Source organism: Rhopilema esculentum, chromosome 2 (genome assembly GCF_057945365.1).
Source record: "Rhopilema esculentum isolate cy_ngs chromosome 2, ASM5794536v1, whole genome shotgun sequence".
NCBI classification, from domain to species: Eukaryota; Metazoa; Cnidaria; class Scyphozoa; order Rhizostomeae; family Rhizostomatidae; genus Rhopilema; species Rhopilema esculentum.
This window is the reverse complement of record NC_142816.1, coordinates 2,581,631-2,653,719: the sequence shown is the minus strand read 5'-3', so window position 1 is coordinate 2,653,719 and position 72,089 is coordinate 2,581,631. Positions and strand designations below refer to the sequence as shown.

Here is a 72,089-nt window from a genome sequence, read left to right as displayed (position 1 = left end):
CAATTGAAAGCTTAAAAGCATATCAAAAGCGCAAAAGATTACAATGTTTTAATTCATTCTAATCAAAGTTAAAGCAATGTATTTATTAAAAGACAGTTTAAATAAATTTGTCTTAAAGCAAGATTTAAAATTTTCTAAAGTAATATTATGCTCTAACTTTTAAACGGAATCTGTATCAAAGGAAAGGGGCAACATTTATAAAAGCAGGATCATCAGCCGTTACTAATCTGGTCTATTATTCGTCTTCTCTTCTTGAATCCTTTTGTAAGAACAGAAGGACATCAACATCTCCAAGAACTTTGCTCGTGTCTGACTCTTCATGTCATGCATGAAAAGTCTTCTTTCTACATTTCTTATGCATTACACCCTTTTTCAATTCGTTTGCAGCCCCTTTCTAATAGGTCCATTTCTATTAGAGTTGATGGCTTCCTTACCAGTCCTCTCACTCGGTTAACTCTGGTGTTCCACAAGGGTGTGTTAAATCTCCGCCTTAAGTCCCCTTTTTTGAATGATCTACTCTCGCCTACCCTAACGAGAATTTATTCTTTCCTTAAAAACAACTATCTGAGCTCTTTTCTCTCTTCTTATTTAAACAACCATTCTGCTATAAACACTCCCATTCAAAAAATGTATCATCCACCCCTTAGTGGTAATCTCAAATTTATTCTCTTGCACAACATCTCTACCCTTGCTGCCTGTTTCTCGTCGACGTTGTGTTGTTAAATTATCAATATTTTACTGATTTTCATCTCTTCTCGTCCCTTAGCCCTGTTATGGTTTTGCCACTTCCTTACATAGCCAGCTAAAAATTGATATATCAGAAAAACTTACAAAGGAATGAATAATGCTAAAGAAATTTTTTCAAAAAGCGAGACATGTGGCAAGCCCAGCATGCCTTGTTGGTAAGACCACTCGAACAAACTACCTCTTTAGCGATGCCAGTTTTTTCTAACAATAACTATTCCTAGCTTAGATAACAGTAAGAGGCATTTGTAGAGGACTGTCTATACTCGACATGCTTTTGGTTTGTATAGCATTCCCTAATGATATTCATTCCCCTGCAGAGTTTGTTAATCGATACCAGGCACTCAGCATCGTTATACAAATGATTAGAGCGCACCGTTGTGGTGCTGCTCTCATTCAACCAATGCTGAATAAAAACAAACATGCAAGACAAGATTCACTCTATAGGCTCCACCTGCAATGCTTCTATTGACCTCCGCTGCTTCTCTTTCTGGTTTACCATTCGAGATTCAGCCAATGAAAACAACCATTTCAATGGTGTTTTGACTTCTTAATGCCCAAGTATTCGATTTGGTCGAGCGGTATACATGTTAAGTGTTTGTTGATAAACGTGTGAATTTTCTCAGAACCTAAGACCTGTGAGAGGCAATTAGTCTTCAATTGTCTCATTTCATTCGATGTTTTCAAGCCAAAGCATTTCAAAACATTTTCCCCCTAATTTGGCGTACAGTTTTAATATTATCTCGAACGTACCTTCTGAAAAATTTGAATATTCTCAAAAGCTATATATTTGCTACAGTTTATTTTTATCAACCTTTAGAAAGGCGAGGCTCTCGTCTGTTTGCGAACGAGCTTTATTTAACAGCATAAATGGATACCTATCATTTTGTCATCTATAACATATTTCAAGCCAAGCCTTACTTTTCATAATATCAATGCTCGAATAATGAAAGGTACTGTTGCCCTTTTTTGTACCTAAAGCGAATAATCCAAAACTGCTCTTTGGTGCTTTTCTACTTAATGGAGAACTTATGTCGCTTTCGTATTCTTGGTCACGTTCCTTAATAATGAGCCAAGGAACCCGGGCACCACAAATTTTTCACAAATTTTCTTCAAGATATGCATATATGGGTCTGCGTTAGGGCTAGGTGTATTAGGTTAAGGTCAGGACAAGAACTAGCTTCGGGGCTATGATCAGCTTAAACCCATTGCCACGATAACGTGATTTTGTCAAAATGACGCATACTTTGACACCGAGACAAAAAGACTTGTTTTTCAAAGAACTTTGCGAGTATTTGATAAAACAAAGCCCTATTCGTTTTGTTGTTAAAAATTCGAATAGATTTGATAAAATATGGCCTTCATCATTTACAAAAGCATATTATTGGATTATTAAGGTGGAAATTAATATCAAAAGTATTATATAGCGAAATGCACGACTCCTGGATTCTTAATGTCCGCCACATTATTGTGGCTCACGCGTCGTTGATAGGTTTAAGGCCTTTAGTTCACAGTCACTTATATATCCATTTTTCATATCGAGAAGCCATGATAATTCTATAGCTAGTAGCCTTATTTCCCCTTCTCTACAAATTGAGCTTTTCTTTGGGTATAGTCCGAAGTATTTGCCCCATTAGTTTTCCATGTTGGGTCAGATAATTCCTTAGGCAATATCCCTTTCGCAACTTGTGTTTCCTTTCTTTCAATGCCCGCGCGATTATCGACTGTGTCAATGATTACTCAGAACCGTTCCCGGCATGCTTTCTTACAATTGTTTGAAATTCCGTCATGCTTACACACTATCACTCTTTTGTCGAGCATTGGTTATTAATAACCCTAAGAAATTTCTAAATTTTAGAAATCTTAGAATTTAGTAAACGTAAAAAAAGAGACTAAGTAAAAGAAACTATTTGCAGGGGTTGATAAATTTCAAATAAGTTTACGTTGATAAGTTTCAAATAATTCATTTGCGAACAGTTTAATATTTTTCTTAACACAAATGCTCTTTCAAGTAGAAATAAAATCAAAAATGTCAAACAAATATGAAATTATCATCCAATAAATTTCAAATACTTAATGATGTATAAATTATCAGTCGATGTGCAAGTAATAGTTTACACTGATTTACAAAGGGTCGATCTCGGTTTATTTACATAAACAACAGTTTACTTGCGTTTGCTACTTGTATTCTTATTTACAGAAAATGTATGTTGCAGTTACATTACTAAATGCCATGGATGTCTTGTACTTTTGTATACCATACAAGCTGATAAGTTAATGGATTGGGATGGTATACAAAAGGGGCTTGAAACCCATAACATTTAGCTATAGTGAATGAACTTTGTTTGTATTATAATAACTACATGACTTCGTATGTCCATGATTGATTCGAATGCATAATTTACCCTCAAGATGAAACACTAATTCATCGCAGAAGCGTGTGTTAATTTAACGACAGTTAGCTCTCTGGAATGTAGCTACAGGTATACGAAGTGGCCGTGGTCAAGCCCCGAGTTGTAGAAAAAATTCGTGTCAACGGGTGAAACACGATGTAATGGAAATCACGTCTAGGCACATAACACTATCTTGCAGAATATATGTATATAGTTTCATAGGCCATAGGGACGAAACAAGTATTTTTTGTCTGGAGAGTAAGGTTTTTTGCTAAGAACTAACTTTGTTTCTTCAAGGCTCGTTCCAATTTCATGTAATATATCAATTGGTTAAGATTTGCTTACCCAGACTGAGGTAACTTTCAAAAGCTAATTTCCATTGCATATTAATTGGCGATCGAGCTAGACAAAAACGTCTGCTAAACCATCTAGATGAAGCCGGGCTCGGCCTCGCAAACGAAGAACAAATCTCCGTTCGTGACAACTAATTCTCTAAGATTTCGGTGTCCTTAAATACGACAATGATAAGCGAGAAGTTTCAAGCATTTGACATCAACACCTTTTTGAGAATCGAACGAATTTCGAATGATTTATTGGGTGCTTTTCGTTTCGTCTTGTGCACTTACCGCTCACTTGTAAAAGATGAGGTGTGACTTTCCTTGGCTTTAAAAAGCTAGTTGAAAACTTTTCTTAAGGATTATCTACTTGAAATTCATCAGGACTGAAGGAAACAAACTATTGTAAACTTTCTGTCTCTTTGTGGTTATCAAACGTGAAGGGAGAAGGGAACGCCTGTATCAATGGCAGAGAATATAGAATGCATTTGGAGCTAATAATAATTAAACGAAAGTGCATAGATTCTTCACGAATAGCCAAAAAATTGTAGAGGAGTGGGCTCATAACTCATTGGTGCCATTTTACTTGATGTGTGTACCCATTTCACGTTAGCTTTTCACGACGTTAATTCAGATTAAAGCTTTTCTTCTCGCAAAATCAGACGAAAATCAACACTTCCCTTTTGCATAGCTTTACTTCGAGTATGAATCATTAGGTCTTAGAATTATGAAAGTGTTTTTAAGTGTTTTTGCCCAAATGACAAAATTTCTAATGCTAAAATCTACTATGTATGGTAGAACATTCAACATGGCTTGTGTTGTATAAAATTGTATTGTTTAAAAATGTCGTGAAAATGTCTTTAACCTGCCTACCAACTTACTGAGTGAGGTGTTTCTGGACTCATTGTTACACTGCTACTGTCGGTTTTAATGTCCTTAACAGATACGCTGACTGTATCGATCTTCCCATGTAGCTTCATGTGCTTCCGCAATGAACTTGGATGTGTGTATGTTTTGTTGCAACCGTCGACTTTGCAGACATACGGTTTATCAGACGTGTGGACATGACTGTGCTTCTTGCGATCGCTACTGTTGGCAAAGCGCCTTCCACACCCCTCGAACTCGCATATAAATGGTTTCTCACCTGATTGTAAAGAAAAGGGTTCCGGTTGAGATAATGAAACAGTAATATCAGACACAAAAAGTTGTATGAATTAGCAGAATTCATAACCAGGCTATAAAATGTAATAGTACGAGCAAAAATGAAAGGTACCAAAAAGATATATATGGTCGATATTCTGATATTTGATGGACATATTAGATTAGCTACCAAATATATACACTTTTCCTGCAATAGGCATAAAAAACATCTGATCTCAATAATAAAAAAGAAGTCAATCATAGATAATATATATAGTGCTTATTAGGACTATGCTCTGATAAGCTCTCTCGATAGGTTCCCCTGCGTAAAGTTTTTGCCGCGCCTAATTGATAGATAATCGAAAGAAGTATTTATGATGAGTAAGTATTTATAAGTATCAGAAGTATTTACTTTAGATTACAAAGGCAAGCAAATCAGGAAAATCTCTCATGAAAAATGTTTTGGAAACAAAACAGCATGGTTCTAGGACAGAATATTCGAAATACTGTACTATCAAGGAACAAGCCTTGCAGTGAGCCATTATTGAAATCTTTATGTGGTAAAATCTTCAATTTTGCTCATACAAATTAATTAGCTATACTCTCTATTCAGGTTTTTAACCAAAACATATAATGCAAATTGAGATGTAGGCCTCAAAACGTTTTCTCTAGACATGAAAAGGCCATCTGGCTTCTTGTGCAATGTGAATAGCTTTCTAAATTTACTTATCAGTTGTTGACAGTGAATTTAGAAAAGTTCCCGAATGGTCTGTTTCGTGACGTGAAATGCTACTTTTCAAAATAGCTTATTTTTTCATACCTCGCAGTGCTAACATTATTCTAACACCTAACAATACTTGTATGTAACCATAAACATAAATGCTCTTTTCGGTGGAGAACATTTTTGTTTCTTGATAAGCTTTCACCCAATGATAAAATTAACCAACACCCTACCCTATTTAGAATTTCCTGCAACCAACAAATATAATTTCATGTGTCTTACAGACATAGAAATGATCCGATTCATACTTTTATAGTTCAAAGTTGTACATTTTCAATTTTCTTGTGATTTACAAAACATTTTTAAAGAACACCAATTGGAAAGCATTCATTGAAGGAGAAAAGCTGTTGTTTTAAGTTCATACAATTCTAAGATGCTCATCACTATAGCAAGACACCATAGACGCAGATATTTATTCTAACATGCTTTTGTTTATTCTTATTCACAAAATCAGTGCTAAAAACCTAGACAATCGTTATGGAGTGTTAAGAGACCGACAGCTCAGTCATAAAACAAATCCAACATGCTTCTCTAAATTCAATCAACGAAGCACAATGGCTTTTAATTCGGTTATGGACCATCGTACTAAGCGCAAGTTGTATTAACAATTGGCAGCACGGCGTCCATTAATTCGTGTTTCTTCAACTGTACGAACTATTAAAAATTGTTCCTCTACCTTCATAACTTGCTGCCAGTTTTAAAGTGAATCGAACTCCAAATGGTAAATACAGGACTTCATGCAATTCAAGACCGTATAATTTGAATAGGTTTATGTTTACTTATTTTCTCTACATAAATTGCAAATTATACTGAATGCAACTGCATCTTATCATCATCTTATGACCATTGCAATTATGCTTTACTAGGTGGGATGCTTCCAGATCAATACAAGAGGAAAAATGCTCTTATTGATTTTGCTATTGTTTTGGTGTGAAGTACTCAAAAATGTGGAGATAAGATTTCTTTCTAGAGAAATTTTCTAGAGGCTGCACTGTTTTCGGGGTAATCTCGTCAGAAAAAGATAATAGATGTTATTATCAACAGAAAAATCAGATAGGAAGATTTTTCTAAAAGATATTTGTAAGTAAATTAAAATCTGTGTGCATTGTTGATGTTCTCACTCACCCGTATGTGTTCTCTTGTGAATCTTTAGGTTTTCACTCCTCGCAAAAAGTTTGCCACATCCAGGAAAAGGGCATGGGAATGGCTTCTCCCCTGTATGCACTCTAAGATGGTTGATCAACTTGTATTTAGCTTTAAATGGGAGCCCATTTCGAGGGCACTCTTTCCACATGCAAATATGTTCGTTTGAGTCATTGATACCAACATGATCTTCTGCAAGATGCTGCACAATGTCCATCATTACGAAGAATTGCTTGCCGCATGCCTTGTTTTTGGTACTTGCATCTGTCCACTGGCAACTGATAACTTGGTTCAAGGGCTGCCTGAAGTTTCCGTGTGGTTGAAAGCCCATATGCATGTATGGACTGCTGTAGTAATCGAAAGGACTCGGATAAGGCCCAGGTGACTGTTTGTCTAAATAATCAGCTGGTTTCATAGAGTACCTCGAGAAGTGTGAATGTGGGGATAATGCTTCGTGGTGTGGTACAGAGTAGAAACCATGTGCAGGGTTCTGGTATTCAGCTTGGTGATCATGGAATCGACCAGAGTTATTCGAATGATGTCCAGAGACCGAGCCGCCTGCAAACATACAATGTTGTCTTGAACTGCTGTTTTCAGATGGTAGAATGCCAATGCTTTGTTGGGCTGGAACTTGTGCCACTAAACCAGCATTTTCTGCCATGGGCGGAGGCAATGACGACCGATACATAAAATCTCCTGTAGATGAGTAACCTTGTGACGATCTTCCACTTGATCCATAACAAGAATAGCCAAGGTTGCTCTGTGTTTGATAACCTGGTGGTTGTGTTAGCTGTTCTAGATACCTTGGTGTTGAATAATGTCCCAAGGTTGACCCTCTTTGCGCTGTATCCATCATTTAATACAGTGTTTTTTAACTTGAACAATAACAATGGTTAATTGATTTGTGCTCGGGAATTTCCTCTCACCCAGTTACGTTTTCTCTCTTAATGCAACAACTGAGCTCGCTGGTGGTTGCACACTATGCAGGTCGTTTGCTACCAAAAGGATCCGCTGGGCTGTGAATGACTGTAGCCGCGAGATCAGACTGAATCCCACTATGATAATCTCAAACAATCCAAAAGCAATCTTCAAACAATCTTGTAATAATCTTATGCTGATTATGTCAGCTTCTCTAACCTCCTAATTTGATTTATCAAAATATCTTAGATCTAAACAAACCACCTCATTCGCTGATATCCGCTCATCGCTCTTCTCTACTCTTCGCGATCGCCTGTGTTAATACACGGAATGGTGAAATCGCGCGAAACCAGCCTTTAACAGAGAAACCTTCACAAAGCATCTGTCCTGGTCAATGATTGACACGACGGGGAGTCAAAAGCCGCGTTTCATTGGCCTTCATTTCATGCTTGACAGTTGATTGACAGATTACATTGACATGATTAATTAAATTGCCCAATCACGGAAGGGCAATGTTGAAGCATTGGAAAAGGTACTGTACGTCGTAAGCCAACTCAAACCGGGGGTTTCAAAACGGACTGCTTACATGTAGTGAAATGTATTAAAGGGAACCCCACACAGAGGGATAAAAACAAATGTCAAACAATTCTGCTCTAAAAGTCAAAACTTTTTTCTATTTTGTAATTCGGCTTCATAGATATTAAGGGCTAAATAGGGGTGGGAGGAAGGTTTTGAAAAAGGCTTTTTTTTTAAAACTTTCGTTTACCCTCAAACCACAGAAGAATTGTACTTGAGGGGGCCATTATGCAGATAAGTAAAGACAAGACATGTAGAAACAGGTCAATATTTTCAACTTTTTGAAAATAGAGATAAAATTATGATATTCCTTTTAATATTAATTTTGAACAAAAACTCATCTTAGTGTAGATAAAAACTTCCCAGATCTTGATTTTTATTTACCATCAGATTTGTCAGTTTCATCACATATTAAGTGCTGAACTAAAAAATATTTTCAAGATAATGTTGTCTCTTACCATGTACTAGGTTAAAAAGAAGCTTTGATGGCGTTTAGAGAATTTCAAGAAGATTATGGCAAAATGTAAAGAAAATTTTCTGTATAGAAATGAGCATTGTAATTTGATTTCGCTTCACTCATCTCCAAGATTTCCGTATTAAAAACAAACGACAAAGGTCGTTTTTAAAGAGATAAAAACGAGTCGTTTTTCACAGAACTGTGCAAAAATTATTGGCACATGCACTTAACGAAGTCGTGGGATACAATTTTGGAATAATCTTCTCGGTTAATTTATTGTTTTGCGTGAAACGTTTTAGTTGAGACCACTTCATTGAAAGTTCGCACATATATTTTCGTTTTTGGAAATCTATCACGTCGTTTTGAAAGTGTAAAACACCCTTCGGAATTGCCTTAAATTTTGTAGTTTGTGCACAGCTATTGAAGCAAAGGTTCAGTAGGCAAAGTATTTGGATGATTTTTCAAGAGGGCCTATTTTCCGCTGAAAAGCCTTCATTCATATCACAGCTCGCTAATTAGTTTAAAATTCCATGCATAGACAAAGCTTATTGATAAGTCGACGAAAACTGACATGAACAGAATTAGTACTTTTTTCGGGAACAAATTTTTTCTAAATCCAACCTGGTTAAGATACGTCCCGCTCTCTGGTTTTTAGTTTTGTGCCTCGGGGACATATTTAGACCACTGACATTTGCGCAAATTTTCCAGATTTAAAATTTTCAAAATACCAAAACACAGACGCGACGAGATATTAATGATTTATTTGTATCAATTATCAGTAGCTTTTACATCTCTTTACCACTTTTCTAAAAACATCTTTGAATATTCTTGAATTTAGGCACGTTTTCAAGTTGCAAAGGTCCTCCCGCTCTACAACTTTAGCAAGCCTCCCCCTGAATTCACGTCCCATGTTGTCCTAATTTTGAATCCCTCGACCCTTTGCTACTACAAACCACCCAGAATAAAATACTAATTAACAAGTGAGTGCGAATTTTTTATATCAGCTTGAGTAGGCCTTGAAATTGTCTTTATGATCATTTTAGTGTGATGAATGTTAAACAGGAAACTTCGCTTCCTTTGCTGATCTCAAGGCGCGCTCCACGAGGAAACAATGGACACCATCAAGACTAAGTCACACCCTGACGCTAACATTTCGTGATTTGTTGCCGTTACCGGTGAACCATTGTGATAACGCAACACTCTTTCATTACATACAGTAAATTTTGTCACAATTGCAGGACCACCTTAGCTAAAGTTTTACAACACGTAACCTTCAATTTTTTAGAAAGGCCTAAGGATCTTTTATCGATACAAAGGATCGATACAAAAACATTAACTGAGACTGCCTGAAACTTCCACGCGCTGAAAAAGTACGCGCATTTTTATAAAGAACAATTTTATAAAAATAGGAGCCTCAAAATTTATCAACTGTAAAGAAAAATTTGAGAACGAGCTAAGGCTGAAGTACTGTAAAGTTTAATATTGAAGAAAGTTGCGAAACCTCCTCAAAAAACTAAACTTCATCTCGAAAGAGATGAGTTTCACCATCTAGGGGTGCATTGTCACTTCCCTTCAGCACAGTATTCAGTGATTCAGCAATTTAAGAACAAATTAAGGAAAATCAAGCCTCTAGGTTTTAGAAAAATTAATAGAACCAGCCTTTACTTCAATTCTTCAATTCACTGGTTCTTATAAAAAATAATTTGCAGACTGAAGACCACTTCAAGCAAAATTGCAACTAAAATAATTTTGCAATTAGCTTTGGCAATGTCAGTTTTGAATATAAGATCTCTACAAAAGAGGCATTTCAGGAAATTTTTCCAAATTTGTTTCTGGAAGGTTTTGCATCATTAGTCTTGTCTCTTGTCAAGGGCAAGAGAAACACAGAGACAAGGATCTTTGCCCAATAATCTTGACTTCCAATATTTTCTACTTCTTTGCTTCTTTTTCAACATTTCACCAGAGAAACTCTCACTTTCAGTTTGAAAAATTATACCCTTAAATATGCGCTAATGTTTTCTAATTCTAACTTTTAATTGCCTTCACTTTTTTGCTGCTTATTTGAAAAGCAATTGTGTTTTTAAAAGGTCGATATTAATTTTTCAGATCATAGATTCCCAAGGAACATGTTCTTTTATGCCAATTATTCCAAGAAAGAGTCTTCTAGTATTTTGCAGCCTGACCATCTTTTTTTGAGTTAAACCATTTTTATTTTCTATTTTGAGCACTATTGTGGAGAACACTCATTTTATGATAAAGTGGAAGGATCCCTGACGTCATGACCTTGAAAACCTTTATAAAAAGTTGATATCTTGCCAAGACACGTTAAACTGATCAGGTTCTTTAGAAACAAATTAGCATCTTGCTCTCTACTATAGAGAGGTAAATTTTTGCCAATAAAAAAGTTACGACACGGTCAATATGCTACAAGATATTCAATGAAGCTATAGGCTTTGCAAAATTTATATACATTGACTTTTATCGAATCAAAATTATTAGTCAGAAAAAGATATAATCCAACTTTTATTCTAAATGCATAAATAATATCAAACTAGTGAATTTTTGGTAGACATTTCTCTTTGTCTGAGTTTTAAAAACAGGAGAGCTGGATTTGCTTAGAGACATTTGTAAAGATAAATTTTTTATTATTGCAACAGCATTTTCACATTTCTATTGTTCTAGCCTCATTAAAATTGAACAGTGAGTAAAAAAAAATATTTATATTTTTAAAAAAACCTAGAGATTTTGAAATGTATTTGGAGATACAAACATTTCAACTGGATAGTAAAAGTCATTATAAATTACTTTTGTGTAAAACATTGTTCGTTAATTACTTTATGAAACTCGGTTGGTTAAAAAAAATTTTTATTCGTAGTTCGTCTGGATACCTTTTTATCTCATTATTGTACAAAGTATTAAAATCTTTTATGAAAAGGCTAGAATCTTAAATACTTCTGTGAGATTCTTGCAAATAGCGTACGAGATTTTGCCTAAAACAAAAGGATTTCTGGGGATTTTCAGATAAAATATGGGATTTTCACAAAAGGTGTACGAGATTTTCTCAGAGTGATTTGCTCCTTGGAATAGGCCACTCATCTATAGACCCTCTTTCTTCTCCGCTGAATGTTTTATCCAATTTCCTATCCTATTCGTGAAAAGTCTTCATGCCGGCTTGCCTGAACAGTCCTATATACCCTTCCGACGACACGTGTAATCATACGGATTCCTTCCAAGCCCCTTAAATATTTTCCTGTCATTGCCAGCCTGTGTTTCCTTAAATAAATTTCTTCTCCAATCTAAAATACCCATAGACTTTGTCGTTACTCGTAAGACCCACCCCTTGGCTTCGGTCCATTCATAGTTTCCTCCTTGACATCAAAACTGTTCCTATAGAAGTCTATACAGGTTTCTGGACGTGAAGGCAAGAACATTAATACTTTGCAAGACCGGAAAGACCATTTTTGCAACAATCTAAAGTGATTGGCCTGTGAAAGTGAAAGTGAAAGTGATTGACTTTTTACATTTTGTAGGATGAGTTGGACAATACTGTGCTCTCCTTTTGCAATTATACCTTGTTAGGTTAAGGAAAGTGCCCTTCTTTCTGCCTAAATCCGAATCTTTTTGCCACACTTACGCCATATAGTTGTCTAGCCTTCTTCTCAGTGGCCTTCCTACTTCGAAGTGCATCTAACTCTTCTAATCTTTGCTTTTCTAATGCCTGCACCGAATTTGGCAAAGATATTTACGATACACCGTCACTAAAATGTTGTGGGGTCACTATATGTGCAAAGTTGTCTAAGCACACCTAGGTGTACAAATCGCAAAATTTTCCTCACTCTCCCATTATCAACAGCAAAATGCAACATTCTCAAAACAAAAATCTATAGCCTTATAACTGACAAGAGGTCCCCTCTAATTTAACTCTAAATGTCATAAAATAGTGTTAGGATTCATTCCTTTAGAGTTCTTATCTTCAGGCCATTTTAGTTTTAGCAGCACAGAAACAAAAAAGACCTAAATCATTTCACATGCTACTTTTTTTCAAAAGAAAGTAAATTAATTAATACATTCTGTAAAAATTTTATTTGCTCCTGATTTTTTACAACCATAAGCCAAGTGAGGTAATATGGCGAGAACATTCTCTTGAAGATGTCCTTGAACAATGTTTTATTCGTTCGTTTGCCACCGTATTTGAGCAAAGGGATCATCACCTCCTGGCTTTGCATAGGAAAAAAGAGATGCTTTTTGATGCAGAATATGATGTATCAATAAAATCCAAATGAAGGAAGCATGGGAAATTGAACCGCAAACCGAACAGTTCCAGGAAAGAACGAGGGACATGCCACTTACGAGAATTTCGTAGGCCTTTAGAAAGAAAACCTTTTGTTTTTGAGAATAAACCCTAGATACCCTTCTGTTCTGAAAACATCTCGTACGCTGTTTAAAAAGAGAGATTAGTTGGAAAAAGTGTAGGTTATCGAGACAATGAATAAACTTGCTCTTAATTCGAATGTTTCCACCTACCCCCCCCCCCCCCCAATACTTTCTTATGAATTCCTGCAAAACAAGCACTCCTGACTGGGCTTCGTAAACAGGCTTTTGCCAGTGACATGACAATACGTGCCCCACTTATTGACATTCAACCTTTTCGGCAACTAAGTAGCACACGATTATTGCTTTAAGGCCAATTTACGAACTAAGTAAATATGGACATACAAGTGCATGGATTCAAGATTATTTAACTTTTGCGTCAGTCAATAAATCAGATATTTGTTTTAGAAGCCGACAGAATATGTGGTGAGGAAAGATTGATAGGCTCATAATCAAAGCTGGCATTTATGCCATGAGTGCAGCTTTTAGGAGCCGCATAAAACAGCTACATATGCCATCAGAATGTATTTCTTCTTGCCCAGGCCCAGTGATGCCTATCGCATGTTGGCATGAGAATTTGCAGACAGTGCCCATCATTGTTACATTGTGAATAGCCTCGTTATGACAACCAATTAATTGGACCAATGACGTCGCCTCTCGGTATTGAGGAATCCAGAATAGGCAATGGTCGCATAACCTGGGTACCAGAACAACGAGATTTCGAGCGCGTAAATAGAAATTCCTTCGTCTCAGATAGACGCTCCTCCGCTTTTTTACTGCTATCTTCTATTTTCACCAGGAATTGTCGGTAAGTTTGATAAAAATGCTCTGTCAAATCTTTTTAGGGAATTTTTGAGGCCCCCGAAGACTCGAACTGTTGGAAACTGCTCTTACATTAGTCTGCAGTCTGTTACATTCATTTACACGTTTTTTAAGAACCAGTCAATTCAAGTGCAGGCTGACTGTTTTTGATTTTTCAAAATTTGAGGCTCTTAAATGTTTCTAATTTTAATAGGGTGTAAGCAGTGCGAGTGCTAGCTTTTTCGCTCTTGAGAGGTAGTCAGGCCTCATTTGCTAACAAAGTAAGTGAGACAACCTTCATTTGCCTACAGATTTGAATATTCACCGAAAAAGCACCCACATATGGCTAAAAATCCTCAATTTTGATAAAAACGTTGTTCAAATCGCATTTTGCAGAAACTCAGCCTCAGCTTGTTCTTAATTTGTTCTTAAATTTTGACCAATTTTGAAGCTCGTGTTCTTATAAAATTGTTCTTATAAAAATAAAAAAGTGTAGTGACGCTCATAGACGTAGGAACCTAGGGCAAATGTTTTGAAATGCTTCCTTCATCTATTTTAGGGCATTGATAAAAGTTAGCACCACTCTCTGGAGTTTTCAAGAAGCCATGTTTATAATCGAGAGAGCTTTATACAACCTTTAAAATCTTAAGCGAAAACAAATGTACAGTCCTTTCTCAAAATGCGACCAGTTGTCGGATTCTCAAAAACACAAGGGCGACCTGAATATTCTTTAATTTGCTTAAAATCAAATCAGTACCAGTTTGGTGTTTCTTATCGATTGGAACAGTGCGATTGCTTTAACGTGTTTGGGTTGGTAACCGAGATAAGGTTTCTTATCACATAAGAGGCTGTGCACCGCCTTGAAAGACCGTATTTTGAAGGATGATAAAAAAGTGATATGAAAAACACATAGTATTTATCAATGATAAACGTCATCATTGTAAATGATTTATTTATGTAAACATCCTTATTAATCACTGCTGAAGTAGGACAGTAAGCCTTGGAACCTATCTATTTCTGTCAATAATAATAATGATGATAATAATAATAATCAGGAGCAATTGCACCCGCATCAGCATTATGAGAAGATACTCCTTGGCATTGTGTAGCGAAGTAGGACAGTAAGCCTTGGAACTATCTATGCGGATTCTTCTTGGAAGTCGACCTTCTTTGAGATTTATCTAAGTATATAGACACTACCCCCGGCAACCCTCGCAGTGAATGCCAATAGAGTGCAAGTAGCCTTGCAATCTCGTGAATTGTACAACATGCTTCAAAATGCTTCTCAAAAAGAAGACGCTTTATATGGTCGTGAATCGGTTTATCTGACCATAAACTCAACTTGTTTTATTGCTAATTTACATGATAGAAAACCGCAATTCATTTCCCAATTAGTCAGCTTTTGTGGTTATTCCCAAACACGATGGCGTTTGTTTTAGATGTTTAAGAAATGCCGTTGAATGAATGAACAATGTGAAAACAATACGGCTAAATGAATTATATCTAGTGTCAGTTTGTCCGCTTAAAGTTGCAAATTTACGCAGATCCGCTCAATGAGTTTTAATTTGTTTAAAAACAGCGAGGAACAGTTTTCAGACAGCGATAATAGATTCCGAAATCCTTCTGATTGCTCTTGAAAAACGCCGTTCAATTATCACTACTCTAACCCTTAGATTAAGTGTGAAGTTGTTCGTTTGTTTGCTATCATAAACCTTATTAGCACCTGCATGAATTCGTTTGCGTCGTTTAACACATCTATGCTCTCAAGTTATTTCCTCAAACAGATCTTTACATTTTACGATGAGCAATAACAAACACTGTTGAAGTTCCTAAAGTAGGCGTGGCGAGCACCCATTCCTTGAACCATAGTCAATGCTTAAACTAATAATGAAATTCATATTTTTCTTTCCACGTTTACGGCATTTTGATGAAGAAATATGCTTAATCCGAGCAACAGTGAAAAATTTCTGATTGCACATCATCAAACTTCACATAGAAACATGAACTTTTATTCCAAGTCTTACTGGAATTGTTACGAAATGGTTAGGTGTTATTTATATCAGGATCGTACTGCAACCACTGATTTCTATTACTCCCCTACTGACAGCTTAGCATGTTCGCGTGAAACTATATGATCCAAAATAATAACCTAAGGCTGTAAAGAATAGCAGAACAGCAGATGGGAGGGCAAGAATACCATATGGGCCTAAAATCAAACAGAACTATTTAATTAATAGTGTGTGCAAAGATAAGAAACAAAAAGCTTGAATTATTGGCAGGTTTTGCTTGAAATTTTCCATATAAAAACACTGCATGATTTGGTAAATGAATTGCTCAATAACATATCGCCCAGCGAGTGCGAGTAAAATTTTTGAATAAGCTAGCAGAGTTATCCATGGCAACGTAGCTTCCCACAGGGAAACCAGTTGTATATCTACTGTTCGCTTTGATTTTTAGAAAAGAGGAGGAAATCGATTTTTAAATTGGTCGGGCATTTTCAGGTATATTCATCGATGTTTGTTGTGAACTGGTTAGCCTGGTTGCACACTCATGTTTCAATGGCATGCAATTAGACCCATATTGGGCCTATTCTCTTCAAATCTATTCTCTTTTCTACCTACAGCGTGGTTTCTTCATGTTGATGTTATTTCTAGACAAAATAACCAAAATACCTCGACAATTAGTTATTCAGCACATCATTGTTTATTTTTTGCTCCTATATTATGAATCATTCGGTGTATAAAATATTACTGATACTTTCGTTGCAACCCATCGCTCAAATGTTATTATCTTCATAATTATCTTCTTATTAATTTCATAAGAACACGAGCCTAAAAATTGGTCAAAAGCTAAGAACAAGTTAAGAACAAGCTGAAGCTGAGCTACTGTAAAATGCAACATTCAACAACGTTTTATCTCAAAAGTGAGGATTTTTAGCAATGTGTGGGTGCTCTTTCGGTGAATATTTAAATCTGTCGACAAGTGAAGGTTGTCTCACTCATTTTGTTGGCAAATGAGGCCTGAGTACCTCCCTAGAGCGAAAAGCTAGCAATCGTCCTGCTTACATTAATTTAAGAACAAATTAAAAACAATCCGGCCACAGATTTTCGAACAAAATTAAGAACAGTCAGTCTGAATTTAAATTTACTGGTTCTTATAAAAAAGAGTGTATTAAATCCACAAGACAGTTCTTCTCCAATGCTTTTTCAACTAGAAGAGTTCTATTGGTTCATAATTCTATTGTTCCAGTTCTTTCTTTAGACCCCCTTCTTGAGTTTCCCTCCATGTGTCTCGATGTTTGGTCGTCACAAACTGTTTTCAAACAAATTTATTTCAGCAACAATTGTTGAACCATTTACGCTTAATCGTAGCTACAGCGGAGGATTGGATGACTTTTTAAATATAATAGGCAGAAAGTTTGCCGGTCATCAAATTAATCATTGATTTGTAAAGAAATTATATAAAAGAATTAACCAAATCGAAACTTGAATACTTAAGCTCGTATTTTTAACCAGACATAGTCAACCCATTCTCCAATAAGATATTCATTGCAACTAGCTTCTTGATTATTGTTACCCTTTATTAGTTTTACTTTATTAGCTTCTGTCAAATATCTATTTGAAAAAAGCAATACATCGATATATTTGAAGAAGGCTATAGATCGAAATAAAATTTTTATTTTTGGCTCGATTTTTGGCGTTTAAATTCATTCTATTGTTGGCGTTTGAAGTAGGTAGATAGTAAAGTTCTTTTACGAAATATAAGATATCTAAGATTGCTTGAGAGCGCGAATTTTAACATTTTAGATTGCATATTTGGTGATTCAACTAAGAAAAGAATAAATTCAGTTATAATACCAAGCACTTGATTATCTTCAACAAAGCAGGGTAAAATCGAATCTACCCATCTTTTAAAACTTTAAAACGAAATTCAAAGGAAAATTGAAAATCAATTTACTGATAATTTGTTCTGTTTGGGGAAAGACTTAGGCCTAGTACGTTCTAACATAAAATCGTATTGATTTGATTAAGAACAAAGCTTTCTTTTAAAGAATTACGCTACAGAAATTGCAAGCTTTCAATCGTTTTTAGGGTATGTTTCATACTTTTGGCAAGAATACTCATAAGATCAAGTCAATTCGTCCTGCAATGCCAGAATCCTCTTAGCAAGCAAATCCACAAATACTAGAATGCTGATACCATTTTTGCAGCATAATTCAATTATATTTTTGGTGTTCCTACTTTATCTGCCTTATCAGCGGGATCACTTAGAGATGCCATGTCATTTACTGCCGCCATATGCCACACAATGCTGATGCAAGAAGGCAAAAGTCAGGCCAACTTCCATAACTAGATTCATTGACTGAAGGAGCCGTTCAGCATTCTTCTGCCTAATGGCGCTGAACAAAGACAAGTTTACGCTTTTGTTTATCACAAGCTAATCCTTCTAAATTGACGTAACCAGATTGAGCCTGGATACACAAAATCCATCTTGACACCAGGTCATCCTGACATCATAGCAGTTTCAAATTTTTTCTTTTTCTGTCTCTTCTTACCGAACTCGTTGCGGTCCCATACAGAGATTTTGGGCTTTTCACACTCTCCATGAATGGCAAGAAACATTAGCACGAATCTTTAGCCGCACCACCATTCTGTAACCTCCTATTTAAAATAGATTAATTTTTTCTAAGGTATAAAATATCTTACAAATGTCGGCCTTTGCATTTACGACAGATAATTTTAAATGTAGTTTTTATTTTTGTAAATGCAAAGATAGTGTCCAAGGGTCATCCAGGGTGATTATTACTCTACAGGGAGATATTTGTTAAAGACAAGAACTCCCTCCCTTTTTCATGCTTAATTTGCAGACAAGCAAGGTCTTTGAGTCCTTGAAGCTAGATATTTATCAGGCAAATTAATGCGTGAAAACTGTAAGTGTGACGAAATTGCTGGTTGCGAAGCAAGATCTTGATAACAAAAAAGTCAAGTGCGTAATTTATCAATTTCACCCTATTTAATTCTAAATAAATGGACAAAAAGTCTCCATAGGTTCTTTAAAATGGAAAGTGCGTTATCTTCAAAGAATATCTAGTGAATGATGTAATCATTATTTCAACAATTGAAAGTAACAAAAACTATATAATGAAAAAGAAAACAAAACTCTTAGATGAGTCAATTTTGCATAATTTCGAAACTGCTTAGGTACTGGGCTGCAGTATGACTTGCAGAAGATCAATTTCAAAAGCAAGCAATAAGCAGAATCAAAGGCCTTAGAAACATAAATCGTTTTTCATAAGGTCCAACGCTTTTGCGCCAGTTTCCTCTAGCCCTCCCTCAACGAACCCGGGCTTAGAAGATGGAGATAGCTTCAAAAGCTAGCGGAGAAAATCGATGCAGGGAGATGCATCTGATTTTCAACGATTAGTTTATTCAATCATCAGTCTGTCCACCGATTTCCACCGACAGCATGCACAAGCATCATAGCCGTTCTCAATGGTCTTCAACCTAGGTATGGGGGCAAACATTTGCTCTTATGAGAAAATACAATGTTTTTTAAAATATAAGGTTGCAAATGGCCCCCAGTTAATATTTTGAGAATAGCTTCACTAGGTAGCACGTCCCCAAAAAGCCTACTGTCAAGATTTTGTCAATTGGTCTAGAGCACCCCTCCCCCTTCTCCCCCTCGAGTTGAAGGACAGTAGAGAAGTTCTTCGTGCTTTCAATCCAAATTCAAGTACTTCACAGAGTTGAGCTTGGTTGATTACTAAATTAGCTGCTTCTTTGAGCTTGGTTTATAAACGATAAATTGAATTCCTAATTAATAACATCGTCTTTCATAAATTGTCAATCATCTTTATTTTGATTCAAAACATCGCATTTCGTACAGGAGATAAGAATAGGTTGCTATTATTTTGTATGAAGACAAGTTATCTGCCAAATTGTGGGAAGATATTCATGAATAATTAATCAAAGGATACCAGTAATCAATAATGCGTGTACGTAATGCCTCAAATTATCAAAATCTAGGCATGTCACTAGGAGGGTCGATAAGAAAGCTTTTGATGCCTTATCGTTGTGACGTAGCTTTCCTTACCATTTGTGAATCAAAGAGGCAGATTTATTTCTGCTTTTAGAAAAATTCGGATTGCTTAAAACTTCCTGGATTTTTGTGAATATTTCCGTAAAGACTGCCAATTTTTAGTGAGCCCTCCTGTCGAGACTGGTACAAACTGTGATCGGCAAACTGGAGCAAGTGGATGTTCGTTTTGGGAACCTTTGAGTGTGTCTCTTCTTGGCACCTTTAAGTGTTCTTGGCATTACTTCACTCTATAGTTTTTCGTCACATCCGCTTTAATCCAAGTTTAGCTAGTTCATATCTAATCCTATTCTAGTTGAAAAATTTTGTCGTCTTAGACATATCATTTTTCCACCTACGTTTCCCCTTTGACCTTCGATGACCTTTCAAGTATTGTCCTTTGTCCTTTGGCCTGTTAGCCATAAACGCTCTGGTGATAGATGGGATTTCTCCTTAACCAAAGCCTGTTAGATTAATTGTAAATTAGTTTGTATTTGTACTCTTTTTATATCAAACTGTTACAATAGTTTATAGAAACCATCATTCTATTCATTTGATTAGGCTTAGCTGTTGCATTTACAGTGTAAACCACACCAGGATTGATTATAAATCCAAAATCCTTAAAAAGGAGTGCCTGTTAAATTTTCTACGATTTTCAGGAGTCCTGCTGTCAACATGGTTATGACCAGTGCTAAACAAATCTTTGTTGTATTACGAGTGGCAGGAAAGTAGTAAAATAGGATGAGTTAAATCAATGAAACAATCCGATTTACATACAAAAAGTTTGGATTTGAAGATGAAGTGAAGATTAGCAATCATTGTTAGATTTTCTTTGGCATTGAATCATACTTGATAATAGAAATACCTTTAGCGATTTATGCACAATTTAAGAGGCTTAATGTTTAATCTGAAAACTGATTGCATTCGATGACCTGAAGAGAGGTCATATTTCTAATACAAATCTCGCGCTGAATTTCAAATTGCTATTTCAACCGAGTTAAGTTGGGAGATTTGCTCTGTAGTCATGTGAAATGCCTACGCGTGTATGTGGTAACTGCATATACCTCACGTATAAAAGGGTTTAATAGTGGGGGCACGACGAAAAGGGGTATCATTTTGCAATAAAATGACATGCAAAAGAGGAACTATTCTGATAAGAAGAGGTTAATTCACCAGAAGTTAGGGAGAGAAATTGTTGCTAAAAAGAAATTGTAAGGGTACGTGCCCCTTTAGATTAGCGTTTATATACGGCAGTATATTAAAGGAGAGATTTATCAACTGTGTTAATAGGAAATAGAGGAAAATAGAGAAGAGAGGGAAATAGAGTTAATGGAAAAAGAGTCAGAAGAAGAATCAATGGGACAATACCTCTTGCAAAAACGTACGAACTTTCAACGAAAAAAATAGAATTCGTAAGGATTTCCATATAAGAAATAGAATGTCTACAAAGCTGTACGACATTTTCATAGAGTGATTCCTCGGAGGAATCAACCTTTCAATCACATTGAGAAATTTCCTCTTACGATTGTCGGCTCTTTATTTAGTTAAAGAACTTGTATTCGACAAGGTTCCATGCAAAGTTTTGGAAAAATTATTGATTTAGGCAACACAGACCTTAGATAATATAAATTGAAATCGTTTGATACTTCTTGTTAAAGCAGATAAATGATATCAAGCCTTTTGAAACTGTTTCTTAAAAATAAACATCAATTTAATTGACAGTTCAGTTATTTGTTTTATCTTGACTGATGATTTCATCATCCTGCTTACACCTTACGATTATGATCAAGAATAACGAAAGAATTTTCAAAGAAATTAAAACTGGTCAAATCTAGCGTTTACTTTTGAACACCAGCTTAATGGAACATAACAACTGGAATAATAACACCAAAGTTTCAAGCATTCAGAGTTTCATTCGCAAGTTTCAAGCATTCAGAAAGAAAGGCTTAATTATTTTGTCCTAAAGCAATGTATCATTTTCAGCGTGTGATTATGTATAGAAGCATAAAGCATGACATTGATACTTTTCTGAAATCACTCATCGCTGAATTCAAGTTTTTCTTTGAACAAATCTTGTTGCCATTATGCATTAGAATAATTTACATTCTGGTGCTCAGATTTTTCGAATTAAGTGAGCTTAAAAATCGCAAAAATGATATATGTACCTAGCTCCATGAGATTTTTGAAGAAGATTTCAGCTAGAGTAGAGATTAATAACAGATTATCTTGTAGGAAAAGACTTCACCAGACCGTTTGTCGGCATGATCAAAGCAGTTCTTGAAGTTAATGTTGGGAGAATCTCGCATTTGAGTTTAATCCTTGGAAAATTTGCGGGTGCAATAACTTCGCTTATTATGAGAAAACCTACGGAAAGTTGCCAGTGCCCAACGATGAATGTTTAAGAAACCTTGTTTATTGTACCCTCGTAGATGCAAGAGTTCCGAATTACGCTACTGTACAAAATGCTTACATTTTAAGAAGCCACAACAGTCGCTACATCAAAGAAGCCGTTGGCGTTTGAATCCAGAGATTACATTTAGGCCTAAATGCGTCGGTGAAAGTTTAGTATAATGCCCAGCTTTTTCGCATATTTGATCAGATATCTTAAATCCATGGAGTTCAGTATAGCATTACAGCTAAAACAGATGTTTGAATAATGTAGCAAAATATTGCAAATGGAGTTTGCTTTCTCAACTAGAAACGTGAACATCTATAACACTCCCAGCCTGGATTTTCTGAAAAATATCAAGAAAGAATTGCTTTTGATTCGTAAACGGTTTTTATGTTATGGTAGCAACATATAAAAGTTTATAGATTTGTTTTTTCATATAGTGCTCCTTACCAAACAAACTTGTACGCCCAAGGTACGGTCTTTGCAAATAGAAGATTGCGTGTTTTTGGAATTATATGACCTGTTGAAAGGGTTCAGACAGTTGCATGCCTGCTCAAGAGTTTAATCGCGTGGTCAAATTGGCTTTTGAAAACATCCAGCCCTTTCCTGCCGGTCTTGTCTACTTCAATAGGAATTCCTCTTTGAGACTGCGACTGGCTTGGTAATATCATGATTATTATGATGCTAATTTTTGCATACCCTTTAGTTCATCTTAAACCTTACCTTTAGAAAGATTTACCGCCAACTCGTAGGTGATTGAAATATAATGCCAAGAGAATGAAAAACACTGAATGTATTAACAATAGCAACGACAGCTATACAACTTTTTAATATTAAATAGATAGCCTTTAAAGCTCAACCTAACTGCCGGCTTTGGAATTCAAGAGGCATTAATGCTTCCTACATTCCGTTTGGATAAGTATTTTCCCTAGAATACAACAGACGCAGGGCCCACGCCATGACTTTCAAGTTGGAGGGGCCAAGTTCTATAAGTCGAGCTTCAATTTAGTGCTTCAAAACAGGGCCTCTTTGGAAATATTGTTGCTTACCAAGAAATGGGGGGCATGGCCTCTTCTGCAAACCCCTTTTGCCCCAACTTTGTTGTGTTAAATTTATATGGGTAACTAAAGCTAGGTCTACTTTTAAATGTTTGCCATGCGGTGTTTTATGAGTTAAGGCAGAACTGTATACACTTAACTGCGCTGAACAGGACAGTTATATACTGCAACTCCGATTTTCATGCATAGTAAATGCGATAGCTCTCGGTACCATTCCATGGTTTTGATAAAACAGTCCATTATGTAGTTAGCCGAGCTATGTTTGAATAGACCACTGACATGCAAGATAAAAAGGTATATAGACTAATAAATAGGCATGGTTTTAACAAATTTTATTTTCTTCAGAAAAAACTTTTGCCCTAATTTCTAACTCCAAAGAATCTCTCATTCCCATTCCTTCGCTAAGATATTTAGCTTGTATTTGATTTGTACCAATTTCTAAGCTAATAGATTTTACTGAGCTAATTTATTCATGACAAAAATAAAGTTGATACTATAAAGTAATGATCTATTCTGCGCTGATCTCAACACAAAACGAATAAGTAGCCATACTTAAATGCAGTGAAATCCTTTTTCTTGGAAGTTATTTTGTAAGTCTTCAAAAAATAATTGCTAGGAGATCGATATCATATTACAAATAATAATGAATTCTTTCTTCAAGGACAGTCGTACCCTGTGGCTCTATTATTTATTATAAATTTGTTGTTATAATGTTTCAATTTTACTCTTTATTTCTTCATTGTTGCCCTAGCTATATACTTACTTTAAGAATTCTATTTATTTATAGCAATTTATCTATAATGACGATATATTTCAGATAATTGGCAGAGCCCGGTCGTCTCTTTATCTAGCAGTTTTGGCATCGCTCTACATAAAAACGAAAATGGCCATTGTGAAGACAGAAGGAGTTTGTTTTGCCTCTTGGACACCAGTGGTAATTTTTTTTAGACACTCGGTACTGATCTTTCAACTATATCGGTCTTTTGTTTGCGTTTTTCGGATTGGCCTATTCCGATCCATGACTGGATATATATCTTTCATCGTGTTCTTTCGGACCCATATTCTGGAATTTTATGCTCTGAGGATTGTCAAACGAAAAAGCTTTTAGCTTATAACATTATAAGGTGTTTGCTTTTTTCAATGCCATTAACAATTGATCTCTATTTCCACACAATATTAAGTAGCATTTTTCAGCAATATTTCGAAAAGTTTTTTGTCCGGACCTTCAAGAACTGCAAATTCGATTTTCCCTTTTTTGAATAGCTGACATAAAAAGGAGACATTTATATATGAGATTTTTAGATATAGTCATTAAAAACTATAAAAGTCCTGTCAAAGAGGCCAGGAACTTCTATATGTTTATAATTCTTAGAGTGTTAATTTTCGAATAATTTTCAAGCACTCACAAACGCAAAAAGAATTATTGTCCCTCTGAAATCTTTATGCATTTGATATTTATAGTTTCTTGAGTTTCTGGTTATTATAAGTTTCTTGATTTGGTCAATCCCAGATTCTATTTTTAAAAGATTCTATTTCAATGCAAAAATGGTTGAAAATTTAATTTTTTTACATTCATGTTTTTTTGCAGTCGTAAAACTGAGGACATTTGTTCTAACATTCTCGGCTCATTTCAAGAAAACATCTCGAGAGCTTTGGAGCCATGAAAATCAGCCTTCGTGTAATTGGGTCACAATATACGCGATTAAAATCACGTATCCACTCAGTGTGCAGCAAGATCAACGTGTAGTTAATTATGCAGCTAATGTTGGTATAGCCCCATGTAATATATCAATGAAGTACATCTATTCATATGACAATGTTGCACAAGACAGGCATATTGTGGTTCGGGCATCAATGAACATACCTTCAATGGAATGTAGTTGTACCATAAAAGGTAAGCGCGTCAACTATTTAGCGTATACCAGTTACACTACTACCTATACAGCGCATGAGTAATGCAGCTACGATATTCCAAATATGGCAAACATTCTGTTATGAAATGCTCAGAAGCATGCTGTCGGTTGTAGAAAGTAATGAAAAAGCATTGACTTATTGTGCCAAACCAAAGACTACTTGCTGTCCAGTCAATAAGATATGTCTTTTGTTTACACTAGGGTGGTCTTTATCAAATGAATACCTAGTTTTCTCAATAGATGCACCACATGTAATCTGTTGGTGGGACCATCAGGAAATCAATTCAAGCGACATTATACATTGAGGTATTTGACTTCAGCATTCTCCATTCCAATAAACACATGACTTGAAGGTCACCTTATATTCAATTTCAACCCAGAACTCTCAACTAAATCGACATTTAAGAAGATGTGGATGGAAGGAAAAATTTTATTGCAAGGGTACTTGTTGGGATTTTTTGTAACTTGGACTTCAGTCTTTCTGTTGTGTAATAATGCTATTAAGTATGCATTGATTTCCATCAACTGATTGATAATGATAGAAAATAAGATTTTTCCTCAGATCACTACCATGTCTTCATTTAATGTGACAAATAGGCAAAATGATCACAACAATTTAATGTCTCGTATCATCAATATCCTTTCTAAAAAAATCAAACTGTCTTTTATCTAATAAAAATTAATTACAGAACTGGACTTGAGTCATAATAACTGTTTGTTGAGCTGGCACGAATTCATAATTTCACTAAATTTTAATCACAGACAGTCCTCTGTAAAGACACCAATTAGAAGAGAGCTACATTTAAAGAGATGCATGCCCGTGTTCTGGAAATTACCTCCGCAAGGTGGTTTTCAATATATACATTAAATCCACAGTTATCAGTAGACTTTATTCATGTAAAATGTGCTGAGCATGCTCCAACAAAAGAAGCTGCTGACCAGTTTTGACAGTTCCTGAAGATGCTATTATGCGTTGGCTTTGGAATAGAGTGAATCAGATTAAATTAAGCTAAAATAGAGCGTATTTAGTGACAGAGCTTTCTAAACGGGAACCAGTGCATTAAAATCACTGTCGATGACTCAAATTACTAGCATTAACGTCTTCTAGATTTGAGGATGTTGCTTTACATAACAGCACCCTCTCTGTTTTAATATTAATCTTTCTAGGGGAGCTTTTATAACTAAAGTTCAGCGGTGTATGGGTGCAGAAACAAAGAAGTACTGTTTTTGCTCTCTATTTAAAATTGTGGATTACTTTCTTCTCAGGTGCCTATGAAACTTTCAGTTCTTGTGCTGTAAATGTTTACAAGACGATAAATCCCTCTAACTAGGTAATTGTGAAGATGAGGCTACTCTTAGCTGCTCTAATTCTCCATCTGCTCTCCAACCATAGGCCTTTAAGCGTGCTTCGCAGTTTGACTGTGCTGATTTCGTTTATTTTTATTACTGTAAAACATCGAATGTGATGTTTCATATTCTGTATCATCATTGCTACAGTCAAAAAATTTAATCCTCTTTTGTTTTCTACTTAATTTTTATTTTCATAACTGTGCTACTTTCTCATCAATTAATCTGGATTAATTATTAGTGCTTTTGTGATTTGATAATGTCCCAGTTAGCTAAAAATGGGGACTGTCAATTCTGAATTGATTTTCAGTGCTCTCCTGCTATTCGTAAAAAATGTTCCTGTTAGATTCAAAAGAGTTGAAATGATGGGAATGATAAAGCAACTTGTTTCTTTCATATGAATTTAACCATACTTCATTCTATGCTATTTGCTTTAAATTGTTAAGATTAGTGACAATGATGAATTTTAGAATATATTTTAAATGATTCATTAACCTATCTGCTTATTTCTTCCTTTTTTAGCCTAGACTTACAGATATGTTCTGAAGTCAAAAGAAAGAGGAAAAAATGAATAAGGATGTTTTGAAAAATTGCTTCTTCTTAAAGTGTTCTTTTAAAATGGTTTTGTAGACGAATAATATACTGAATCTATCCGCCTAATACCCTGACTCTCCATTTGTTACATTTCCAATAGGTAAAGAGGCTCTGAGGCTCTAAGAGGCTTGAGCACACATTTTGTTGACGTGCTTGCGTTTCTGATTGTCTCATTTCGATCCACAGCTGGGTGTATTTATTTTCTAGATTCAAGTTTTAGGTCTATGTTCTGCAATTTCGTCTGAGTGATCAAACGTAAAGCTTCAGTAAATTTTGAAATTGTTGCTTTTTACGAAATCAATTTGACTTATTCTTCTGAAGAATAGTAAAATTTTTGCCAGAAGTAAAATTACAGAAACACTTGTACGGCAACGGCAACTGAAAGGAATGCGAAAAATACCCATTTTTCCAATTAAGAGAAAGGTAATTTTGAAATTCTTATGCATTGAATCCAAGTAAATAACTTTTGATGCGCAATAACTGTTTCTAGTTTGATTTTTGCAAAGAATAGTGCTGATTAAGTTTTGATGCTTTAAATGAAGTGATTTTTATAGAACTTTTTTCACAAGTCTACCAGTATACCGACGATAGTCTTTTGTTATAGAATAGCTTCTTGTGATTTTTCATAAAGCGAATTTTGGGATAGATAAATCTCTTACTGCTAAGTCTTTTCAAAGATTAGGGTCATTCACATTGCCTCATGTAACGGGTTTTAAATAGAAAATTAAATAATTGATTCAAATACTAATGAACTTTTCGAAAATGACTATACAGCGTGTTTCCAATGCCATTCATTTGCTATGAAAAATTCATTTTACCGTCAAAGTAATTGCATCCTTCTGTACAAATGTTTAGCTCATATACCAAAAAATGCTGAACTTTTTCTAAGTAACTTCAAATTAAAAAGCATAATTTCAACACAGACATATGTTATCGACTTTTCCTTGCATTGGCGCCTAAATCCAGCTTGCATTTACGGTTTTTTGGATTGCCACCTTCAAAGTTTGTCAAATTTATACAGTAAATAGACCATGCTGTAAATATAAAATTGTAAAGTTATCTTGAAAGTGGTTGATAGAGCCTTCAAAGCTGATTTTTTATTATCCTGCTATTGACTGACCCTGGGTGTCAGGGTACCAGAGCTTTAAGAAAAACCGGTGACACATTATTGTAGACAAATGTGATGGCAAAAGATCTGTGTCTTAATTTAGAATATTCTTTGAAAATAAATTTTTTAGACTTTGGCACCCAGAGTATTCTCGACATTACAAAGCAACCCTCTTCTTAATCGATTTTTAGTTCAAAACAGAAATAACTGTTCTAAAATTTCAAAAAGTTTTAATGATTAGTAAATGCAATTTACTAATTAAAAATGTATCGTTTTTTGAAAAATAACAAATATTGAGCGCTTCAAGCAAGATAATACGAAAGTGTAATATACTTTAAAGCCCAAAAAGCTCTTTTGCAAAATATTTTAGTTATCATACAAAAATATTTACCGTCTTCAACACAAATTTAGTTTTCTAAAATAGCAAATTAAGAAATGATGCAGCCTTTTATTTAGACTTAAATAACCGTTATAAAAATTTGTGACAAATGTGTGTCAAAGCAGATTTTTGTCTCTTCTGAAAATGTTTTTGCTGCAACGGCGTGATGAGAGCTGAATGTAAAGGTTAAACGCTTGTAGGGTAGCTGTTTAAAAGTCTAAAGTTGTCTTTCAGCTCCCTTTCTCATAAATTCATCTCTTTAATTATTATTTGCAAGCTCGTTAGCTTTGATACTTCTTAAAAGTAAAAAAATGTTTTTTTTTACTTTTTAAGACAATTTTACAATAACTAAAAATTGCTCTAGGAAACTTTTCCCCTTGAATGATTTTTTAAAAAACATTGAAGTTCTGCGATTTTTTGTCGTTGATTAACTTCCAAAAGAGATTTCCATAACTCCAAGCATTCTGGCTATAGACATATGAAAAAAGCTGGGATATCAAATTAAGTAAATCACGAATACTTTTTATTTATTTTTTTGAATTTAATTTTTCTATGTTTTGTTATTTCTTTAAGATTAACACAAAGATTGCTTAAAAAGAGAAACTCTTGCAAGATACTCTTACTAAGCCTGCTACTAACATTTGCAAGGTTATTCTAAAATATTTTCTAGATATCAAGAATGCCGTGTTAATAAATATTAATAAAGTCTTGTCATTTTGCTACAACTATAATATTTTGATACTAAATTTTTGTATTTTCCATTCACCCTAACCCTGCAAATTGATAAAAAGGAACTTTAAAAATTTTTAAAACAACTTTGATCAATTCATTTTTTGCTTAGTATTAATAATTAAAGGTTCTGGACTGATTTCAATCTAAAGTAAGGTAGCTTTTTTGTCAGATTAAAATATTTTATTAATTTGCAAAAAATTTAGATTTAGAATCATCAGCTAAAAATCAAAGCTAGACTATCAACTAATAGCAATTGCAAATATACATTACTTGGGCATGTGTTTGTTGAAAAATCATTTTAAACGCACCATTTTTACGACATCGTTGGAATTAATTGACTGAAAGGATTTTTTGAATTTTACAAAATTAATTAGCCTAAATCTGGCATAAGAAAACTGTTTAATATTTTGTTCAATAGGTTAAATTTTTTTTCTGAATATATATATATATCTTTTATTAGTTGAAATTTACAAAATCATTTATTGCTAGAAGCAAAGCTGCAGTCTTTTTGTAAAGTTGCACGACAGTGGTGAGATGTTACAAAATTTTGCCCTTCTGGAAATATTTTAGCCTCTCAAATTTCCCGAAATTGAAAAATGATGAAAACCATCTTAGAATTTTTTTATGTACGCTGAAAAATAATATTAACCAAAAACAACAAATTGCACATCCTCATTTCCTTACCATCGACCCCTTTTTTGACAGAAAACGTTAAAAAAACACGGCTTGACTGAAAGCATAAAGCTAGGAAGGTGGAGTTATTTAGATTTTAATCTTGCATATCAACATTAGAAAAATTCGCCCTTTGCTAAGCTACATAAAATCATTTTGACGTTTTTTTATACCACTGATTACAAGAGCTGCTTAAAATAGTTGGTAATATTTGCTTCAATATAAGAAGATATTTTTCCAAATCATAACAGCATATGCTTATTCCGCTTTTATAAAAGAATTTCACTACAACCTTAAAAATAGCTTACAAAACTCTGGTCTTTCCAAAAAAATTATTAGCCAAAGATCTATCATTTCGAAAGGAAATATCATTAATAGCAATATCAGACCACAAGCTAATTTAAAGCATAATACTAAATTTTGTCTGCAGAATTTCAGCACTTTGAAAAGCTGAATATTTCTTACAAATTACAAATAACGATAGTATGAAAGTCTGAAATTAGCATGAAAACCATGTCTATTGTCTGAATTATCAGTTTGATTAAAGTTAACGTTTGCTTTTAAATATGGTAATTCCTATGTTTTCTATTAAATTTTACAACGAATTTGCACCTCTAACTATCTAGGGGCCTTTGTCCCATAGAATGAGCCAGCGCGCATGACAAGATTAGCTTATGATAAATACAATTTGAAACATAACTTGAAAAATTCGAAAACAGCAGGAGAACATATATTCTGCCATGCAGCACCGATTTTGTGGAATAAATATGTTTAATTTATCCTGTATTTAATTTACTTTCTAAACTATTTAACTTGTATTACTCTCACGAAAGTGGAGTTTAGATGTAAAAAATGATGACTTTTAAATGTAGCTATATAATTTTAGTAAATACAAGAACAATTCGCTCTTTAGGAGGTTATGTTAAAAAATGTTTCAATTTTGAAAATTTGATTTGATTTTTTATTGAATGAGTCAGTAATTTTAACTGAATATCTTAGTAAATAAAACCCAACGTAATTCTGGACTCTAACTTTTGTTAACTAGTAAAATTTTCAAGTACCTATGACCCCTGGAAAAATCATAGTGCAATAGAAATGCCTTTAAATTTTTTTATATTGCAACTTTTCAGAAATATAAATAGTTGATATAGGCGCAAAAATGCATTTTGCTGTACTTTCGAGCGAAATTCATTCGTTCTGCTTTGGAATAATCATTAAAAAATTTTGATTATTGACGTTTATTGAATCGAGTTAAAAGTGATTAAAAAAATTAACTCGATAAAGAAACATTTTTGGCATCAAATAACATTTGAAATTTGATTAGTTTTTTTTACAAAAAGAAACCCAAAACTCTGTTTAAATTTTAAAAGATAATCATTTTACATTTTCTTCCAAAAGCTTGTAACTTTGTTAAAAACATATCCCTTTTAAAGGTATAGCTTTCTATATTTCATCTATTTGTTCATTTGTGTTGGAAAAATGACAAAAACTGTGTTAGCATGTTCAAGTTCTTCCAACAAGCTTTTGAAAGAATGAATTTCACATGTCTGCTATCTTAATTTTCTATTGAATTTTTAGTTAAATGATTCAATCTTCAAAATATTTTAAAACAATTTTCTCTTTCTATTAACATAACACTGATAATGATAAAAATACAACCTGATAATAATATGCTGCTATTGACATAAGATGCAAAAAAAACTTTTCTTGAACTTTGTTTACTGTACATTTTTCTTGGGTAATAAAATTTGCCAAAATTTTGCCAACATTATTTTTGCTGCAATAATCTACTTAAAACACCCTAATTCTACTTGCGTAATTTTTATCTTAGATATAAGCCAGGGATAGTTTGGAAAATAAAAACTTGTGCAAATATCTTTAATTTGAAATTATTTTACTAGATTATAAAATATATGTTTTTAATCTTGAATGTTTTCGAGAAGAAATGATCTACAAAAGAGCAAAGTTACACAATGCTCCTTTTGATTTGATAAATTTGATTAGATTATAAATGTTTTAACCAAAGTTTTGATCACTTATTAACCAAGACTAGAAATATTTTCTAATACTTATATATGATGGAAAAATATGATGCAATGAAGAACATGGAACATTATATTGTTTAAAGTAACACTATTCACAATCCTAAAACTTTTTATTCATTCTCTTAAGCATTTTATGTTCCACAAATATTTCCACTTGTCTTCAGTAAATTTTTAAAGTAACTATCTGTCGTTTTCACTATCAGCATTTTCCTGCGGAAAAAATTGCTATCACTACAGCATCCATTATTAACAGGGCCTATTTTAGTGTGGTTTTTCCCACATTTTTTGGTCTTGGAAATCCAAAATGCGATCTTGGAAATCCAAAATTTTGGAATGGGTTTTTTCATTTCAGCTTTATTTTTGTTGTAAATGTGTTGATAGAGTTTTGAAACTTTCTAACATAGCAGAACAGTACAAAACATCCATGAGTCGTAGCACAAGTTCCTTTGTCCAGATCAATCTGGTCCAACAAGAGCGAAAAATGTTACAGCCAATCAGCTTTTTGCTCTCAAATGGTGTAAAAGCCAATCAGAGCTTAAGACCCCTGAATCTAGCAACAATAGCAATAATTGAAACTGATCAGCTTACTCTAAGGTCCCCGAATAAATTGACTCCCTCCATTATTAATTTTTCAAAAATCTTGTAGCCCCTTGCTCTTATTAGAACCCCCCGCTTTTTAAATTTTTTTGGATCAGCGTGTCCTTCAATATTGAAATAAGTATGAATTATAGAGCTTCTAGCAATGTTGACCTTTAACTACTGTTACTGTCGGAGTCCATAAAGAATAGGCTATATTAGAAAAATATTTGTAATCGTGTTATGTTGAATATTTTTGTTTTACACGAATAAAGAAAAACACTTTCTACGGCAACGGTCAATAATTTGAAATTCCATGCTTTATATATAGCCCTCTTTTCTTAAAGTGTGGTCTTGAGAAAACTTCCATATCAATATGAAATATAGGCCCTGTCCATTTATGTATAATATTGATCATAATTTACATGCTATAATATTAATAGAATTCTGATATTGATCATTGATATTGATTAATATTTAACTTGTTTTGATCATTTTTTTGAGATCAAAGCATGTTAAGTATTAACTTTTTGCAATGTATTTTTTTATTTCACAATATTATTGCTTGTTATTTTCAAATTTTAAAGAAACAATTAAAAATTCAGGGTAAAATTTGAATTGAAAGTAAATTGACTTAAAATTTCAATGAATAAAGATTCCTTTTATATAAGGTATTTTGAGCTATTTTTACTATATTTGCTTATTTTGCAATTGAGGACGCCATTAGGTATCTCACAAATTCATTGATGTATAGGCATTTAAAGAGCTTGGTTTCCCTAAATGGTAACACATTGATAACAGATTTTTGAATCAAGGCCTTATTACAATGATTTGATGGGGAAAAAGACTCTGAGTGGTTTGAGGGACATACTTTGAGAAAGTGTGATTTGAGGGACATAGTTTGAATGGATTCCTTGTTACACATTTTATTTATAGAAGTACATTTTATACTTCTATGGGCTCAAAATTGGCAGAATTTTAAGAATTAATAAAGAATAATAGCCAGGCTCAAAATATGTCGACAATTTGGCTTGTTATCTATCTGAGTTCTGGAGCAAAAAATACAAGCGTTAGAACACACAAAAAGTTTGCGAACACACAAAAATCGTTTTGATAGTGACAAAGATAGTAGTAAAGACTAGAAATTTCTTTCTCACTACTTACCAAAATTATACAGTTTGTGTTTGTCCCTTAAGAATGGTTTAAGAATGACTTTAGTTTCAGAATCACCTGCTTTTAAGCAAATTGAGGCTCAGCAAAAATTTAGGTATTGTTATATGCATGGGCATAGCCAGTGAAGTGAAGGGTGGCTGTTACACCCCCCCCCCCCCCCTCCTCCTTCATTCTTCACGAGTTTGTTGGGAAATCTTCAGATGGTGCAAGAATCCCTTGTTTGTAAAACTGTTTATCGGTAGGTGAAATGCCATCTAAATCTATCCTTATTTATATCTTCGTCAGTAAATAGTAAAGCTATGCCATTGCTATATAAACAAAATTTGTCAACCAGCAAAGAAATGCAAAGCATTTTCTGACTGCTAAGATAGAAATGAACACAACCTGCCTGGCAGTATAATGCTTTGTATGACATTTGAACAAATTGCTGCTGATGATCTGATTCCTGTAACAATTACAGACTAGAAATCTCGTTTTAAATACAAGATCAAGAAAACCATCTGCTGCAGAGCTTCATTTTGCAAAATTTGTCTAAAAAATTCCACATCCACCCTTTGTTAGAATTTCTAAACTCTCATTTATCTAATAATAACTTATTCTGGCCATATGGAAAACAGAACACAATCACAAGACAAAGATGCGAGACGCAGCTGTAGAGGTTAAACGCAAATTCAGATTCCATACCATGTAGATGATAGACGTTGCTTGGCTGGAGACCGAACGAGAAGGTATGAACTATGTGCACTAATTATAACTGATGGAAAAAACTGAGTTATAAGTTACTGTTTTTTTTTAAATATTCATTTTGAGAAGCCGAATTCGGAAATACAGCTTGATTATGTATATAACATGTGTTTATATATAGGTGAAAGATTCAATACCGCATATATATGTATATATGTTTTCGTTTGGCTCTTCATTTGGTTTTGAATTTTGCAGCTTCACGAAAATTAATAGAGGGCAAGGTAGAGGGCATCTTCTAAATATGAGGACAACAACAGCAAAGTCAAAAAGTTATATCAAGTATTGATAACCATATATTATATATTAACACATTTGTGTCCTGTACCACACACAAGAGAAAATCTTTTATATTAACACATATCAATTGACTTGCAAACAGAAAGACGGGGGTCGATATTATTTGCCAAAGAAATGTTCCAATGGTGCCATTTAGTTAATAGAATACACAGGCCTTGTATTCATCTTATAATTTCCCAAGGAAAACAAAGCGTAATTATACTATTGCTAATGTAAAAACATATTTTTCTACACTCGCCTTTTAATTTTCTTGTGTGAATTCCTTAACAGCCAAAAGTTTAGCAACAGTTATTGATTAGAATAATGTCAATTATCTTTTCCATTGATGCTCTACTTTCATTTTAATCGCTTAATGTTGGCATACTTAAATTACATTTAAGCTACAAGGAAATGAAAATTAGATGCTGTGCATTTTTAGTTCCATATCAAGCGATTTTGAAATTCTACAAGGCATTAACATTTATTAAAGAATGCGAATTAGTAAACTTCAAAGTGATGTAAACTTTCAAAAATCTTATTACAGAGTTAGCATCAAAACGATGGGGAATCTTCTTACTTTTAAAACAAGCAAAATTCTGTTCTTCATCCTGAAAAGCAGAATTTGAAATTGAGGATTATAGCCGAAGTTCTTAATGGTCTATTATATTCATTAACCCTTAATTGGACTGGTCACTGGAATGATCAAATTTGTTAATTTATTTTGGCTGATTCCTAGTTAATGCAACATTATGAATTTCATTATATATTCTTACAACGTTCTTCTAAATTTGCAAAAGTTTTCTAGCTGCAGACATTCGACAGTCATCTCTGTTTTTGCTTTATATTCTTGCAAGAAAATAATTTATTTAAAGTCGTTTAACAAAAGCTAATTTGATTTAGGAAATGACAGATGGCCCTCATTTTATTATCAAACCACAAGTCAAAAACACCAAACTAAAGAATTCAAAAGTTCTTGTGGACGCTGAAATTGCATTTCAAAGCTTTATGGCGGAGCTCTGTTATATCTTAAAAACGCAAGATCTATTCTCGGGACAGATGACCTTGGATGTCAACTTAGAATAAAAACAATTGAAAGAGAGGTCCTCTGGTGCAATCGAGGTCGAAGGAATTAACGGGTGCTGAAGGTTCTCATTTAAAATGGACGTTGCTATAGAATTAACAATGTCATGAAATGTATACAAACGTCTTGCCTCTATGTAGCACCTGTCAGTAAAGAATAAACAGATAAAATTATTGATGATATTTTGTATTTGAATAATAGACAATGAAAAGAACGGGCAAACAAATTGAAGGAATAACCGGCAACAAAAACAGACTGGACAATGCAAACGCAAGAAACGGAAGAAGAAGGTCTAAGAAGACTGTTTCGCGGGAGCAGTTTAAAGGAAGAGACTCTAAGAAAACTGATACTATTCCAAGTGAGAATTACATTGTACAGAAAAAGGGTGCATGTCCACAAAATGAAAGAGAATTTGAATGGACTTCAAGGCGCGCTTCCAAAGCAGAAACAAAATATCGATACAGGCACCGAGGCTCTAGCAGACAAGAAGCTTTGATTCAAGAAGAAGTGAAACGCAACAGAAATATACGGCGGAGAATGGATGATTTTGAAAGGTCAACGGACGAGGAAAGCGCTTTATCCGACATTAGTGACTCTTTTAGGCCGGCTCGTAATGACTCGCCGTGTGTCATAGAAAGGCCTTTAGTCAGACCGTCTGATATCAGAGGTCGACTGCGCGACAGAGATTATACCAAAAGCCTTACACCGCCTGTTGTGAATCGTCCTTCGCGGGTACCGCGCGGTGCAAAATACTCGCTTTTAGATATTGAGGCAGACTATTATGACGATCTGTCGTATGATAATATCTATCAGAGCTATAATTTATCCCCGAGAGTACCAAGAAAGGCCGTTAGGAGTGAGGGGAAAAGAGAAAGATATTTACAAGAATATTCAAAAGTAGATAAAAGAAGGCGCCCGTTGTCAGGATCAAGGGCCCAGAGTCATTATCATGATGATGACTCGTCTAGGCCTAGAAGTCGAGTTAATGAAGGTATCATTGTTGATGATTTTGAAAAAGATATTGTTTTTGGACGATATGGAGAGCAGCCTTTGGAAGTTAATACACCATTTGAGGAAGATGAAAGAAGAGCAATTGCAAAACCAGATAGAAGAAATCGCGGTCGAAAAACCCCAAGAAATTATCCACCAGCACACCTGGAAAAGGACATGCTCGATGATTATCACCTTGGTGCACTAAATGCAAGAACGGAGGTAAGGTCACCGAGGCTAGTGCAGAAACGCGAAAGTAGGAGACGGTCGCTGAAAGAGGTTGGGCGAAGAAATACTGAAAGTCGTGCTGGAGCATTTGACTTCTCAGAGGATGACAGCATAATAGATGAAAGGTTAGTAAGTAGAAGACCAGTAAGGCATCCTGTATATAAAAAGAGTCTTCATTATGAGCTTATCGATTCAGGAGGTTTCAAAAGTGGATCAACTTCCCCTGAAGATCTTTTGTGTGATTCGGAGAACTGTGACGATCTTGGAATGCTTGATACGCCGAACTTGTCACCTGGGTACGAGGAGTTTTGTGATATCATGTACGATCAGAATTTGCCAAAGCTCAAAGCAGACTTTAAAACTGATTCAATGAGTGTCAATCTAAGCTCTGAAAATATTCCTGTTGAAATTGGTGATAACGTAGATGGAACCAATAAAGACAGGAGTAGAAATTTACATCGCGCTGATGAAAGAGAGGGTTCGGAAGATAAAGAAGGCATTGTGCAAAAAAACGGAAAGCAGGAGGAAGTATATGACAGTGATCTTCATAGATCAATTCCTAGAAATAAAAATGCAAACTATACAGCTAGAGTAGATGAAACAAATGAGAAAAATTCACATAGAATGAACAGAGTGTCGAATGAGTATGAGAGTAAAGCTCATACGCAAGAAGGTTCTTTCAAAAATAGAGGGTTTTGGTACCATGTAAAAGCAGATGAGCAATCAAACCTGGGAGACAATAAAGTTTCAAAAAGTAGGCCACGTGATAGCATGTCACCAGCGATTGTTGTTGAGGAATTCAAAGATGAAGAAGTGCAAGAAAAGTTTGAAGCTGACCCAGAAAATTCAAATGGTGATGATGGTTACTATGGGAGATCAATGGGAGAAATATCTAACAATGAGGATGCTGAATATGGAACAGAAAGGAAGAAAGATGGAAGTACCTTGACAATGCAAAAACTTGAGTCGGGAATATGGAGTGAATCAGCGGATACGTACAACAGGATGGGTGAGAATCAGGATAGGAGAGGCGAGACTTCGCAAAACATTGACAAAGACCAAGATGCAAGAGACCTTTTTATGGGAATTTGCAAAGATGCGAAAGCAAAGAGTTCAGTCACAAATGATTCCAGTCATTTGCAGGGTGTAGGAAGAAAATCTTCCTTAACTCGATCTTTATCGATGCGTGTTAATCCTTCCAGTGGATTTTTTGCGGGAGCTGCAAACCCTGCCAATACAACGGAGCTTGATGATGGAAAAGCCCATGCTGGACACAAGTGGAGAATGCAAAAAGCCTATTCGTTAGACTGGGCTGAAAGATACCTCCCGAGCCACGATCATAATGATCTCTATTTTATACCCGAGGTGGTGAGCATACCAGAATCTAAGATAACTGTGCAAAAGATCCGTAGGCACGGGAATATAACTATCGCATGGGAAAGCAAGACAACTGACAAGATGGGAGCTGGTGGTGTTAAATCAAGGAAGATTAAGCATAAAAGGTCTTCAAAAGATGTTGATAAAGAAAGTACAAATAAAAGGGCAATAAAAACATCGAAAATAAAAAGCAAAAAGCAAATAAGCGAAAAAGACAAGTTTGCGAATGTTGGAAATAACGATTCAAAAAGTAATAAGAAGTCAAAAGAGAAAGGCAAGAGGACTGAAGAGCTAGAACTGAAAATGGCTGCAACTGTTGAGAAAAGGTCTGAAGGCTCAAAACAACAAAATGTCTTCGTTAATGTGGATAGAATTGGTAACGATCCAAGAAAAACAAAAAAAAAACATGATTCAGGTAGAAGACGACGCTCTGACCAACATGAAAGATATATGGACAAGGATCGTAAGAAAGGAAAAGAAAATTTGGCGATAAAAGAAGAAGATGAAAATGAGGTCATCAGTGATGAAGAAAAGAAGAAATCATTGATAGGCAAATTAATACAAAAGAAACTTGAGAAAAAAAAATTGCAAGAGAAGTCTGAAAAGGACGAGAAAGTGAGAAAAGAGCAGGTAGAAGAAGAAATTATTAGCGATGAAGAGACGAAGAAAACACTTTTGACGAAGTTAATAAGGAAAAAAAAGGAATCAATGAAAATTCAACGACAAGAAAAAGACGCGACAAACACTATGAAACAGAAAGAAAAAGACAGCGATTTAGTAGTTAGTGATGAAGAAAGAAAGACGAATCTTATATCGAAACTCATAAGAAAGAAAAAGGAAGCCCGGATGAGTTATGAGATAAAACAAGATAAAGTAAAAGAAAATGTTAAAGAAAATGATATAAGTGATGAAGAGACAAAGACGAAATTGTTATCAAATTTGATAAGGAAAAAGAAAGAGGCAAAAAAGAGAGAAGCAATTGAAAAAGATTTGAAATTTAAAGCAAGTAACAAAGCGGAAAATGATGCAAGAAATTTTCATAACAAAAGTAATATTGATGAAAAAGAGAATAAGCACAATATAGTCAGATGCTCTGAAATGAAGAAAGAAAAGGATTTTGATTATAAAGAGAGGGCAAAAAGAAGTACTGCGATCAGTAACAAAAATAAACAAAAGACTGCTGTAGATAAAACAGACAGTAGGAAAAACGAAATGCATACTGTGAATACTAAGTTAAAAGATAAATCTAGCGGAAAGAATTTCAGTGAAAGACAAAAGTGCAAAACAAAAAATGTTAACAATGACAAGGAGAAAGATACAAGAAAAATTCTTCGAGAAAGGGATACGCTAGGAAACAAAATTACAATGAAACCAATGACCGAAAGAACAAACAGAAATAAACAGAGGCAAAATTCTGGGTCAAAAACAGATACAGCTGGTGTTGACGATGGCGGGGAAATTATTGAAGACTTGGATAAGAAAAAAAGTTTGATTGGTCGTTTGCTAAGAAGAAAAATAGAGACAAAGGAAGCAGCAAGGAAACGGGAACAGCTGGAACAAGAAAGATTGAAAGCTTTGGAGAATCTACGGAAGCCCTTTAAATTCAGTGATGATGATACTACTGATTCCGAAGATGATTCGAGTGATGACGTTGATGAAGTAAGTGGAAGTGAAGATGATGCCAGTAGTTCCGAGGAGCTAATGGATGAAGGCTTGGAATCCGGTAGCACAGAATATGAAACAGAAAGTGAAGAAGAGGAGGAAAGTGAAGAGGGAGAAGATGGTGATGAGACTGAAGAGGAAAGTGAAGAAAAAGACGAGAGTGAATATGAGACACACGAATCAGAAGAGGAATCCGAAGAAGATGTATCTGAATATGTAAGTGATTCGCAAGATGAAGATCCAGCTACAAGTGAAGAAGAAACTGATGAAGATCAAGAAAACGAGGAAATATCAGAATCAGAAGGTGAAGAAAGCAAGGGCGAAGAAACAGAAAGTGAAATTGAAGAATCAACGGCAAGTGAAGAAGCGACAGAAAGCGAAGAGGAAACAGAAAGTGAAGAAGAGTCGGAATCAGATGGTGAGTTTAATTTACAAAACAATACACGAATCATCATTGCTGACCAATGATGTGCCAACGCTTGATTGATATTTGTAATAAATGCTTAATGCACAAATTTTTGTAAACCGTTGTTTCTATTGTATTGAAAATATCTACTTTCATTATTTATTCTTACTTGTTTAAAATCCCAAATTATTTTTCATTTCGTTCCTCTTTTTATCTTTTTATTTTACCTTAACTAATTTGACAACAGTTGCCTCCTTGTTTCTCCGTCACTTAAACCATATTCTCATCACTTATAGTAGAAAACGTAAGTAGGCTTCACTAAAAATTCATGTACCACGCGTAACTCTTTTTTAAACGGATGTCATATGCAACGAAAGTGACTCATATACCTCTTACTTCAATCTTAAAATATACACACTTTGTCATATCATCGCATTTTGCCTTATTTATAAAAAGATATGTGTTTTTCATAAAAAAATCCTTATCCAGATGCATTTTTAAAAGGTCGATGGAAGAGATTCTTCAAAATCGGCAGAAAACATTTTGGATTTTTTTCTAATTATCTTTAAATCATTTACATGCCACTACTATTAATTTTCAGAGGAAGAAAACTAGCAAACAATGGCGGTTGAATCACAAGATCAAGATTTCCCAAGACCGTTAGATCTTCTAGCAGATTTTATATAAACTGTTTGAAGACCACTTATTGAAAAGTACCAGTATATTTTTCATCATAAAAGATACGACAAAGTCTTAACTGAAGAGAGCCGACCTTATCAAACACCAGTTAATTTTTGAATTAATCTTTCTAATAACTTTATAGTTTTGAAATGATTTGATCTATTTAAGCTCGACATGTAGCTTGGAATGAAAAAATATAAAACTAAATTTGTTTACCTTCATGCAAGCAGTTAGAAGTTAAAAGTTATTTTATGATATGTAGCAAAAATAAACTCCTGTTAAGTTTCTCTCGATATTTACCGTATCAATATATTAGTGAAAACATTTGTTGCTAAAAAATAGTTTGCATGCTATCATGTTGTAGAGACAATAATCAATTTTTTTCAGATATATCTATCTTAAGGTTACGGTAAACGTTTTCTTGATGAAAACATCGATTTTTCGATTTTTTCACATTCAAGTAGCCGAACTTTCAAGGCACATAATGATACCAAATTTGAAAGATACAGAAATTTTGAAAATAGAAAAAATCCCATGTAAACGAAGGTTTTCATAATTTCTTTATCAAAACTTTTAGTTGAGTTCTGAAAAACTCTTGACCTGTTAAGCCGATAATCGTTGCTTTGCCTTTGTTGTCGCGTGTCTCATTTACAATATCACATGGCACATCCATCTATCCCAGGTACGGCTGTCTATTTGAACAGGCTTATTGGTGATTTGACCAGGACTACACTGTGGTTTACGAGTGTACCTTGCAAAGTGTACCTTGCAAGGGCGATCAGTAAAATCCCGTTTTCTACGGACTTACAATTCCTCTACATGCAGATACAAAAAAGCTTTTTTGTACCCAAGGAACCAATGGAATGGCTCAAAAATTTGCACACCTCCAGGACAGATGTCGGGTAAGCGAATCGTGTCTCAAATCGCGAATCGTGTATTTGCTCTGGTCGGTTTTTTATAGCCAAATACAGCTATGAGAGGAAGAACAATTATTTGCCAAATTTCGACAGGGTATAGTTTCAAGGGGAGGAGGAAATTAAAAATTTGAGACACACTTTGGTAGCTTAGGGTCTGCGCTTTCTGCTGATATAAGTTAGATTTTGATACCTAAAACGCAAGGGTACAAAATAGCTTTTGAAGGTGGTACACTCATTTAAGCAATAAATTTGCCTGGAAAGTATCATTTTACAATATTTGCCAATCATTTTGATATGATTGGAATCACCACATTCTTGTGCATCGAATGACGCATAGTTTAATCTGATTCCGTTTATAGTTTTGCTTGTAGGGAGAACAAACCAAATATCGTGTCAGAAACGTTTACCGTAACCTGAAGTGCAGCAAAAACGGACTCTAGTCCTGTTTCTCTGTATCTTCACCATATGAAATATGACAGTGACACAATATTAAAAAATGAAACAGATGTTAAAAAACGTTTAACTGCTATCACGATGGAGCGAGAATAGACAATTTATTCAGATATCTCTATTTCATTAGTTCAGTGTAGCGATAATGGGCTCCAGCCATGTCTTTCTTTATTTTCACCATATTAAATATGACAATGACATAATATTGATGCTAAAAAACGTTTTACTGCTATCATGGTTGAGAGAAGATAATCAATCTATTCAGATATCTCTATTTCGTTATCTCAGTGTAACGATGATGAGGCCAGTCATGTCTCTCTATAGTTCACCGTGTGAAAGAGACCAGTGTAACAATTTTGAATCAATTATTTAAGTTTCTTTGATCTGACTAAAAGGGACACAAATTGAAATGAGGACACAAAATGAGGCGAGGAGTCATTTTGTGGGTATCAAATGTTGTTTGCAGTTAATCCATCCGAATCTATTGTAATACCTGCAATAAAATTTCAAATCAAATTTAAGTTCTCGTGGCTTAATCTCAATGTAACTGACAGGTTCTTATGCTAGAACCTGTCTGCCCCTGAAAATTCTCCTACAGAAAAGCTATTGTTAGAAAACAAGACCAACACAAAAAAATGTGACGTATACAAAACAAGATCTTTTAACGAATTACAAAAACCATCTTACAGACAATGGGTTACTTATCATACGCCATTTTGCTTCTGTGCAGCATCTAATCGTCTTTCTTTTCTTTGGCTTTACTAGTAAATGCTTGTTTATAGAAATGAGAGAACAGCATAAAAAGCGACAGCATGTAGGACCAGAGAAGCCATAGGAATCCTTTCGGAAAACCGCATTCAAGCTTTATAGCATATGATGTGTGGAGAAAGACAGCCAGGAATTGAATCTGAAATGTAAAATAAATAAGGTACATATGAGCACTTACGGGAACTATCGATTTTTGGATTTTTCGGGACAAGCAGTGTGACGTTGGCAACTATATTTGACTTAGATCATCAACCAATGTTTCGAAAATAAGAATGGAAAGATTTGGGCCTAAATTTTATATACCCGGTATTTAACCGGGCTACTTTATACATAGGAAAGTAGAAAACGGGCTTGGAATACCACGAGTCAGCAAAGGAATGGACTGACGGCAACTTTTGTACCCACAATCCAACTCTGTCATCCACAGCACGGCCAAAAAAGTGCCTTTCTTGTTTTTTGTTCTCTGCAAAATGATATTGTTAAGCCCTGTAGGCCCTAGACGCACCAAACAAGTTTTCAGGAAAAACTTCTGTCACACTTAATCTCTATTGTTCATAGAGAAAAGGGATTAAGCTTGTTAGTAAACAAATGCTGGTTTTCCAGTGCGGCCACCCGAATTGCCACTGAACCAAATTCACTAATCCTTAAAGGTTCCGTCGTCCTGCCCCAGAGCAGGATGAACTCTGGAATAATTAGCAATTAACGCAATTATTTGGTATCACAGAATACCCAAGATCAAATCGTTCTTTGTTTTAAACCTCTTCACATTAACCAAACAGCAAACAACCATTTTACACACCAACTGTTGAGCGCTCGAATTCCCAAGCGGAAATCGGATTCTCTTTGTCAAACTTGAAAAAGTTTTCTCGATTTTCCACTTTGACAAAGATAATGAGTTTTATGTCAGAAATCAGTGCGTTCAGGGTCTAAACGGGCGGTGATTGTAATGTTTAACAATACCTATTGTTATTCACAAGATAGAATTTAGATGGTTACGAAAGTTTGTCATGGCAAAGTGGCTTCAAAATCCACCTACTCGTCTCTGTATCGATATTGTGATACACGATCTCCGATTGGTTATGTAAGAACTACAGCATGTTAGTGTTGTTGGGTGTAAAGATAACTCACAATTTGCATCTTGGTCAGGTATCGTTTCCACCATAAATACTTCTGAATCCTGGGTCCAAATGCAGACAGCATGTAGTACGCATACATTAGTACATGGATGAAGGAGTTTATCATGGCAGGTAGGCTAGCTGTGCAAAGAAAAACATAAGCACATTGATACGGATTCTACAGTATCTAAGTATATAAGGCATAGTTTTCGGGTACAGTATCTTCTACATTCAATACTTTTTTCAGAAGAATCTTTTTTCACAGTGAAGGCATAGTGCAAGCTAAGAGCTACATGAAGAAATAATTGCAAAATTTGAGGTTGTGTTTATCAAGGCAAAATATGAGTAATATAATACCATCATAAATTTGTTACTGATTTTGGTTTGTGCTAAAACAAGTTTTTCTTAATTTCTGTTTATCCATTATGACTGACAGACGAAGTCTTTGAAACTATCAATTTTACGTATTAATCGCGAAGTATTCCAACAAGGGCTGATTTTTGAGCGTATCTACTATAAAATACGAAAACAAGAAAGAAGGTATACTCAAATTTGGTATCAATGAGAAATCGGTTCTTGTAAGTTTCGGCACCATTTTACGGTTTATTGCAAAGGGCATTGGTTTTGTAGCAATTTCCTCCCGACTTATAAAAGCTGCGATCTATCAAATTCCTTTGAATATGGAAAGAATATATTACAGTGCTGGGTCATATATTTAATTATTAACGGGAGAAAAACAGCATTCTACGAACTAACTTCGTATTGGGTGGCACTGAAAAGCTGCAAAAAGGCGTATTTTTGTAGAACTGATAGGAAAATTTCCCTGTTATTGCTACATGAATCATAATTGCCGTCCGAATTCACCGAGGCTGATGTCCTCATCGGGTAGCATTGCTGTTACTTTAGAGCAGGGGTGTCGATCTCAATTGGACAGGGGGGGGGGGATCAAAAACACATTTCAGGTCGCGAGCTAAACAGGATAAATAAACATTTGTTGAACAAGCTATATAAACACAGTAATATGAAATGGTCTCACGAGGCGGATATAATGACACGCCAGGCCGGATGTGGCCCGCCGGTCTTGAGTTTGACACATGCTTCAGAGCAACACTTTTCCATTCGTTGTTAGGAACAGCTAAATTTCTTCAGCTATGCTAAATTTTGAAACTTATCAAAATCTTCTATTAAAAGTGAAAACATTTAAACATTTCCTTACACTGTGATCCAGGGACATATTTTATGCAGATCCATTCTAGTAGAAGAATTGTACTATGATGGTACACATGCAAAAATGTTATTTGACGATTTTTCTTTCTCAGGATGAAGAAGAACTGAAAAAGTAAGAGTGAAAATGTAGACAGTGAAATTTCAAAGTCAATTGAACTTCAAGAGCAATGCATGAACAGTCCGTAATTTAGTGCCATAGAGAAAGAGAGCAATTTTAAAATGGGGAAGTCTTAAAGTGGAGTGTAAAGAAAAGGGGCTGCTAATTCATAAGTTACAGAACATGAAGCGCCTGAAAAACCAAATCAGGGTAGCAGAGGGGCTAAAATGAGAAGGGCCGTAGTCGATAAAGGCAGGGTACGGCGACCAACCAACATTTTAGCAATATTAGCTTCTTTTAATATAATGAAAAATATGACCTGCATAGCTACTCTCAACATAAGACATTTCCTTGCAAAATTTATTTTCTTTATACTGCATTTTGCAAGTAGACTAAATTTTTCTCCCTAAATCCAGCAAATTCTTCCAATAAAGCTACAAGGGCGGTGCTAAAAGGAAGTTCCAAGAAGAGAATGGCTGAACAAGCTGAACAAGCGGCTTAATCTGAAGATATGAAATATGAATTTATTAAATAAGCGGTCCACTGGCCCACACAATCCGGTATTAAACATTAAAAAGAACAGTTCAGCGGCATTATCAAAACATATTAAAGGTTGAACTAAGGTTGAGCTACGATTGATACTGCCAATAATTGAGGTAGCCAAACAGTGGTATGACAGCTATTATCGAACAGCCTCGCAATGGATCTATATTATTACATGTGGTTGAACTGCACACGAATAGTAATCCAGCAATTTCTCTGCAAACAGAAAGCACGTTTGCATTTGTTTTTTTTTTATATAAGGCTTGTAGGCCGAAATGGCCCATCGCCAACACAATTACCATGCAATATTTGTAACTTGCAATGATGACAGAATAATTCCAGCAACTTACAGTATCCATAAACTCGATGATTTTGGAAAAGAAATAGCACCATAGAACGTAGAATTGCTGAAAAACAAAGCACAGCTAATAACTTGTGATACGACAGATGACAAATAAGATCGTGATAGGCATATTTAGGTGTGCAATATTTGAGGTAGAGGAACATTGCCATTGAGCACTGACATAAAAGGGAATATTAGGCAAACAAAGAATAAACGGCATTCATCCAAGGAAAAGAAAAACTACTGATCAATTTTGTCTAAACATAAATAGCAATTGTTCTATGTTGAAAAGTAGTCAAATTTGAATCCAAATCGTTTATGTCTAAACCAGGGATGGTGAGCTGGCGAAAGTTTTGTTTTGCCGCCTGTTTTGTTAGGTTTTGTCTCCTGCGCAGCCACTTATGAACGAGGCTTGCACGCTGCTTCACAAACACTGACTCTGACATACGCATACTAGAAGGCCCTCAGTATAAGATCCTGCATTTTGTATATTAAAAGTTTTCTGATGTAAAATCTAAAGATAGGTTAAGTTTGCTCGTTTCTATATCTACCCTTTGCCGTAAGTGAGACGTATCCACTGGATTCAAAGGCTCACACCAAACATCTGTTTCTGGATTGACGACAGTTGTTACAAAAAACTAGAAATACAAAACAAATACTAATCACACAGTTGATTCACCTGTCGAATCGAGGCTTTGATTATTATAGGTATGCACACAATCCTTGCCAAAAATATATTAACTTTAACGTGAGTTATCATAGGGCCAGGTTCAGCCTTCCAGATCTCCACGTGTTATAAATTTCTACTAGAAAACGACGTAGTAGATAGGACAGGACGTTAAAAATACCAGGCACATCGCTCGGTATTGTAAACACATTGGCCTGGATTGAGCAGAACAATAAACGGTCGACATATACTTTCGGTACAGGTCGGCTTAACAATTGGTTCCGGGTTACAAATAAATATGCTGGCGGTATTTTGTGTCCAAAAAATCCAGATCACTGTTGCACCAATGCTTCTTCCATATATGGTGCTAGCAGACAATGCCACTAGTGCGTAGGACAATGCAACCTGAACATCCATTATTTGGAAACAAAAGAAACAAAGCAAATCTCTATGAAAACTGCATGGGCGTTGGAGCTAAACGTTCAAGGAGCTTAGTATTTTGCCCGAATATTGTTGCTTCATTGAGACAAAATTTCCTTGTTATGCCTGATATTTGATAAATTTGTCTGATGTCACGTCTATGTGAGACGGTGAAGAGAGCTACCGATACACAATAGAATCCAGTTTGCTATGTTATTCCTAAAGTATAGTTTGTATTTGATAGTCGTGGAATTTCTTACCTCATACGTCATCCATCCCGAAAGTGCAACAAGAAAGAAATTGTATACAATTAATGCTTTTCGCAACTCAAATCCTTCTCGTTTAGCCATCCATTGTGGCCCTTTGATAACGATAAACAGGTATGCAACTATCAGCCCAATGATGTATAACGGCTCTTTGACAAGCAGCAAGTTTTCTGTTCGAGGGTCTATCAGAAAAAAAACAGTTGTCAAGGATTTTCAAATTTGGGATCCTTGTAAAATGAACTTAAATGCATTCCTAAGAAAGGCAAAACATGGCGGTTATACCTAGAAAAACCCCTAGAATACTAATCAAAGCATTTTCAACTCAATATATACAGAACTACATAGGTTAATATCAAAATTAATTGTTCCTAAAGATTAATTGATATTTGATTTTTCGAAGTCAGATTAAACGTTTGGAGCTGTGGGAGAAATCTGAGAATCTGAATCCAGTGAGTGACATGCAAACCTGTAGCAAGATTTGCTTCTAGACCTTTGTAGGGTAAGAAGTTATCGTTTCAGTCAAGTACATATAAGGAAAAACAAACTGAATTGATATTACAAATTTTAAAGGGTTTCTGGAACAAATATGCGTAATTAATAAAGGCTTTCCTTGCAATAATTAGCATGAAGTGTTTTGATGTGTGGAGAAAATCATCATCTATCAGCTATAGTCATAAAAGAAATATTTAATCTTAGAGATAGAGCTTCTTGACAATTTGCACTAGATAAAAGGTTGTAACCCTAAAATACGTTAAATCAAAATGAAACCTCCATGTTCTTTTATTGTAGTGTACAGATCGACAAGCCACTGAACAGCCATCCTGAATGCAAGGCCTTCGCGCAATGACTGGCTGCAAAAACAAACAAGAAGGAATTTAATTCTAAACGTAATACGAAAAATCAAGCTGATTTTATCCTGGAAAAATGTATCCAAACAAATAAATGCTGTTCCTGTTATTAAAGGCTTAATCTAAAAACGTAATTCCATGAATATAACGACGTGATGTCATTATTGATAACAGCATATTCAAGAAGACCCTTAATGGAGTACAAATCCTTAAGAGACGAGAATTAGCGGTTTGTTTGTTGCCCGGAAAGCGTATTAAAGGAATAATATTCTTTCTTCCTGCAGGGCCATCAACTCAATCATAATGTTGAGAGGACCCAAGAAGAAACAATTAACTTAATTGAAAATGTTTTTGTACCAAAAGTGTTTCCACCAGAGTTAAAAAAACTATCAAACCTTCCTGCGACCTCAAGTTTGGTTTAAAAACCTTCCTATTTTTTTCGGTCCTCGCATTGTGTAAACTACTTTGTGATTGAGACCAAGCACACAAAAATTACAATCCTAAATAGTGATGAATCTATACGTTACAAGAAATTGAACAAGTAGAACAACCATTTTACTTATATCTTAATCAAGATATTCCGTTAGCAAGATTAAAATTATTTGCATCAAACGGGAAATTCTCTGTACAAGTCTCAGCCAAGGTAACATCACCACTGTCCCCAAATTGTCTTTTCTGTGTTGGCTCTAGTAATCTATCTTGTGAGGACCCAGCAGTTTCTTCATTTGACAAATGCCCTCGAGATGCAACTTCTGTTATGGGCCTAGCAGTAGTAGCTTGAGACGAGACGAATAGCAGTAAACCCTGTTGGTCAACCAGAATAATCTTCCACTTAAATTCCCTGCCAAGGTGGTTTTTGTTTATATGTGCCTGAAGATTGTTTTCCCTTCCTTTCAAATCACAACAGTAGCGCGAAAGCGCATCCGCAGCAAATGAGAAAGTTCGATTTACGCACGCTCCAATATGAATTCGCTTAGTCGCGCGACCAGAGCGAATCAAGTGGAAACCGGCCTATACCGTGAAGAGGGCGTGACGACAAAGTAACGGTGACAAAGAAATGCTTCAGAGGCCCTGTCTTAGAGGACAGCTAAGGCCTGGTTCAAACGTCGCACTTCTCATGTGCCGAACCTAACTCTGTTTGGAGCGACACTTGAGCATGTTAAGCGCGACTCCCGTTTCAAACGTCGAACTTAATCATGTCGCGCCAAATGGGTTTTAGGATTGTTACATAAAGTATCTTGGTTAAGGCGCACAATCTCAAATATTTGTTTGAAACGCATGCGCCCTCCAAGAAAGAAATGAATTCTGTGAAGGAAAATAAATTAAATATAATTTTGCATTGAGTTCGGTACATGACAAGTTCGACGTTTGAAACCGTGCCGTGCTGGAGCCGTGCAGCTCGGCAAGCTCTGCCGATCCAAACTAGTCTGCCGCTCCTAACTAAATTTGCCGTACCAAATTGATTCAAACGTCGCGCCCCTCATGTACTTAATTCTCGAGTTAGGTTCGGCACATGAGAAGCGCGACGTTTGAACCAGGCCTAAATGCTTCTGTAAAAGAAACAGTTCTAGCAGAGAATCCACTTCCCTGGGTTCCAGAGCGTCAAGCGTCAAAACAAGTGGGGCATTGAGGAAATAGGGCATTGCGGGAGCGTGCGGAGGAGGAGAGAAGAGAGTCAAACTAAGTCAAAGCTGCTATTTTGCACAACCTTTCGTTGATATTGTTAAAAGCCATTCAAAGAGAGGACTAGGTAGCGACAAAATCTCTATGGGGCAGAAGCCCGAATCAAATTTCTTAGAGAGAGGGATATTCTGCAGATTTTCATCTCAATTTTGAAGAAATGGAGTCCGCCCGTTAAAGAATTCGAGGGGCAAATCACTCCAATAAAATCCCGTACACCTTTTGTGAAAATCCTATTGTTTTATCTGAAAATCCCCAGAAATCCTTTTGCTTTAGGGAATATCTCGTACGCTATTGGCAAGAGTGCATTGCCCCTCGAAAGAATTCAGAGAACATTGAAAAACACAGGAAGATGCGAGCCTTTTGTGTCGGCACTTTTTTCAGGCTCTACGAAATTTTAAAATCCTAAGAGCATTACCAGGATTATCACCATTTGTTGAATTTGTGAGACTCCTTGTACCTTTTCATAAAACAGCTGGTGACTTGGCACAAAATACATAGGCCTGGTCTGGGCTGTCAGTTGCTTTGAAATGTGATCTAGCTATCGTTAAACAATAGGGTTGAATCAAGTGAAGCTGAATGAAATGATGATTGCCAATATGATCAAAATGGCACAAGGTAGGAGGCTTCAACTCCCAACAGGTGAAAAGATCATCAATATTGATAGTTATTTGGGCAAAAAACTCCATACTCGGATAAACATTATAGAGACATAACATATTTTTACAAGAACCAGTAAACTTCATGTCCAGGCTGATTGTTGACTGGAATTTTTTCGAAAATCTGAGACTGGATTCCCTTTAATATGCGTGAGACAATCTTCATCAGCCACCATGTTTGAATATGACTGAAAAAGAACCCACACATGGCTAAAAATCCTCGTTTTTGAGATAAAACGTTGTTCAAAATTGCAGTTTACAGTAGCTCAGCTTCAGCTTGTTCGTAATTTGTTCTGAACTTCTGATTAATTTGAGGCCCGTGTTCTTATAAAATTGTTCTAATAAAAAAGAGTGTAGATTATAAACTCATTCTTCTTCACTTTTATCCTTATCCAATATGATAAATACGAAATACGACGTGAATTAGAATACTTTGGATTGTTGCTTTTATACCAACGGTTTATTATATGGATGCCTTTAAATATTTTCAAAACTCTTGGTAAATATTTGCAGCTAGCAGGTTACATTTTTCGAAAAATAAATGGGATCAAAAATGGTAAGATAAGTCTTTGATATGCTTCCGTTTAAAAGAAAATAAGAACAATATGCCACCTTTAACAGTGGCAGGCCCTCGTGTAAATTTGACACCTCTGTAGGTTTTAGGTGTCTTCTACCTCATACCTCATGTTCCACCCCAGGGTAGCCTGCTCACAGACTCGACTGGTTTTCCCAGAGATCAATCTAGTTGACTGGAAATTTAGTCGATTGGAACTAAATTCATCTCTGGGAAAACCAGTCAAGTCTGCGCGCCGCCTACCACGGGGCCCCTGAGCCAGTCTGGACGCAATTTACGACTTAGATTTCCAAATTTATTCACCTTTGAGTAATACGAGAGGAGGGGTCAGAAAATTATATTATGTATATAAGCCTCATGATATGATATATTGTATTGATATCAATAACTTTGAAGAATGAAGGGGACAGGTCGCTACAATACCCAATTTTGCCATTATTTCAAAAGCGATACAAGAATTTTGAGGTACGGATGGAATAAGAGATGTATATTCGATCAATTTTTCTCCAACTGAATGCAAATTTTCAAGGAAAATTTATTGAATTAAAGCTTCGTGATTTTCATGGTGTCATATTTTTTCTTTTGAAATGAAATAGAAGGAATTCTGAGCAGTGGGCAGGGCGGAGCCAGGAAATTGGTCTGGTTGCGCAGAAAACGGTGTAAAAATCTAATCTGCTGTTGCTCGAAAAAAAAACACAGATTCAACTCTTTACCAAACAACAAATCATCGTATAGAGATTAATTGGAAAATCGATCTTGTCTAAAATTGAAATAGAGGCCATGTCATCCTCCACCCCTCACTTCAAGAGATGCACCAATTGAATGGGAAGAAAATATCGAAAGAAACAGGTTGTCCGAAACAAAGGTGTTGCTTTCAACAAACATCTACAACTAGTCCTTCGCGTAGGTAGAAACCTGGACAGCTTTTATAAGGTGTCAAAAAAAATTCGAGATGACTATAAGAGTAAGAAACCATAGTAATCCTTCCTCTAAATATGGGATGAAAATGATTCTCTTCGAAGGTTAGGCATCTATTTCCTGTTTAATTGTAATATGAATAAAAAGATAATCTTTTTGCGAGATGTTCTTTCTCATGTCGAGGGGCGTATCACTTCACGAACATCTCGTACACCTTTGGTGAGAATCCTTTTGTTTTCGATAAAAACCCGCCAAAAATCCCTAAAAAATTTTTTGTTCTAAAAAATCTTGTACGCTGTTTTGGAAAGAGCGAGACACCCCTCGTTTCATTAGCATTTGGTAGCTAAGAAACCTCTACCTAAGAATTTTTGTTTTTAATTCCAATAAAAATCAAGAAATTGGGCGCTAATTCCGGGCTTATTTACGAATAAAACATCAGTGTAAACGATTGTTCAGCTTCGTGAATAACAAAGTAAGTCATTCTGGCATCAAAAACCCTCTACTTTGACCGACTACGAAATTCCTTAAAATATATTATTAAATTAATCCGAGCAATGAAAAAGTAGAACCCTCAATTGGAGAGCAGCCCTCCCCCTGCATGCCCCTTCACACGACCTCCGTCTTCTAAAGTTGTTTGGCAGCAATTATCTTGCACGTCGATTACCTTTAATTGGAAATGGAGGCCCGCACTTCTCAAATTTTATCCTCATCTTCATGTAGGTCAAACAAATCATTGTAAACAAATTCATTGGCAGCGTGAAACTCAACGTTTGCAATCTCAACGATAGAGATATTGAAATCATCACTAGATTATTGAGCGAGTTGACCATCCAGGTTGACAAAGCTGCACTGCCGCAGTCCCAGGCAGGAATACAACGGATCCATGACATTTAAGGAATTGTTATCATCAGAATGTTGATCCAGTTTTTATTCGATAGAGGTTTAACATCAATATTATTAAAAACAGTCAATGATCATAAAAAAAGATATCTCTACACTTACGTGATGAGCTGAACCGCAGACTCAGATCAGAGTGCCTGATCGCCGATTGAGTAAGCATTCAAATAGAATCAATATATCGATCCAATGTACACAAAGGCTTTCAAGACCTTTGAAACAATCGTGCCACTAGCTGAGAAGAGACTGGGAAAGAATTCTGCAAATAAAGGCGGGAAATTAATTTTATTATTTCACATGTGGCACTGGTCGAGGACACAGACAAAAAAATATTTTGATTTAAAACTTTGTAAACACACGAAATAATCTTTACAAAATAGTTTGATCATTGTGGCGAAGCCTTGTTTGCAGGGAAATGTTGATTAATTCAATTTCCATTTAATTTCCAATTTTCGCATAAAGCGATGATTGTTTTGCATGGCTCCCTCAAGGTCATTGTAAATTGAATTAGGAAGGATTTTTGTTAAATTCAAACTAAAAGTTTTGGTTTTTCTTTTAAAATCTGTCACTATATCGTTCAAACATTGACACCTACAATCTGTTGACTTTATATGTGAAAGCTTTCTTTATAACCGCGCAACTAATCCGTGTCAACCTCAGTTGTTAAGGAAAACCCGTCTTGTCTGCATGGGCGAATCCGAGGGGCAAATCACTCCAAGAAAATCTCGTACACCTTTTGTGAAAATCCTATTGTTTTATCTGAAAATCCCTGGAAATCCTTTTGTTTTAGGGAAAATCTCGTACGCTATTCTCAATAGTGAATTGCCCCTCGGGCAAATCTTTTTCTCTCTATATGGGCAAACGTTCTGTCGTTGCGCTTACGACTTGTTGTGTATGGAAGTTTTTTATCAAGGTTGAAATTAATTGATAGAAAAGTAAGGGCAAACCAAGGGAAGCTCGTGCCACTACAAATAGTTTTTTCAATTCTGGAAATTATGAATTCATCACATAATAGCTGGTTTTCTTGTAAATATTACGTTACATCTTTTTTAATCTTCCCGTTTCAAAGACACTTCCTGAAGCAGATCAATAGCCATTTCGATTCCCATTGGTTCGACCATACAATCAACCTATTTGGACCATCTATGTTTGGACAGAGTGCCTTTCACAGGGCCAACCAGTCAAGCCTGTTAAGGATACCATGGATGGGTAGTACGCATAGATTGTCCTTTATTAATAATTTTGAGTAGCAGTTTATAACATACTTGCAAGTTGATCGCATTAAGCGTGAAAATCGAGTCCTGGTATATGCACCAAAGTATGCAGTTAACCATGAGCAAACGTAATATAGCTAGTGAAAATATATGTCGTTTCAATATATTCGTATTTTGTAATAGATGGACCTTACAACATTTAATTGTTAGAAAGCATAAATGGCTATTGCTTTGAAATCATAAGGGTTACTCTACTTTAATTGCTACCTCTAACTTCTTTGAGCATATAAGCTGTCAACAATTTGCTTCATCCTACTCCCAAATAAAATTGTTGTATCTCGTGGATTATGGACAATTGGCAAAATTATGAAACATATAAAAAGGTTCTGATCTGGATCGGTGGCGGTTGAAAAAAAGAGGGATCCTACTTTGCTTTGTTCGAAGTACCCTCGGTCTCTCACCTCCATTCTTCTCCCGATTTCTGTGGCTCTGGTACCCAGGGTATGTTCGAAGTAACTTTCACAAGAGCTTTGCTCCGATGAATTTTAGCAGTAACACAAATGTAAACTTTCTGAACAGATAACACAAATGAATGGACTTGAGTCTTAGGAAACGAACAACAAAAGCATTACTTTTTGCAATTGGCCAGAAATTCTTGAAGATAGAAAAACCCTTCCATATAAAGATGTTAATCTTAATAATTCTATTCTTATTCCTCAGAAATTCTATTGAACCTGTAAATCCAAAATCTAGACAGGGGGAAAAATGATGACATGAAACGAAACGCTCTGAAGCCCCTATCAAAAAGGCTCACGCCAGCTTTTATGCTCAAGGGCTTTTTCCAGGTTCTATTCGCAAACAAAGAGGGCGAGCCATCCTTTTTTGCCGAAAAGTTTGAAAAATTGCCGATAAACCATCCCTAGGTATCAAAAGTTCTTGCAAAATAATTATTTCAAAAGTGGTGTGACACCCATCACGCTCCCTAGAGCGATATAGCTTTGTCCATCAAAAATTCTCAAGTCCCCATTTTAGCAGAAATAACAGATAAAAAGCGATTTGGTCATGGAATCTGTCATTGAAATTAAAACGTTTGATCATTTCACTTCAAAAAATTATATTTACCCTTATTTCTCATCGCAGACACAGCTGAATTACAACTTCCTTGATTATCCCATTTTAATCCTTCCGTAACAGAATTACAGCAAATTGACAATTACAACGAAGACATATACATGGAAACGTAGACTTGTACAGAGGTTGAAGGGCATATGTCGCATTAGCAGTTGGCTAATAAAACAAAAGCCTTTGGAGTGGAATTCCATTGTTTCGTGACTATTCGTTTCTTCTTAATTAATTTTTACTGCCGTAAAAATTCACCCTCGATTCCATGCTTTGTATAAAACAAAAGAGATAATTGTATTGCATTAGCCAATCATGTCCACGACACATACCCTTTAAGACTAAAAGAAAAGTTCCATATAGAATGGAAATTAAAAAAATTGTTCGTGGGGATTATTCCATTTTCTTGTCCTTTGGTTTCACGGTGTAAGCTTGTTTGTAGAAGTGTGAGAAAAGCATGAAGAGGGTCAACATGTAGAGCCACAGACTCCATAAAAAGCCTTTTGAAAATCCACAGTCGAGCTGTATCGCATATGATGTATGGAGGAAAACCAACACAAATTGGATCTGTTAAAACAAACATAAAATCTAAGTAAACTGATTATCAAGCATCTCAATTTTTATAATCTTTATGACAAATCCTTCAAAGGCTAATCCAGCTTATTCCCATTCAAAACTTTGCTATAAAGACTAAATAACTAGTTTGGCATTTATCTGAGGATTGCAGTCCTCTAGCCCACGAGCCACCCATCCGTTGATTGCCTTGTGAAGATTTGTAAAACTTGAAAGACTTACTTTTAGTGATATTCAAGTCCTCTATGTATAATTTATATTTTTGTTCATTAATGTAAGTGATACAAAGAATCTATCATAGAACTTATTCAAGGAAGATGACCTGCCTAAGTCTTAATGGAGAATAATAGCCTTGAAGAGCCGTTGAAGCCAAAACTTAACATCCCTTATAGCTTATCGAATGAAATTTAATTTGCTGATAATGGAATTATACACTATTTATATGTAAACATTTTTCAAAAATAGTTAAAAACAAACAAATCAATAAATAAACAAACAAGCAAGCAGGGCAAAGCAGAAAAGTAAAATCCTGGAAGACTTGATAGCTTATTGAACATAGAACTCATTAATCTAATAATTTTAACTTATCATTCTAAATTTTGAGGCTACAAACCAGTGATAGATACAGACTGAGGTCAGACAAATCTATGGCATTGCTAGTTCCAAAGACAAAATTTGCATCTCGCGGGGACAGAGCATTTTGTACTGCAGCCCCTAGGCTCTGGAACAAACTGCCCGTTGAAATTAGAAGATCTCAGAGCGTCCAAACTTTCAAAACAGGATTTAAAACATATTTATTTCATAATCATTTTAACATGTGAATGACAATTCTAGCTTTACTTTCAGTAAATTAAGGTTTTTCAACACTGTTCAGCACTTTAGAATATTTGTATATAGATTTTAGCACTCTATAAGTGCATTATTATTATTATTATTATTATTATTATTATTAAAGTCAATATAATACAGTTGAAAAAACAGGTGGGTAAGCTTACAATTTGCATTTTTGTGAGGTATCTTTTCCACCACAAATATTTCTGCATATGTGGGCCAAACGCAGCCAGCATGTAATAAGAATACATTACAACGTGGATGAAACAGTTCAACATTCCAGCAAGGCAGCCTGAAATATAAAAATATCATCAACATATGTATTAGTACAGACAGGATTAATTCAGCATTCCCACAACAAGTGGGTCACAGTTGATCTTGAGACGCACCTGGTGGGTAATATAAAAGCCCAAAACTTCTGTTGACTCTATCTTTATTAGGTGTTTAGTCAATTGTGTTCACTTAAAATTGATGTTTACCGTTTTTGGCCAGAGAGCTGTTATAGAAACCTTCTTGTGTTTAATGGAAGTATAAGGACATAAGTGAAGATATTTAAAAAATCTAGATTTTGTATCTTGTTTGAAAACTTGGGAAAAGTGATAATCAAATATGAGTTAACAAAAGCTTCCTTGATGCAACACTAAAAAAGCCTTCTCATTTAGGTGAGAGGGGGACTTTATTTCACTTAAGTCTGAACCAAAAAGGGGGCAAAAAAAGAATGGGCTGTTAAAAATAAGCAATGGCATCAATTTGTAGATTTCCAATTTAAGTTATTTCCTTCATTTAAGATTACATTTTGTCATTTACTTTTAATATTTTCACCAAACAATATAAAGAACCTGCAAACTAGCATAAAATGTGGCAAAATACATACAAGCTATAAAATCTTCACACAGAGACTGATTTATGTTTCAGCCTGCAGTTTTTGTCATCTGCAAGGAGTTTGTGCTCTCTTGTTTTGGCATACAGAAAGGCAAGGGAAGATATTTTTTAAAAAGGCTTTTTGCTGAAAAGAAAGACAGCAGAAAACTCAAGATACAAAAAATGCCAGATAGATGAAAAAATGCTGCATCATTTTATACCATTCAGGTGGGAAACTTGGCAATTTGTGTTTGCATAAGTTGGACTAGAAACTTGGTTGAACAAGGTCCCGCCTACATCTGCCTGGATTCTGGCTGTCAGAATTTCCCGGCTGTTGGTTTCCACTACACGCCAGGAATTTTGTTAGCCAGAACTCGCCTCCATGTAAACAGGCCTTTAGTTAAGAGTTGATTTGACAAGCCTAACTACCAAATTTAACTTTTATTAAAACTTACCAATAGCTCCTGGAACGTGTTTTGTTACAAGCCATTGCATCATTAAAACAGACGTGTGATGGTATACATGCAAGAAGGTTATCTGACGAGACTTCTTTCGCAAGATGAAAAAGAACTACAATGGAAAAAGAGTATTCATATATATATATAAACCTCTAGAAAATATCTTGGATCAGGTGGATCTAGCCTTTTGTTACATCAGAGGTATATGCATATGCATAGAGAAAGTCAAAGATTTGGAGAAGCAAGCTTGGGTGCAAGAACCTTTTCTCTAGGAGATTTATAGGTTACTAAAACAAAGCAAAATCCAGAAACTCATTGATCTTTTCACTGCCAAACAAGCCTTAAAACTTTGAAAGCCGCACTCATGACACCAGAAAAATACAAGACATGGACTGAGTATGGCCCTCTCAAGGCACTAAAGGATACCCTTGCTAAAGCAAATTTAGGAAAATGAGAACAATTATCTATATTATGATTCTGAGTATTTCTGCTTGCATTATTAGATGAAAGCAGGTCTTGAAAGTCTAAGGACTGGTCCCCTACTCAAAATTGAATTCAGAAATCAGCAGCTAAACAAAAATGCAAGAGAGGAAAGGAGTAAATTTTTAGGAAACGATATAAGTTTGACTTAAACAACGCAATGAGAAAATTGCATTTAGTCAAGATATATATATGCATATAAGAAAGGGTTGCTAGCAAAATGAAATTGCATTAGATAACAAATTTGTAAGAAAGGATAAACAGTTTGTGACTAAAAGAGAAGAAACTTACAGTGTCCATAAACTCAATGATTTTTGAAATAAAGTACACCCATGATACTCTGATTTGCTAAAAGAGAAAATTTACATATATAAATAACATGCAACACAAAACAAAGCACAACGATAAGTTAAATATGAGCTAAGCATTCAAAAAATCATTTTGTATTATGGAATTTTTGTAATAATGGGAAAACATAACATTTCCCTTTTAAAATTGAAGAAAGGCAGAGAGATCTACAGGAATGAAAATTTGGAAGGAAGACGAGGGTAAATGTATGGAAAATGTAAACCATTCACAAAAGCATCAACTGAACTTTTAGAGGAACTTTTAGAATTGCTTGCCTCAATTGTTTGGGCAAGCTATATCCAGAACAAATATTTATATATTATATACTTAAAATGGTCTAGAAGTCAAGCAAACTTAGAAAAATCAATGCAGTATAATTTAAACTATTTCTTGTTTGCACCTTTTTTCAAGTTTTTTCTCAACAGAACCTCCAAATGAAACTCCGAGAAAAACTTTCCATTTGTCTTTAGTTTAGCAGAGTGATTCACAGTTCTCTCAGCTTATGAGGGATTTGTGAAGGGAGAATAACCCATGGCTCACTTTAAATGGCCCTGTTTCAAAAACCATTCTTACCAAAATTTTGTTACAAAATAGCAATTCTAACCATCATAGTTTGGATGGTTTTCTGCTGTGTGCACCAAGTAGATCTGGCAAGCAGTTTTGGATTTGGGTGTGCATTTGGTGCACATGATATATTTTCTTTGTAAGAAGTTGGACAATTGACTTGGACCATTATAATTGCTTGGCAAATTGTGCAGTATAAAGATTGTCTTAGGTTTACAAATTTTGAAAGCTTTTAAATAATCTGCATTATAACATATATCCCAGTTACATCATCTATCCTAAGCCGCATTTGTTGTTCATTAAACCTTTCAGACATCAGCAGATAAGTAAAAGAAATAATTTAACTAAGAAACAGTATACATATAATTATAAATTCTAACCCTCATTTGAATATCACTGACATCACTTGGATTGACTGGCTCACACCAAAAGTTGAATGTGGGATTCAGAACAGTTGTCACAAAAAACTAAAATGACAAATAATAAGCTCGTTATTAATGGAAGACTATAATTTTTCTGATATATTACATACTCTATTATGTGAAATGAAACTGAAACCTGATTTGGAAGAAGATTGTTGCTCACATGTCAGCTCTTGAAAAGTTATTCATGAAACGCTCTAGATGTATTCCATGATACAATTGTGTCTTCTCAAGTCAGTTCTGTTCAGTTTCTTTTTCAACTGGATTAATGATTGAAAAGATCTGGATTAATAAGATATTTTTCATAGCTATGCAAACTTTGCTAAATGAAAGAAACCAAAATGGTTTCTTGCCAATTTTTGAATCATAGATTAGATGCAGTATCTGTGTCATGGATTAAATGAAAAAGGAGTTTAAAAGCAAAGTCAGTACCTCATACATCATCCAGCCTGACAGTGCCACAAGAAAGAAATTGTACACAATCAATGGTTTTCGCAACTCAAATCCTTCTCGTTTTGCCATCCACTGTGGTCCTTTGATTACAATAAACAAGTATGCAAGTATAAGGCCAACAACATATAATGGCTCTCTTACAAGCAGCATGTTTTCAGTCCGAGGATCTGTTGAGAAAAAATATATTTACCAAAAAGGATGGATTAAAAGTAGGAAACACTAATGTTAACTCACAAACTGGTCTTTGTAATGATAAAAAGCTTAGTTCTGGTTCACACATTAACACCCATCCTAATTTTCATGCCCTAGATTTAAAAGCTAAAAATCAATCTCAAACAAAGATTATGTCATACTCTTATTACACTCTCAATGGCAGATTTTCAAACCATTTAACACTAAACTCTGAATCACACAAATAACAAAAAAATACCAAGTATCATTTGTGAGCTTGCTTTGGCACCAAGCTACAAAATATAAGACAATATTTTCAGTGTCATGTCAGTCAAGCAGCAACAGAAATTCAGTTAGTGTTTATTTTGTTCTTTCCTGTGCCTGATAAGAACTGCTGTAAATTTCTTTTTGTAAATGGTTCTTCATGTCAACTTGATTTAGAAACAAATTTTAGATATTTTGCATTAAAGCAGATTTGATGAGATCAGCTACTTTTAAGATATATATACTGCATGGAGGCAAATGAAAGGCACCAATGCATTGTCACAGCCTTATAGATTGAAGTTTCTTCATTCTAGGATGCATATTATGGACCTGGTACCTAGGACTTAGGATGCATATTACAAATATACTTTTCCATAGATATCTTTTATTTCTATAAAAACATTGAGCATGCTTACCACCACTGTCCCTGGCAGATCTATAAAGATCAATTAAGTATTGTCCAGCCATACTGAGATCTGAAAAGGATGAGTTTCAATTACTGACATTCGAAAGATTCGAATACGTCTGCTGAAAGACAAGAAAGAAGCAGGGGGAAGATCTTAAAAACTGGGAGACTGGGAGAAAGCAAGCAAGCTTTGGGGTCTCCCAACAAAACTGATTAAAAATCATCTTTGTCCACCTAATCCTTAAAATGTAATTAAAAATTATTGGGTAGGTGTTGTCATATTTTGCTAGTCAAGCATCCTACAGGCATGGATGTGCCTTGTCCACCAAAATAGGTGCTTGTCAGTCTGAATGGCATGCAAAATTACGGACTTGTCATCACATTTAGCTTAGCTGTGCTCGTCCAAAAAACCCTTAAAATTAATCCCTGTTGCTAGTGCATGGCAAAATGTGGTGGAGCCATATAGTAATAACAATAATACAATCATATCTCCATTTCAGAGCAGTTCCTCTGCAGCACAGATGTATATACTTATTCACATAAGAATATAGTCCAATGGCAATTATTTCTTTTTTTGGAAAGCCAAATAAATGTGAATATCAAAGCTATATGTTTTGAAAAAGATGTATGAGGCCTTGGAGTCTGAACACTATAGTGCGACCCAGTTACACCTTGAGAATATTTCAAAAATAATCTTAGGCTAAAACATACAAGAAATTTAAGAATATTGAGGCTCAGCAAACAATTAGGTATTCTTATACAAAAATGGTGTAACACAGGCTTTTAAAGAACAAAGTAATGGGTTAATTACCTCCCACCTGGCTTTTAAACTAGAAGATTTAGTGCCAACTGGACTGTAGTTTGGTTAAAGTATGCACTTTGTGTACCTCACTTTGATTATTTTAAGGATATAGAATAAGTAGCAAATATGAAAACCAAATTCAGAAAATGTACATGATTGATAGTTATTTTATTATCAAACCAATGGAAGTTTGTGTTGATCTTGAGGGAACTTAATTCTTCATTTGCCCTAAGCAAAAGGACACACCCATGTCACGCCCAGATATTCAATGCCAAACCCTTCACTAGGTGTGCAGAGACATTTTAGAAAAAATATTTACTTTAGAGGACAATGGTCTTTTGTTGTAAAGCAATGAGAATTGTGATATCATCATAAAAACAACAGGCAGGCCCAACCCCCCAATATTTTACCAAGTGTCCGCCTCCGATCTTGCAATATTATGCAGTCTTGTATGCAACCTGCTTTGAGCATCTTTGCTGGGGAAAATTTCCTATATGCAGCAGCTGAAACAATCGGATGCAAGAAATTTCATATCCGGAAGACAGTGCTTATTGTGACGCCCTGGATACCTAGTTTAACAAACGTTTGAGTGAGTCCTAGGCCAAACAACGCAGGGGGTTGGGTTCATCAAGGTATATGTAGTTCCTGGTGTGCAGAAGTTCTATTGTCAAATTGCCAGTATAAACTTTAAGAACTGCGAAGAAATAACAACAGAAAAGTTCAAGGAAACTTTCTGTTCAACATGTTTTACTGTCGACAATTTTGAAATTACTTTTCTTCGCAGACGAGAAACATACTGCGTCAAAATTGATAAACTTCTGCTTTTAGGATAACATAAACTTTGCTGGCCAAAGGGCAGCACCAGAACACTCAAGGCAAGGCAGGTAAACTGAAATACTATACTGTGCAAGCATAAAGACCAGTTACTTAATTTACGATGTGATATGCTAGCAAGGACGATGTGATATGCTAGCAAAGAGAATGTGATATGCTAGCAAGGCGAGGTGCCTACTGAATTGCCGTAACAACGATAGGACAAAAACTCTAGGACCGGCTTTGCGTAATTTTGCATGTTAAAAAGCGATATTCTATCAAATTTTATGAATAAGCTTACTTACATCAAGGGTGTCTTTCGAGATCACCTTGCCCGACTCTCCCCCAAGGTCGCAAAGCTACAAAGAGAGAAATTTGAGCATCTGGGGCAGTTCTATAGCAATTTAGACTTTGCGCTATGGTCCCATTCCATTGAAATTGAGAGACTGGGAATGAGTGTTGGGGTTTGCTCCAAAGAGGGATGGTCATAGCAGGGGCAAAACAATGGGTAATCTACCTGGACTACCGACTTGGCAATCTTTTTCTGCCTTCCTCTTCCAGGAATATCATATTTCTTCATAAACCATGGGATAAAGAAGATAGCATCCGATAAGACTAAAAATCATTATATATTGTGAAATTATAGGGATAAATCTTACTAATTGTCTGGAGGCCATATCATAGTATGCACTAACAAGGGGCAAGTCACTTGAAGATCTCCTAGACTTTTTGTGGGAATCTTATTGTTTTATCTGAATATTTCTGAATATAGATAAGTGAGTCAATGGAAATGACATTTTTCTTCGACCCGTTTTTTAATCCGTTTTTGGTCGTTCCCACTTAGCCGGGTTAAAATGTATTCAGGGTGAAATATTCGAAACATACGCAGAGTTGTAAGAGAAATCAGTATTTGCATCAATAATTCTTCAATTTCCATCGTTGAAAGCCAATGAAAGCAACATCGATATCGAGGATTTTACTTTTTGATTTTCGGCGCCATCTCAATTCTTAAACGTTGCTGTTGCTGCAAGTTGGTTAGAAGTTATCCGGGTTTCGGCGTTTCCATTAATTCGCAGGTGGGTCAAAAGATATCCGGGTAAAAACTGACCTGGATATCAATTTGCAAAAATTTTTGGAACAGCAATAAATAAACAACTCTTAACTAATGTTTCCTCTTATATCTTACAATTCAAATTTATCGCAATAAATATTTCACCTTTCTCCGAAGAAAGAAACAAAAAAATGTCACATGATCCGCATCATTAATTTACGGACCAGATTGTTTGTCGGAAATCATGAAAAGCACAAAGCAACAAGGTTCTTCAAGGGGGAAACCAGTATAAAAATGTACTGAAATTACTTTTAACGAACGACCTAACTTTGTAGTCCACGAGTAATACTATCGGGTATTCCATGAAATAAGCCCAATTTTGCTATTTTTTTCTTAAGGAGCTGTAGCTTCAAAGCCAATAAAATCTGGACATAGTATACAGAATAGTTAGTATACATATGAAAACACCCTTTTAAGTAATAGGATAAGAACGTTTTTGGAACACACTTGAATGACTGATTTTAGATTATGGTTTGCTATGCTCGTTCTGACATTAACTTCCTTCACTGCAATTGCAAAAAACGGTACATGACAGTTTTGATCGGTTGCAACAGCATCTTTAGGTTCTACCACGTTTGTCACCGGCACAGGTACACTTTATTACCCTTAACACATCTTCTGGGGCCAAGGAGACACCATCTGGTACTGTTGTTGGTAGCAGTATGGATTCGTCTTTCATATAGCCATATTCCTCTGGGTTAAGTGCAGGTCGATCAAGGGACGTGGCTGCTTTCCAAATACAGGTCTGGGAGTGGGCTATTTTAACATTCTCGGTAAAAGCTTCTGTCGAAGGCGGCCGTGTCAAGCTTTGGCGCTAAAGCACCTTTTCCGAATCTTGAGGCCCAGATTTTGTATCTATAGATAGGCTGACATTGCTGTAACATGCCTCATTTAGCCGAGCACTTGTGCCACCAAGATGTCACAAAAAGAAGGTACTCGTTTTAAGAACTTTTAACACAGTCCCTTTTCCAATGCGAAAGTAGGTCGGAACTGTATCACAACCTGACAAAGCATGCGCGGCCAACAAATCGGGAACTACTAATTCATGGAGCTTGACAATGACCCTTATATCAATAACAGATCTTTGCTGTATTGGGGAACTCATAATTATCAGGCAAGTGATATTTTTCTGCTGATGATGGTAGAGGAGAATGATAAAGTATCTGTGTCGTCTGCAAGCACCAAAACTGTGTCGTATGTTTCCTTTGCACACAAAATGGCTTGCTGTGCAATAATTTTGTCTGCTTCTTCATGAGATGTTGCTATATCATGTCTTGCAATGACCAGGGCTCTGTGGATTTGAGTTGGAACGTTATTACTGCCTGTTATGACTTGCTTATTTTTTCTTGTGTGTATGGAAAACTTGGTCGTTGATCATGCTATCGCAATTGATCGACATTAACTGAACATTATTGGCAGTTACAGAAAACATAGCATTTTGCGATGGGAGTGGAGTGTTCTAAGTTAACTGGTAGACTCTACTTGCTTCAGGCTCCCTTCCCGATCTTGTTACGCTCTTGGTACTATATACTCTATATAACTGTCAAATATTATTTCTTAAAATTGCCGACAAAATCTGAAATGAGGCCTTAAGCTGGCCAATGAATCACCCACAAAAAAGCAGAGCCATCAAGAACAAGCGATGCCACCGATGATGTGCTACACCTTGAAGATACTTCCTTCGCCAGACGAATTTTCAGATAAGACTTGGCTTTACATTGTCTCATAGCTCCAGAATCTTCAAACATTGACGTTGGGACTAGCGCTAACTCGTGACTGAATACATTCTCGATGTTGATTTCCCTTCAACTTGCTTGTATTCCAATCAATATGTTACAGATCATTGAAGTGTTTCTTGAAGCCAAGTACGATATGCTTGCTATTCCCTGTTGCAGTTTTCATGCGCTTTGAAATCTTGTCGTAGAATCCAGAGGACCATCCCTCCTTATACTCCTTCATTTGCTTTGTGCAAATGTTTTCTGCATCGTGGACATTGACTTTATCGCCCACAGTTCTACCACTCACGATATTGACGATATTAACTGGATGTGATGAATGATCAAGTGGATCGATGCATAACCAAAGCTTGTCCCGAATACTGTCTCTATCGGAACCGTCAAATAATATCCTTGATTTAATTTCCTCTTTGTGAATCTCTTGGGTTCTCTATTTCTCGCCATTAGCGAAGTTTGAAATATCCTGTTCAAGACGGGGGCAAATGTGAAGGCTGAGAGCCAAAATTTTCAGCCTTTCCGGCTTCAATGTGATTCCAATGATACCTCTAGGAGAATGACCATAGCGCATGAATCTCGGTAAACATTTTGTGTGACTAAATAGAACTGATGATCTCAATCTAAAGAAACTGATTATGATTTAAAAATAAACTTTCCATCATCTCATGTGTGTTTCTTCTTCCTCGATAATGAAAAATGCACGAAAAAATTACCTTTAAGCCCTTAGCTAATCCACTTTCTATCCTGTGACACCAGCAGCTGCCATTAGGAATTGTCATTAATTTTTTGAGCCCACCCCCCTGAAAAAAAAGCAAGTCTACGCCTATGCTCGCAAGTATAACATAATGATGAAAACAGGCCTTATGAAGCAATCAACCAACAGCTTTGATGTTTTCCTTTTCCCTGCCACATTGCTTAAGTGCACCAAAAGATCGTCAATGCTCTCACTATATCAAATTTCAAGAGTATTTCTCAACAGCTGCTCGACTACCAATCTCATTGCGATGTTTTATGGGAATTTCTTGCCTAATAAAATCTTCTAAACTCCAGCAAATGTGATTTTCATAACTTCCGAGAGCCCAGATCCTTCCATCAATGAGCCAACTGCACCAGCAAGACTCATGAGCATATGCATTCCTTCAAGATGGTCGATAACATCTTAAAATCTCTTCTCGTATGCCTATGTTACCTTAACTGCTACCCTGTACAGCTGTTAATCATTTGTGAAGACTAACCGTTCTTGACCTCGTGCTTTAGTTTGTTCTATCCCTAGAAATTTCGCAAATAAGGGAACGAGAAGCTTTGTCGGATTTTTCCACTTTCTTTGACCTATTCATCACAGCAAAAATTGATTTTGGAGACATTTAGTTTGTCATATAATCAACAGGGTACCTGACATATGCTGCATGTAAGTCACTAATAGCGCCTATTACAGCAGTTCTACACAATGATGCTCACCTTCATTAATCTGGATGTTTATTCTCTCCACTTGACAAATCTATGATGATAATTACAAACTTGACAGCAAAGGCTTTACTGTAATGCAAAGAATAAGTGCTACTTAGGCATAAGTGCTACTTAGGCTCCTTGATAATGATTTGTAACAAGCAAAATCTACGCGAAGCAAGTTCCATGCAAGAGAAAAAAATACGACTGTCCTAAAGAAAATTTGAGATCTTGATTTTCTTAGAGTTATCATTTTCTTTTTGAAAGGCATCTCCTCAATTTCATTATAGACATGTTTCTATTATGTTGGTCGGTACCAGTCTTTCGTTCATATAGAGGCATTTTCGTTCATATTAATGAATTAAACATCCGATTTCCTGTTGTCGAAACATAATTCATTCAGATAGGAATGGTTTCTTTCTCTTTGAAACTTCTAGTTTCTTCAGGTTTTTGTTTTGAATCAAAAACAGTAGTCAAGAGTCTTCACTACATACACATGCGAACAAAGGCACATCAAAAGCTCAACACATAACGACATAAACATGGCCCTAACTAGCAGCCCTAGACAGCAAACTGACTGGAATATCTTAAAGGTTTTTAGCCAAAATGCAAAAGTGAAACTACAAGATGATGTAAAGTGTGTATCTTTGATATATATAGTATACTTGCTTATTTGCTGTGCATATGATCTCAAGAGTATCTATAGAACAGAGTTTATTTGTTATTTTTTGAATGTGCAAGACATGGATAATTACTTTTTGGGTCAATTTTTATGCTAAAAAATATTTTTTTGGGCTGATGCTTCGTACCCCAGCCTGAGCACCCCTATCCTAAATACATATGAGTACTCCCACCTCTCCCCCCCCCCCCCCGGGAATTAGATGCGGAATTGCGTCGAGGAAAATCTAGCGCATGCGCAGTAGGGAATGGTGGACAAAAATTCATCAGGAAAGGTTTTTATCGTTTCTATCGTAACATTCGGAGAAGTCTGTAGACGTAGTAGTAGGGAATTTTGTGTAAATGAATTTTTGCAAAGTCATTAGTAACTCGAAATTTCAAAGAATAGCATTTTGCAGAAATTCTAAAAGTTTGCCCCTTTTGAACAAGGGCAAAGTATCTTGAAATGCCATAAAGAGACCGGGTGTCATCAAGCAGATTCTCAAAGTTTGTAGCCTAAACCACTAAAAAATGGAAAAATTGTTGTATGGAAGCGGTTGCATACTTTTCTTAAAAAGTAACAATTGGCTGCCGGACTATTTGCTTGAGTGAACTGCCACTTGTCGTGTACTGATTGATATCCATAACTAGCGGATAAGGCTGACACATCTATATCGTATAAAGGCCGGGTTACACGATCACATTTTACCATCACTTTTTTCGATATTGGACCAACATGCTGAAAAGTGATCGTGTAACATGCTAAAATTTTCCGTTTTCGCTGCAGAATTTAATGCGCTTATCTGCTGTTAATCCTCTATCATTGGAAATTTTACTCTGAACGAAAGCAGAGTAAAATCGAGTTCATCACTTTTGTTCAAAGGCGCCGACAAATTCTTACGTCACATGATGAGAAGGGCACGGCCTAGAGTTTCGAGAAAAGAAGAAAAAGACGCAAATTGTGCTCAGAAACATAATTATTAGCAGAAAACGAATATGAATAATGATTTGGAGTAAATCGAAGAGCAGCCAATTACAGAATAATAGATGCAGTTTAATAAAATACACTCATTTTCTATAAGAAACCATCCTCGACAGGGAGTACCCCAGTTCCTTAAGGTTCACAAAATTTTAGAGCTCAAGTTTTTATAGAATACTTCTGTGTTATTCTCAAAAAACAAGAGCCTCGATACTTTAAATTTGGTTTCCTAATCACTGTGTAGTTTTATTCTTTTTTTAAGTTTGCAGTGTAAGTAAGTTTAGTCAAAATTAGCAAAAGAAAATCAAGAAATTCTTGATCTTTGCTCATTCTCAATCTATATCAGTTTTGCAGTTTCTTGCTCGAGTATTGGAGTTTCTTAACCTTTTCTCATTTTCGAGTACTGGCTTTTATAGACGGTTTCTTATAAAAAATGAGTGTTTTTTATTAAACTGCATTTATTTTTCTCTAATTGGCTGCTCCTCGATTTACTCCAAATCATTGTTCATTTTCTATTTATCCTAATAATTATGTTTCTGAGCACAATTCACGTCTTTTTCTTCTTTTCTCGATACTCTAGGCCGTTCCCTTCTCATCAAAACATCATGTGACGTAAGAATTTGTCGGCGCCTTTGAAAAAAAGTGATGAACTCGATTTTACTCTGCTTTCGTTCAGAGTAAAATTTCCAATGATGGAGGATTAACACCTGATAAGCGCATTAAATTCTGCAGCGAAAATGGAAAATTTTAGTATGTTACACGATCACTTTTCAGCATGTTGGTCCAATATCGAAAAAAGTGATGGTAAAATGTGATCGTGTAACCCGGCCTTAAGACGGACACTTTCATAGGCGGCCACGTTGCTAAAGCGGATATCTTAGACAGGTTTCACTTGACATTCTATATTTACAATTTGAAAATATCTGAATATTTGATGTTAAGATCCAAGAAATATCAGATGGATCTCCACATATGAAAGTTTCCATAAAGAAAAGGAAGATGATCTAATTACAGATATAAAAATTTACATATAAAAGCTAACACCGTAGTTTAAGAACATCTTAGCTTAAGAATTGCAGGGATAGCATTAAAGAGGTCAATACGACCTTGTTTCCATAATGGTGCCTCAAGACGTGTTATCAACAAGAAATGTGTTCAGGAAAAAAGGATTTTGTAGCGAAAACTGGAGGAAAAAATATAATCAGCACACATATACAGAGGCTGACCATGCTCAGACATTTTAAATCTCTGACAGACAGGTACACGTTTTTCTTACCTTCTTATTTTCCCAACTCACATCTTCAGTCGTAAAAACGACCATTTTGTGGTTGTTCCTAAGTTCTCACTCGACTGCTCCTGCAATATGACTTCATTAGACTCCCAAGTCAAGGTCGTGAATTCGTCGGTCATCACTGCAAAAAGCATGTTTATTTATGCACCAGGGGAGATGAGAAAAAATTCAGGTTATGATTATGTTCCGAAAATCTTTCATACCTTCTTAACTTTTTGGCTCGTCAACTGCACTTGAGTCCGTCTATCCTAAAAATTATCGGCAACAAACACTCCATCTTGAATTCGACTGAATTTACGACAAAACAACACACGCTTTTACCACACGACGCACACAGAGAGCATAAACACACTAATGACACAAGGAAAGACAAATTGACATATTACAAAACAAAAGTATTGGCACGAAAACAAAAAGATGATTGGGGTAAAAATTTAATAGCGCATTCATAAAAAAACAATTACTGAATTTACATAGTTGTTCCACAAAAGACATGAAAAATCAAGGAAAATAGCCCCTCTTACTACACATACCGCAACAATATGTTCTTGAACATTTTGGTCTTTAACATATCTTGAATTAGCTAAGAGATGAGTTCCCTCAAATTTTCTTAGAAAGTTTATATCCTTTTAGAGGAAAGGAGAATTTCACGGTGTAAAAGCTGATTAATGTAAATTTTGGTAGTATAGCCTAAAATTTGTTTTAGGAAACAGCTCGAAGTACTTGATTCAACTGGTCGTAAATCAAGGATTGGGGGAGGGGGTGAAGGATATGGGGGCACAGCCACAACATGCTAAAAGCAAGGGTCAAGGTTATTCACTGTATGGTTTGGTTTCAAATACATTTAGGGACCATAAGAAGGCTACAACCCGTCAGTCAGCCCCCTACTTGACAGAAAGTACTGTAAATACTGTTAGTATGAATAATAGTAAACCTCGGTGTCGTGATTATTTTGACAACTAACCTCCTTAGTATCTCGGAAGCTGAAGGCAATGCCCATTCCGTGATATTTGCATTCTGTATTCTGATTTGCTGTGAATTCTGCTCAATATGATAAAGCCAGGGCCTCTTACGAAGGGGGGCCGTGGAGGCCATAGCCCCCACTTTTCTCCCAAGACAATATCTCTTTTTTCAAAATTTTTTCTTATGGGTGTTGAATTTTCCTTTGCCCCCACACTTTTCAACCTGTGTTGGAGCCTCATGCCAGCAATGAATCTGAATAGAAAGAAGCATGTTCCTTGTGGGAAAACACATGTTATTGTGAGGCGTTTTTTTACCTTGATTTTTTGTAGGCAAAACGACTAAACACTTTGCTCAGGCAAAACGACTAAACATTTCAATAAACATTTCACACAGAATTTGTTTAGTGAAGTTGAGAGAAGTTTAGCGAGGGTGGTAAAACGTGACTAAACTTTTCACTAAATTTTACTCAACATCTTTGAACTGCGATCTGTGTAGAGGATCGCAGGCGCTCTAGCTGTGGAAATCCAAAGGTTTTCGCCTGTTTTCGTTGGTTTTCTTTCCCCGTCGCTTTAT

The 72,089-nt window shown here is 35.5% G+C and overlaps 4 protein-coding genes across 6 annotated transcripts; 1 reads left to right on the top strand and 3 right to left on the bottom strand.

Annotated features, from left to right (window-relative positions):
* Window positions 1-2,785: 2,785 nt before the first annotated feature.
* On the bottom strand, window positions 2,786-7,826 carry LOC135695317 (uncharacterized). Its single transcript, XM_065214379.2, has 2 exons — window positions 6,519-7,826; window positions 2,786-4,616 (listed from the first exon to the last, which is right to left on the bottom strand). Exons 1-2 carry the CDS (start codon window positions 7,390-7,392, stop codon window positions 4,342-4,344), a joined length of 1,149 nt encoding a protein of 382 aa, XP_065070451.1. The 5' UTR covers window positions 7,393-7,826; the 3' UTR covers window positions 2,786-4,341.
* Window positions 7,827-34,368: 26,542 nt separating this feature from the next.
* Window positions 34,369-43,033, top strand: LOC135695428 (uncharacterized). 2 transcript variants are annotated; one of them, XM_065214516.1, is made up of 3 exons: window positions 34,369-34,451; window positions 35,644-40,499; window positions 41,089-43,033. In XM_065214516.1, the coding sequence occupies exons 2-3, from the start codon at window positions 36,029-36,031 to the stop codon at window positions 41,100-41,102; spliced, it is 4,485 nt and encodes a 1,494-aa protein (XP_065070588.1). In that variant the 5' UTR covers window positions 34,369-34,451; window positions 35,644-36,028; the 3' UTR covers window positions 41,103-43,033. The 2 variants fall into 2 exon arrangements, with proteins under 2 accessions (XP_065070588.1, XP_065070587.1); XM_065214515.1 differs by having other exon boundaries at window positions 35,644-43,033.
* Window positions 43,034-43,180: 147 nt separating this feature from the next.
* On the bottom strand, window positions 43,181-53,812 carry LOC135695430 (very long chain fatty acid elongase 5). Its single transcript, XM_065214519.2, has 8 exons — window positions 53,663-53,812; window positions 48,750-48,832; window positions 47,976-48,163; window positions 47,180-47,266; window positions 46,636-46,692; window positions 45,635-45,749; window positions 44,432-44,559; window positions 43,181-43,442 (listed from the first exon to the last, which is right to left on the bottom strand). The coding sequence occupies exons 2-8, from the start codon at window positions 48,799-48,801 to the stop codon at window positions 43,269-43,271; spliced, it is 801 nt and encodes a 266-aa protein (XP_065070591.1). The 5' UTR covers window positions 48,802-48,832; window positions 53,663-53,812; the 3' UTR covers window positions 43,181-43,268.
* Window positions 53,813-55,826: 2,014 nt separating this feature from the next.
* LOC135695429 (very long chain fatty acid elongase AAEL008004) lies at window positions 55,827-63,775 on the bottom strand. Of its 2 annotated transcripts, XM_065214518.1 has the most exons (9): window positions 63,642-63,699; window positions 61,732-61,791; window positions 61,311-61,344; window positions 60,860-61,047; window positions 60,386-60,472; window positions 59,385-59,441; window positions 58,611-58,725; window positions 57,459-57,586; window positions 55,827-56,457 (listed from the first exon to the last, which is right to left on the bottom strand). In XM_065214518.1, exons 3-9 carry the CDS (start codon window positions 61,318-61,320, stop codon window positions 56,284-56,286), a joined length of 759 nt encoding a protein of 252 aa, XP_065070590.1. In that variant the 5' UTR covers window positions 61,321-61,344; window positions 61,732-61,791; window positions 63,642-63,699; the 3' UTR covers window positions 55,827-56,283. The 2 variants fall into 2 exon arrangements, with proteins under 2 accessions (XP_065070590.1, XP_065070589.1); XM_065214517.2 differs by lacking the exon at window positions 61,311-61,344 and having other exon boundaries at window positions 63,642-63,775.
* Window positions 63,776-72,089: the final 8,314 nt, after the last annotated feature.

Excerpts from the sequence above, each read along its gene's own strand:
- LOC135695428 (XM_065214515.1), top strand. The coding sequence starts at position 36,029 with ATGAAAAGAACGGGCAAACAAATTGAAGGAATAACCGGCAACAAAAAC.
- LOC135695317 (XM_065214379.2), bottom strand. The coding sequence starts at position 7,392 with ATGATGGATACAGCGCAAAGAGGGTCAACCTTGGGACATTATTCAACA. Across the intron at positions 4,617-6,518 it reads TCACAAGAGAACACATACGG|GTGAGAAACCATTTATATGC; the intron begins GTGAGTGAGAAC and ends CTTTACAATCAG.
- LOC135695429 (XM_065214517.2), bottom strand. The coding sequence starts at position 61,783 with ATGGCTGGACAATACTTAATTGATCTTTATAGATCTGCCAGGGACAGT. Across the intron at positions 59,442-60,385 it reads TCAGTGATATTCAAATGAGG|CAAATCAGAGTATCATGGGT; the intron begins GTTAGAATTTAT and ends TTTCTCTTTTAG. Across the intron at positions 57,587-58,610 it reads ACACGTTCCAGGAGCTATTG|GCTGCCTTGCTGGAATGTTG; the intron begins GTAAGTTTTAAT and ends TTTATATTTCAG.
- LOC135695430 (XM_065214519.2), bottom strand. The coding sequence starts at position 48,801 with ATGGCTGTTCAGTGGCTTGTCGATCTGTACACTACAATAAAAGAACAT. Across the intron at positions 48,164-48,749 it reads TACAATAAAAGAACATGGAG|ACCCTCGAACAGAAAACTTG; the intron begins GTTTCATTTTGA and ends TTTTTCTGATAG. Across the intron at positions 45,750-46,635 it reads TCATCGAGTTTATGGATACT|TTCTTCTTCATCCTGAGAAA; the intron begins GTAAGTTGCTGG and ends TTACTTTTTCAG.